The following is a 72,089-nucleotide window of genomic DNA, read 5'->3' as shown; positions in this document are numbered from 1 at the left end:
GATTGCAATGAGCTTATTCTTTGTGTGCATCACATGATATTTTGATATATTTATAGCACTTGTATTATCACAATAAAGTGTCACTGGTTTAGTTTTGTCTTCCTTCATACCTTTGAGTAGTTGTTTGATCCATACAATGTTTGTAAAATTTATAGCAACAACAACATATTTAGCTTCAATAGTAGATTGTGAAGTGTAGTTGTGTTTCTTGATAGTCCATGTAACTAGCCTCTTGCCTAAGAAAAATGCTCCTCCACTGGTGCTCTTTCTATTATCAATGTTTCCATCCCAATCAACATCAATATAGGCTCTTAATTCAAATTTTTCATTTTTCTTATAGTATAGACCATGTTCCTCCATTTCTTTTAGATATCTCATAATTCTCTTTACAACCATCAAATGATTCTCCCTAGGATTAGCAGAGAATCTTGCAACTATCCCTATAGATAATACAATATCAGGTCTGCTATGTACTACATATTGTAATTTTCCAATCATAGACCTATACAATGTTTGATTCACCTTAGCCGAGTCATCATTCTTTGATCATTTATGGCTTGTCACCATAGATATACTTACTAGTTTAGAATCCTCTAGTTGAAAATTCTTTAGTATCTATTTGACATACTTTGACTGAGTGATGTATATACCACATTTCATTTGATGTACTTGCAAGCCCACAAAGAACTTGATCTCTCCAAACAGACATTTAAAATTCTTGCTTCATTTCATTTGCAAAAGCCTTACATAAAGCATCTTGACCTCCAAATATGATATCATCAACAAAAAATTTAGATAACAAAATACCTTTTCCTTTCTCTATCTTCATGTATAGATTTTTTTTATCATTAGTCCTTTCAAATCCAATTCTCACAAAATAATTATGAAGTCTCTCATATCATGCTCTTGGTGCTTTTTTCAAACCATATAGATCTTTGTGTAGTTTACATACCATGTTCTTATTGTTAACATCAACAAATCCTTCTAGTAATATACCATTTAGAAATGTAGATTTAACATCCATTTGATAAATTTTGAAACCTTTATATGTAGACTAAGAAAGAAGAGTTCTTACTCCTTCTAATCTAGCAACAGAAGAAAATATTCTCCATAGTCAATTCCTTCTTCTTGTGTATACCCTTTGCAAACTAATCTTGCCTTGTTCCTTATGACTTCACCATTTTCATCTAGTTTATTTCTAAATACCCACTTGGTGCCAACCACATTTTTGTCTTCTGGTTTAGGAACTAGAGTCCATGTCTTATTTTTCTCAATTTGGTCAATCTCTTCTTCCATGGCTTTACTCTAGTCCACATCTTCTAAGGTATCTTTTTCTAATTTAGGCTCTTTTATGGTCAAAAAGCATGTATCATTTCTCAACTTATTTCATGTCATTGGTCTAGAATCTTTATCTCCAATCAATTATGTAGCAGGATGATGTATCTTGACATATTTGGACAATCTTGGTTCAACTTTAGTTTCTTCATTTGGTCTATCTACTTCAGAGTCACTATGAACACCTCTTTTAGGTATTTCAACACCTCTCTCATGTACACTACTTTTAGAATCATAATGTGCCTCAATTTTATAATGTAAATTGACATCTGAATGTAGCTCAATTCCTAAATGCAACTCAACATTCATATTATGTGACTCGATAGACACTAAAACTTGTTGGTTTGTAGCTTGATTTGTAGCATCTTCTTTAGTAGGTATACCTTCATAAAATTATATGAATGATTTTTATTCTTCTAGTTCTTTTATAGGTTCAACCTCATGAACTTCTATATATTCATCAAAATTTACATTTTCACTTTTCACAACTTTGTTAGTGTTAGTATTTAAACAATTATAAGCTTTACTTCTTGTGGAATAACCTAAGAATATACCTTCTTCACTTTTTGCATCTAGTTTACCATTCTTAGAATCTTTGAGAATAAAGTATTTTCTTCCAAATACCTTAAAATATTTTACAGTAGGTGAGTATCCATACCATAGTTCAAAAGGTGTTGAATGAGTACCTTTCTTGACTTGTACACGGTTCAAGGTATAGATAGTTGTACTTACAACTTCTCTCCACTATTTCAAAGCAACATTTTTCTCCATCATGAGTGTCCTAGCATAGTCCATTATAGACCTATCCCTCCTTTCAGCAATTCTATTTGGTGGAGGGGTTCTAGGAGAAAATGTCTGTCTTTTGATTCCTCTGTCATTACAAAACATCTCAAAAATATTTGATGTAAATTATCCACCTCTGTTAGATCTAAAAAATTTCATACTTTTTCTTATTTCTTTCTCAACTCATGCTAATCACCACTTAAAAATTTGAAAGCATCAAATTTTTTTTTTAGAAACATAATTGTCATCATTCTAGATTAATCATCAACAAGAAACATAATGTACTTATCTCCTTTGTAGCTTTACACTTCAATTGGTCCACACAAGTCAATATGAACAATCTATAGTATTCCTTTAGAGTTATGAGTTTTAATCTTAAAACTTGACTTTTTCATTTTTCCTAATTGACCTTGTTTGCACATTATATTATTAGGCTTCTTCAACTTAGGCAAACCTCTAACTTTTCTCATGTTACTGATACTAACCAAGTTATCAGAATTAACATGACATAACCTTTTATGCCATAGCCACACATCATCAAATTTTACAATTAGACAAGCAACATCCTCTATATAAAGATAGAATAGATTACTCCTAGTTTGATCACCCTTTCCAATCAGTTTTCCATTAGTATCATATATCTTAGTTATCTTATTTTCAAACTCAACCTTACATCTTGAATTATTTAATTGTGACACACTCAATAGATTATAGTTAAGTCCTTCAACATAGTAAGCATTTTCACATAGAATCTTTTTTGTGAGTTTGATAAAACTTTTTCCTTTTATCAAACATGGTGCATCATTACAAAATCTTACACTATTTCCATCATAACAATTCAAGGTAATGAGCTTACTTTTATCTCCAATCATATGATGTGAGCATCCATTGCCAATGATCCATCTATCATTCTTGTTCACACAAGACATAAGTGCAGTTGCCTCATCTTCATTAGATTCATCCTTCATTGAAACATACACCACTTCATCATCATGTTCATTAGATTCATCTCTTGTTTCCTCTTCAATAGTGTAGCAAGACTTCTTACCTTTTTCTTTGTAATCCTTGTTGTCTTATCTCTTCTATTTTTATACTTGTCACCACCTCTGTAGTTCTTCCTCTCTAGACATCTAGCTGCAATATGACAAACTTCATTGCAATTGAAATACATGATAAGTAATTTACCTTTAAACTTGTCTTTGCCGCTATGGAATCTCCTTGACAATATTGCTTCAAGTTGTTCTGTATCATACTCATTTGTGTCACTATCACTGGACATGTACTTTGTCTTTTTCTTCTTCTTCTTCTCATTAGGCTCCTTTAATGATAGCTTCTCTTTGAAAGTAGATTCAATATTTTTTAGGTCTATAATTGTCAAAGTTAGATAGCTAAAAATTAGTGAGTCTACCTACCATAACTTCAAGAGATAGAGTATTCCTTGGTATACATCTTAGTTCTTGTATTGCAAAAACTCTAATGGAATATATAGGTAGTAATGTTCTTAAAATTTTCTTAGTATAGTATCATCATCTATTGTACTAGTAGCTCCTCTTATTGCATTAACAACATCTTTTATCCTTGAGCAATATTGAACAATATTTTAACCTTCTTGCATTCTCATATCATTAAGCCTACCTTTGAGACTTTCAACTTTGGCTCTTAGAACATTAGTGTCTCATCTATAGATGGTGTTTAAGGAATCCCACATTTTTTCTCATTTTAAAGACCTTTGATATCATCAAATTTAGCATAGCTTAGGGTAGAGGCAATCTCCAAGATCAAAATGCTCAATAGTAATGGTAGATTGTGCATGATCTCCAAGTCCTCCAAGATACAACTCCATCAAAATTTTCCATGTTAGAAAGTTACCCTCTTAAGTAGATGGCTTTGATACCAATTATTGGAATTCTTTAGAATAATTGATGGGAGGTGGGGGGGTGTGTGAATCAGTTATCCAAGGTCCAAATGTATAAAGAAAACTATCCATAGCTTAGTGAACCCATTAAACATTTGTCATCATGCATGCATTCATAAGATTATGCATTCACTGAAAACTTGTAGGTTACTGCCAAATCAATTTGTAGAAATGTAAACATGAAACATAATAGATTCAACAACACATTTGACACAATGGTTTATGTGGAAGCACAATTTTGGAAAAAACACTAGTAACATGCTACTCTTTTTCACTCTTCTAAAGTCATTCCCTGTGAAAGGCCAATCTTGTTAAAGGTTATAATACACATTGTTAAATGTGACCTTGTTAAAGGATTTCAATCACCCCATTAGGAGTGAGCCTTGTTAGAGGACTTTAGATCATTCACTCGGAATGTCACCTAGCTAAAAGATTTACAAATTATTGTTAGGTTAACCTTAATCCAAAGGATTTACCCTAGACTGATACAATTATTAGAGTAACAATAAGACTTTGATTTGATAACAACTTACAACTCTATTTATAGATTATATATATATTTTTTAGTCCTTCATTATGCTTAGCTTTCACACATTTCAACTCTGATAGCTTATTCACCCTTCAAGAATTCATACCTTTAAGCTTTCTTTCTTAACATGCCAATATAGACTTTTCACTTAGGTCACTTGATGAAGAAATACCCTTGACTCCTTGTCTTCCTTAGGTTCTTGCACATGACAACCCTTGCTTCTAACTAGCCATCCCTAAAAATAGATAATTAAGATCTTTTGTCATTTATTCTCCATCATCCAATTTAGGGTTAGGATAGATTAGGTTGGATTCAATGAATCTACACCTAATTCCATATCACTTCTAGAAACTTCTCCTTCAATCCTCTTTGAATTTTCCTCAAAATGGTTTATCATGAATTTTGTGCCACCAACTCATCAATCTTATCTTCCACCTAGTTCACATAATCCAGAAAAAAAAAAATGTTAGATTAGATCTATGGAATTCATGGTCTTTCTAATAATGTTGGCACTTAGCATTAACTTGTTTTTGATGCTTAGTACATACTACATTGCTTGGCATCCTCTAAAATATTACTTGTCATGAACAAAATTTTACTAGTGCTCGATATCAACCAAACTTTACTTGACATCCACTAGTTTTCTCAGTATACACTAAAATGTACTTTTTCTTGGCTCCAATTGATTTTTCTACTCAACTTACATTAACTTTTCATGGTACCTACTATCCAATCGGTCAAGCTTGGTAGACAAACTTTTTTTTTTTGTTCTTCAGAAGTTGCTTAGCATAACCAACCTTTGCAACCTTAAGTAGATGATCAATACACTATGATATCACTATCTTAGCTAATTCATGTACTCCTTTGGATATCATAACTCAACCTTTCTTCTAGGTGCTTTTATTGCATCTTTTTGATCAAATCTTCTTCATCAATTAAACAAGTGATAGTACTTAAATCATATAATCAATTAACTTATTGACAAAAGGTAGGTTTGACATCAATGAAAAAATAATGATTGAAACATATTTATCATACTTCTATCAATTTTTTTTCAATAATCTCCCTCTTTCAACTATATATATATATATATATTTTGAAAGAGGGAGATTATTGAAAACAAATTGATATATATGTGTGTGTGTGTGTGTGTGTGTGTGTGTGTTTGTGTGTGTGTGTGTGTGAACATAGATTCATATATATGTAATATGCAATGTATATACACACACACACATATATGCATGTACACATACATTTATATACATGTGTGTGTGTGTGTATGACACACACACACACACACACAGACATATACATGCACATGCACATATCCATATATATATATATATATATATATATATATATATATATATATATATATATATATATATATATATATATATATATATATATATATATATATATAGAGAGAGAGAGAGAGAGAGAGAGAGAGAGAGAGAGAGATGTAATACATGTATATTCACATGTAGCTAAATTTGTATATGTGCACGTATGCGCCTCCGTGCGCACGCACACACACACACACACACACACACACACATGCACATGTATATATACTAGCACTTACAACTTGGGTTGAAATATGAATTCCAAATATATGTTTGTGGGGGCATTTTAAAAATATCTTTTATTTTCATGGATTTTTTATTAGATCATAATTTGAAAGGGAGGTAAGGCTATCGATGATAGTTGTTATTCTTTGAAGTGTGAGTTCTTATGATTTGTGTATTGTTAAGTTCTATTCGATTAATAGTGCTATCAAGTTTAGCAAGTGTCATTGAGCTGTAGCCAAATCATATTTGAGGGGGAGTTATGAAATAGAAAAAATCATCTTAATGAGAAAATATCAATAATATGATTGGAGGCAATTAGCATTTAGAAGACATATATGGTACTTTTTCTAGATAGGTTCCTTATTAATTTGATTATATATACACTTTAATCTTTTTAGTATATCACTACTCTCTTTCCCTTTTTCAAGAGAAGAATAAATTATGAATGGCTGGAAAAATGATATGTATTGAGGAATCTTACTATTATCCATGTTATAGAATTTGAAATTTTCATTTAAAACTGAAAATATTAATTAATTTTTTTCCAAAAGATCAATCTAATAGGTTTAAATTTGATTACTAAATTTATACTAAAATTTTGGCAAAAGATAGAATAATATATCATTTAACAAACTATACATCCTACAACTATTCCAAACAATATTTTCAAATCAATAACAAAGAATGAAAATGTATGACAAATGAAATAGTCCATTCATCTACAATATTTTGACATTTTTGGGAGATAATTTTTTTTTTTTTTTAACACAATGCAACTTAAGATCTTAAAGAAAGAATGGAATGAAGAAAGAGAAAGTGAAGGAAATAACCCCATAGCCAATTGGAAGGGTATGGTGGAAAAGATAAAAGAAACTTACTTGCCAAAGGACTATGAGATTCAGTTGCACAATAAAAAGTAGAATCTCAAGAAAAAGGACCTTGATGTGGCTACCTACATGGAAGAATTTCAAAAGTTAGCTCTAAGGTTGAGGGTTCAAGAAGTAGAGAGCATCAAGGTGGCAAGATATCTTAATGACCTTAAATGGTCTATTCAAGATGAACTAAGTTTGTTCAGTTTGACCACACTACAAAGTTGTTTTCAAATAGCTAGAAAAGTAAAAGAAAAAGTGAAAAGAAAAGGGGACTCTAGTTCCAAGAATAGGGGTAGAGGTAGAGATTCTAGAGGAATATCAAGAGGAGGTTCTAGAGGGAGGACCAATGAGAAAAGAAACTATGGTGATCCCAAATGGAATGAGCAGACTAGTGAAAATAGTCAAAGAGGTGACTCAAATTGAGGAATTGGATCTAACAATGATAGAAGAGGTAGAGATGGCAACATCAACTGTAGAGGCTCACACTTGAGCAATATGAAATGTTACAACTATGGAAAGTTAGGGAATCTTGCCTACAAATGTCCATAGAAAGCATCAACATTGTCTCATGAAGAGAAGAAGATGAACTGCATCCAAGAGGAGAACAATTCAAGAGTAGGTGAAGTGGATCTTGATGTAGAGAAAGGTGAGAACCTCATGTTGAGGAGAGCCCTATTAAAAGAACCTATAAAGGAGGAACCCAAGTAGAGAAAAGCGTTATTTAGAACCACTTAAAAAATATTAGGCAATGTGTGTAAGGTGATTATAGACTCAAGGTCTACTGATAATGCCATGTCAGAGGAAGCAGTACAATAGATTTAATTAGCAAAATTTCCTCTTATGAGTCCTTATAGAGTGACTTGGTTGAATAAAGGGTAGAACATGTTGGTAAATAAATAAGTATGGGTAGAAGTCACTATTGGAAAGTATCAAGATAGGATCTTATGTGACATACTCCCAAAGGATGCTTATCATCTACTGTTGGGAAGACCTTGGTAGTATGATAGAGAGACAATACATCATGGGAAAGAGAATAAATATTGTTTTAAGAAGGATGGAGTCACTTATAGGATACAATCCATAGCAGAAGAAGAAAATATAGAGAATGCTACTACCAAAATACTTTTTATGAGTTGGAAAGAATTCCTAAAATATATGAAAGAAGAAGAAGTTGTGGTTGTTGTCTTGATGAAGCCCAAAGAAGAAGAGGTGAAGAAACCTAGTGTCTTACCAGTGGAGGTACAAGCTATATTAGATCAGTTTAGGGATATTATTAGTAATGGTACACCATCCACACTACCCCCACATAGAATAGTAAGTCATCAAATATACTTTGTGCTAGGAGCTTCATTGCCAAACAAAGCTTCTTATAAGATGACTCTAGAACACAACAAGGAGATTGCTAGGCAGATTCAAGAACTGCTAGATTAGGGATTGATCAAAGAGAGCATCATTCCATGTGTAGTAGAAATTATTCTAGGACCAAAGAAAGGAGGTAAGTGGAGACTCTATACTAATTCTAGAGAAATACATAAGATAACCATAAGATATAGGTTTCCTATTCCTAGAATAGAATATTTGATGGATTGTCTAGGTACTGCACAATAGTTTTCCAAGATTGATTTAAAAAGTGGGTACTACCAAATTATAATAAAGGAAGGTTATGAGTGGAAGACAACCTTCACAACCATAAAGGGTTATATGAATGGTTAGTCATGCCATTTAGTCTTTCAAATGCACGAGGCACATTTATGAGACTAATGAATTAAGTATTGAAATATTGTATAGGAAATTTTGTGGTAGTTTACCTAGATGACATTTTGGTTTACATCAAGATTAATGAAGAGCACCTCAATCATTTGGAAATTATTTTGAGAAGGTTGCAAGAAGAAAAGCTAACCATTAACCTTGAGAAATATGAGTTCATGAAAGAAGAATTAGTCTAGCTTTGATTTGTTGTATCACAGGGCAAGTTGAAGATGGATGAGGACAAGGTCAAAACAATTTTAACTTGGCCTACACAAAAGAAAATTATAGTTGTTAGAAGTTTTCATGGATTGACATAGTTTTATAGGAAGTTCATTAGAAACTTCAGTGAGATATGTGCTCCTATTATGGACACTATTGAAGGAGGAATGAAGACAAAATTTGTATGGAAAAAAAGAGTAGATGAAGGATTTGAAAGACTAAAGAAAGAGGTAGCTACTAAACCAATATTGGTACTACCTAGCTTTGAGAAACTATTTACAGTAGATTTTGATGCAAGCAACATTATTGTTGGAGCAATCTTAAGTCAAGAAGGAAGACCTATTGCATTTTTTAGTGAAAGATTGAATGAAGCCAAATAGAGGTATTCTTCATATGATCTTGAATTTTATGCATTAGTGCAAGAACTCAAAAAATGGAGACATTATTTGTTTCCCAAGGAATTTATGGTCTTCACAAATAATCAAGCCTTAAGCTTTATCGATTCAAAGGAGAAACTAAATTTGAGACACATAAAATGGATGGAATTTTTGTAGTCCTACACTTTCACTACTAAGCACAAGAAGGGTATCAATAAAAAAGTAGCAAATGCTTTAAGAAGAATATTTCTGATAGTGTAGGAAATTGAATTGAAAAGCATTGGAGTAGAGGATTTCAAAGATCTCTATGAAGAAGATGAAGATTTCTTAGAAGCTTACAAGGTATGCTCATCTTTTGAAAATCATTTTCATAGTGAGTTTGCTAATTATACATTGCATAATGGTTTTTTGTTTAAAGACAATCAACTTTTTGTTCCAAAAGGTTCAATGAGAGAGAACCTTATCCAAGAGAAAAAAAAATGGATGTTTGAGTAGACACTTTGGATTAAACAAAACCCTAGAGCTTGCAAGTAGATCTTATTATTGGCCTAGAATGTAGAGAGATATGAGAAAGTATGTTGAACAATGTAACATTTGTTCAAAAGAAAAGGAACCTCATCAAATGTTGGTTTGTATCAATCATTACCCATACCTGATAGACCTTGGGAATGCCATTTAATACCATGTGTAAAACCACTCATGATGCAAGCTACATTACACATTTGGTTTTCAAAGAAGTAGTCAGAATTCATGGATTACCAGCTAGTATAGTGTCTGATAGAGATGTCAAATCCATGGGTCATTTTTTGAAAATATTATGGAGGAGATTAGGAACAAATTTGTCCCACAGCTCTACATACCATCCTTAGACTGATGGTCAAACTGAAGTGATAAACAAACTACTTGGAAATCTTCTCAAATGCTTAACAAAAGAGTATGGACAAACTTGGGATCAAGTTATATCACATGCCAATTTTTCTTACAATGATAGTATCAACAAAACTAATAGTAAGAGTCCATTCTAGATTGTTTATGGAAGACACCCAAGAGGAGTTTGTGAAAATAGAGAAATGAAATAGCATAGATGAATCAGTGAAGTAAATCTTTTTCTTAGTTCACAAAAGAAATAAATGATCAGGTCAAAAAGACCCTGATAAAGGCAAATCAGAAATTGAAAGAAAAAGTGGATGAAGGAAGAAGAGATGTGAAATTTCAAGTTGGAGACTTGGTATTAGTGCACCTGAACAAATCCAAATTATAGAAAGGAATGTCTAGCAAGTTGTAGATAAGAAGAGATGGTACTTGTAGAATTCTAGAGAAGTATGGACATAATGCATATAAATTGGATCTACCTAAGGAATTAGGGTTATCACCAATATTCAATGTGAAAAAACTAATTTCCTATCAAGGACATGAGATTTGAGAGGATACTTAGAAAGTAAAAATGTAGAGAGATATCCAAGAGATAAAAATATCTATGCAACAAAAACTACATGCAATAAAGATACTAGATTCCAAGATGAAGAAAATGACAAGGCATTGAGTATACATGGAGTATAGCATTCAATGGAAGGGATTACTTACTATAGAGGCTACATGGATCAATGAAGAAGAGTTCAAGAAATGAGGCATTAGTCCAGCTTAGTCTCCTTTTTGCAGAGGGGAAGAATGGTGTAGAGCACCCAAGGGTTTTACTCCAAGCACTACTTCATTTGTGTACTTGTGGTCAAGGAATGGATCACATTGAATAAAGACCCATTGAATAAGCACTTCATGAACTTTAGCCTAGTTCATTTGATATTCACAAGTTTAGAGCCAGATAAACAATTAATCTCACTTACGATGCAAAGTTTTGTAATAATCCAACTGAAGGTTTCACATGATCACAATAGTCAGCAAGAAGAAACATGAAAGACATGAAAAGTGGTGAAAGTGAAGAAAAGTAAGCTTAGCACATGATCACAACTTGAAATGAATAATATCTAACAAAGCCAACAAAGTTACAAAGGAAGGAAAGACAATGGATTGCATTGTTGCAACCTCTAGTGGTTAAGGCAACATAATCGTGGTGAAGTAGTGATGAACAACAAAGTAGAACCTTTTCCACCATCACAACAAAGAAATTTTAAGTCTCACTACTAATAGAAAAGTAGTCACTAAAGGCAGAGTAGACTATTTCACATTGTCAGGAATAGAAGATGTTTAGTTAGAAAAGTAGTAGCAAAGGAACAATAAAAGGGAATGAATTGATTTCATAAGGTCACAATTTAAGAAAATCATTTGTTACAAGGTAGCTGGAGTCAAGAGATAGTTAAGGAGAACAACTATGAAGCCTTGCAAGTCTATGTTTGCATGGTCAAAAGGGTAAACAAGAAGTTAAACAAAAACATAGCAAGGTTGCACTCAAAATATTTTCCTAGGGTTGCAAGGTCAAGTGAACCATTGAGAAAAAGAGATGCAAAGCCATGACCAGTGTTCACAACATCATAGCGATGAAGCAGACAATTAGAGAATAAGCCATGAAGGTGTTAAGAAGATAGCCAGATGCAATGTGACAACTTAGAACGTGGTTAGGGAAGAAAGAAGTGCGAAGAGGTGAGAAAGACTTGTTCATAATGTCATAGTTAGAAAAGTCAAACAAGGAAAAAGAATACATGGAGAAAGAAGATGGAAACATCAGCTAGGAAGTTGTTATGAAGCAGAAAGAAGATACAAAGATAGAAAAAGGTGGTTGAATGCCAAATCTTGATGATTTTATGAATAAGTTAGCATAGAGATAAAAGTTGAAGGGTCTCAGATGGCACAGAAGGGAGCAAAAGTTAGAGAGTTGGAGAGTTAGCATTGTAGAAGCTAGCAGAGAGTTATTTTCTAGTACATAGAGTTTTCTTGAATGTAATGTGATTTTCTAAATTGAATAAAGATAGTTCGTGTGTGTTAATTAGTTTCAATCTAAAATTTGTCTTTTCTTGGTAGAGTTTAGTAGAGTAGAATTGTGATGCATAGTAGTATCTTAATAAATAGATCCTTCTTGATCTTTGTGTTTAGTCAAATGGACTTTTGGAGTCAAGATGAGTCCTCTATACATATGTTCTTTTCTTTTTTGTATGTGTGTACAAGGCCTAGGAGAGCAAGGCATGTCTCAGTTAGGAAACTTGCAGGGAGAGAGAAAAAGTGAGAGGAGAGTTCATGATTTATTTTATCAATCATGAGAAGTGGTGGTTTGATAGTCTTTTTGGTGGGTAGAAAGTCTTGAGAAAGGGAAGAGATTAGTTCCTCAAGTATTAGGGTCAAGTAGTAATCCTAGGGGCTCAATAGTGAGTCTAAGGAGTTCTAGAAGAGAGTAGAACTCAGGATAGAAGGCGACCTCACCATCATGGTGTATCCTAATGATATAGTCATTTTTATTAGAACAAAAGAAGAACACCTAGAGCATGTGGAGATAGTGTTAAGGAAGTTGCATGAGGATAAATTGGCAATCAAGTTGAAGAACTATAAATTTATCAAGCAAGAGCTTATATACCTAGGATTTTGATATATGGGCATCTGAGGTATTTTCTATTTACCCCAGTAGTCTAATGTAGGAGCATCCTAGCCATCATGTTATCCCCATGATTCTATTAGAGTTGCAGCAATTGCCGAGTGCCAGTAAATTTTTAGTCATTGTTGAGTTTAGCTTATCCCATGTCATGTTAACACTCAGGTTTATGTGTTATCCCATGTCACCATTGTAGTGTGTGCTAAGTTCCACAGTGTGTGCCAAGCACTTCTTCATGTGACATGTTGTTCTTCATGTGTCGAGTTACCTAGTGTATGCCAAGTGACTCTTCATGTGCTGACTTGTCTTATTTATACTGAGTGTCTGCATTTTGGACATGATTTCTATGTTTTCTGTACAAGATGACTTGCTAGGTTTATTTTTTTCATGACATTTATATTAAGATCTTGTCTTGGGATTTTTCCAAACCATTATTCGATTAGCCTTGCTATTTTATAATGTTCTAGAATCATCTGTAAACCATTTTGGCAAGTATAAATAAAGTATTTAGGCTTAGATTTAGGCAATTTTTAGAGTGTTTAGAGTGCCTAGAGATGTAGAATTTAGAAGTGTGGAGTCTTATCCTAGAGTAGTTTGGAGATAGAGTTTTTATTTGAGTCTAAAGATTTGTTTTTCTTTGAAAGATGTATTCTTCTCTGTAATGGCCATAACCTGAAAGGCCATATAGCTAGACATGTTGGATGTAAACTTTTTGATATGAATATATGAAGATATTGTCTCTCTAGGTCTGAATCTTGTTCCTCTTGTTTATTTTCTACTATGTTTTGTTTTGTTAGTTTCTAGATTACCTCATTCTAGGGTACATCTATATTCACACTGCATTAGGTATCAAAGCTCAGTTGTTCTTGAGTGTGCAAGTAGATCACCAAGGTGTGAGGTAGTTTTTACTAGGACCTTGGTTGGGTGAAAGTTTATTAGAGAAGGGTTTTTGGATTTCAAAAGTCCTAGCTAGTTGGTCATTTGGTGTAGGGTTGTAGATTTGTGGATTTGGCCTACACTTGCAGAGGACTTGTCATTTGTTATTTGTTTGTATTTGCAAAGATGGTTCAAGGAAGGAGAAATGTTAATCTAGAAATATTAGACATGTTGAGAAAACTTGCCACCAGTGTAGAAGCTATTGAGTTAGTGTAAGACCATGAAAGACATCTTGATGATGTTGAGAGAAATGAGTATGATTCTTTTTGGGATGATTTACTTGAAATGATTGATGATCTAGAAGAGTCTAATTTGAGTTGGCATCTGAGGATTAGAAAGAAGGTTTTTTGGCCAATTAAAGAGATTATGAAGAGAATAAGATAGATCATGAACGTGCATGATGATTTTTCTGAAATGGAGGAAGTTTCTTTTGGTTTTCATGAGCAAATGGATAGATCTAACATGGAAATTGTAGAGCATCTTGTTGTGTACAATGAGATTGCTGAAGAGGAGAGTTTCACTTATGTTGGTAGGGAATTGGATGTTATTATACAAAATCATGTTAATGTTGGAATGGATGTGATTTCGGACTTATATGTTGTTTTTTTTGCTGATCTGGAGTTATATGTTCATTCTATTATGAATGATGTTGATCTAGATGTTGCTTGTGGTTAGAAGATGGATTTACTTACTAGTAATATGGTTAAGGGTTTTAGAAGTGTTATTGATGTGGATTTACATGATGTTGTTGTTGCTGATATGGATCTGAACTTATATGTTGTTGCTGAGATACTGAAGGATATAGATGTTGTTACTAATGTGGATTTTCATGATGTTGATGATCTATATGTTGTTTGAAGAATGAATATGTATTGTCATGACTATGGATGACATAGAGTTATTGTTACATGTTCTTGATATGGATTCATTTATTGTTTATTTTATGGAGGACTCCTATATTATGCATCTATATGTTTTTGCTATGATGGATTTGAGTTGTTATATTGCTATTGATGAGGTTTGTGATTTGGATATTTTTGCTAATCTGGTTTCCATGTATGAGGATAATGTTATGGATAATGGTGATGATAAGTTGTAGATGGAGCATTGTGATTTTCAATTAAGTTTGTATGTTGATTGGTTGGATGAGATTCTAATTTTTGAATGGATGAAACATAGATGGTTGATTTTTCAATTTGATCGCTTTTCTCTAATGGAGTGGAAACTTTTTTTGAAGATGACACTGAGTATAGAACTTTCTTTCAGAAGAAAAATGTGGGACAGATTTTTCTATTTACCTGGGGAGTCTGATGTAGGGGCATATGAGGTCTTTTCTATTTATGCCAAAAGTTTGATGCAAGAGCATCTTGGCAATCATGTTATCCCTTTGATTTTGTTAGACATTGTTGACTTGCAACAATTGTTGAGTGTTAGTAAATTTTTAGTCATCGCCGAGTTGAGTTTATCCCACGTCATGTTAACACTTAGGTTCGTGTGTTATCCCATCTTGCCATTGTAGTGTGTGTTGAGTTCCATAGTATGTATTGAGCTCTTCTTCATGTGCAAGTTATTTTTCATGTGTTAAGTTACCTAGTGTATGATGAGTGACTCTTCATGTGCTGAGTTGTCCTATTTATGCTGAGTGTCAGCATTTTGGATGTGATTTCTAAATTTTCTATGTGAGATGAGTTGTGAGATTTATTTCATTCATGACATTTATGTTAAGATCGTGTCTTGGGATTTGTCCAGACCATTATTGGGTTGGCCTTGCTATTTTTTAATGTTCTAGAATGATCTGTAAGCCATTTTGGCAATAATAAATAACGTATTTAGGCTTAGAGTTAGGTAGTTTTTAGAGTTTCTAGAGTAGAACGTGAAATTTTGGAAAGTTTGTGGCATATGTGCCTAGAGATGTTGAATTTGGAAGTGTGGAGTCTTAGCCTAGAATAGTTTGGAGATAGATTTTAAATTTGAGTCCGGAGATTTGTTCTTCTTTGAAAGATGTATTCTTCTTTGTAATGGCTATAACTTGGAAGGTTGTACAACTTGGCATGTTGGATGTAAACTTCTTGATATGAATATATGAAGATATTGTCTCTCTAGATCTGAATCTTGTTCCTCTTGTTCATTTTCCACTATGTGTTGTTTTGTTAGCTTCTGGATTACCTCATTTTGGAGTACGTTCATATTTGCACTGCATTAGATTTCTAGTAACCAAGGGGTCTCTAAATATGGACTAAGACAAGGTTACAACTATCCTAAACTAGCCACTATCTACAACAACAACATAGGTAAGAAGTTTCCATGGGTTAGCTCAATTATAGGAAATTTATTAGGAGTTTTAGTCTTATTTGTGCACCATTACTAGAAACCATGAAGGGTGGAATGAAAACCAATTTTAGGTGGAATCTTGAAGAAGGAAATGCATTTGAAAAGTTAAAAGAACAAGTAGCCACACAACGTATCCTAAAACTGGCTGGTTTTGATAAATTATTTACCCTAGAGTGTGATGCAAGTGGGATGATAGTAGGGGGTGTGTTGAGTCAAGAAGGTAGGCTAGCCACCTTCTTTAGTGAGAAGCTAAATGAAGCTAAGAAAAAGTACTCTTCTTATGACTTGGAGTTGTATGCTTTAGTTTAGTCCCTTAGGAAATGGAGGCATTACCTTCTACCCAAAGTGTTTGTGGTGTTTACTAACAACCAAGCCCTTGGCTACATCAATACCAAAGAAAAGTTAAACAATAGAAATTTAAAGTGGATAGAATATCTTCAAGCATTTACATTCACCATCAAGCATAAGAAAGAGCAGATGAACAAGGTTGCAGATCCACTAAGCATGAGGATGCTAACCATCTAAGAAGTTCAACTCCATAGCATTAGTAAGAGAATTTAAAGAAACTCTACAAGGATGATGAAGAATTTATCAAAGCCTACAAGGTAAGTTTTGAGTTTCAAAATCATTTTCATAGTTCTTTTGATGATTATACATTGTAGAGTGGATTGTTGTTCAAAGGAAACCAGCTATGTGTTCCTAAGGGTTCTATAAGGGAGAACTTTATCCAAGGAAAATACAATGGAAGCCTAAGAAGATATTTTGGAATCAACAAGACCCCAGACCTACTTCAAAGGTTCTACTTTTTGCCAAATTTATCAAGGGACATGATAAGATATGTTGAGTAGTGTGCAATGTACATGAAGGAAAAAGGAGAAGGTAGTAATGCAAGGTTATACCAAACTTTACCAATCCCTAATAGACCATGGGAGTGTGTTATCATGGACTTCATTGTGGGACTACCCAAGAAAAGATAGGGTTGTGATAGTATCTATGTAGTGGTAGAAAAATTTAGCAAGATGAGACACTTCATACCTTGTAAGACTACTCATGATGCTATCCATATAGCAAATATTTTCTTCAAGGAGATTGTGAGGATCCATGGACTACCCCTAAGCATTGTGTCAGATAGGGATGTCAATTTTATGAGTCATTTTTGGAAAACCTTGTGGAGTAGGTTAGGAACTAACCTATATTTTGGATAATCTTACCATGCTCAAAATAATGGTCAAACTGAGGTGGTCAATAGGACATTGCATAACTTATTAATGTGCCTAACTAAGAAATATGGTTAGACATGGCATGTAGTTATTCCTCAAGCAGAATATGCATTTAATGATAGTGTGAACATGATAACAGGTGGAAGCCCATTTGAGATTGTTTATGAGATTCATCCAAGGGGTGTGTATGAACTTAAGGACTTTGGGGTTATGGAATACTAGAGTGGACATGCTGAAGAATTCACTCAAAATATGAAGGAGGTTCAAGAATAGGTTAAGAAGACTATACAAGAAACTACACAAAAGTTGAAGGCCAAAGTGGATGAGAAGAGAATAGATGTTAAATTTGCAATAGGTGACTATGTCATGGTACATATGAACAAGTCTAGATTATAGAGACCACCAAACTAGAGATGAAGAGAGTGGGATCATGGTTAAATATGGAGCCAATACATACAAGTTGGATCTACTAGTGACTTGAGAATCTCACTAGTCTTCAATGTTGTAGACCTAACCAAGTTCAAGGGTCCTCTAAGTGAAGTAGATGAGAACATACAAGAGGTCAGAAAGGATGTAACATCTGATGTTCTCCCTTCCAAGATACAACAAGAAGCAAAGAATGTATTGGATTCAAGAGTAAAAATGACTACTAGGCACGAGACATATAGGGAACACCTCATCAAGTGTAAGAGTAATCCAAAGTTAGAGGCAACATGGGTTGCTGATATAGATTCCAAGAAGATCATATAAATAGCTAATGACATAATGTCTAGAGGAGTGACATGATTTTCTCTTGAGGGAACATGGTGCAGGAGCACCTAGGTAAGGCTAACTAACAACCTAGGGTTCCTAGTTGAGTTTTTTCTTATAGTGGCCATAGCCACACCAATAGTTGAATAAAGAGGGATAGAGAGTCCTATGGTAGGACTTAGCAAATAGGAGGTCTAATTCACTCTTCATTACTACCTAGTCATCCAAATTGGTTAGTGTAGTCAAATTATTATCATTATTGGTAAGAGTGGAAATTATGCATCTAGAGGGATAGATTAGGAAACTAAGGGGTTGAATAATGTTGTCATGTCATAAGTGACATAAAAATAGGCACTTGGTGGAGTTTCATGCGATTTGGACCAAGTTTCGCCTAACTAGGACAAAAATTGTAAAGTTGCTTGACAATTTTGCAAAATTGCAAAAAATTTCATGAAAATTTTTCTTGCAAAAGAGAAACCTCATTTAGATGGTTGTGTAACCACCTCTAAGTGGTTGGATTAGAGGTGATAGAACTATATAAGGCTTTCCCAGACCAATCATAGGGGTTGGAGATATTTTTGGAGGAAAAGTAACTAATGAATGGGAAAGTTTTCTGAGCATTTTGATGTATTTCCTTGTTAATAGTGTCTCGATGGATTGAACTCAAAACTATGACTTGTGAAGAGATAGTCCTTGTAATTAGTAGATTCTATGCGTGTTTAGGTAGTATGTTTGGTTAATTTTCATTTCTTTTGTAAATTCTTTAGTTTTTTGCACTGTCACTGGTCTAAATCAGGCAATCTATGTAAATGGGGTCATAACTCACTATTCCACCCTGGTATCTATACCGGCTCTTGGAATTTATGAGATAAGTCCTTCTACCATATGTGAGGAGAAGGTTGGGCCTTGGAAAGGTGGTTACCTATTTTTGTAGTGATGCCTTATGCAAGCCAATAGGGCATGGCTAGGGAACACAGAGCACTGCAAGAGTCTTTTAGGGGATTGAATGCATTGGATGCTTCTGTATGCACCCTAAAATGGTCGCCTAGACTATGGGCCCCCATTATTCAATTTATCGATTTATCAAATTTCTTGAATCAATGGTGTGTAATATTTTATTAAATCAATTTAAATCAATTTCCTTGATCAAATTCAATTATTCTACTTTTCTAAGGTTGATCATTTTATCCTAAGTCTTATTTAATTAAAAGAAAATCTCCTCTTTTAATTAAATAAAATAAGTCCCCATTTAATTAAATGAAAACCTCCCTTTTAATTAAATAATTCATCCACATTTAATTAATTAAGAGAAAAACCCCTCTTTTAATTTAATTAAATATCTCCTATTTAATTAAAAGAACTTGCTCCATTTTAATTAAATGAAAATCCCACTTAATGAAAAGGGAAATAAAATAAAAATTTTAATTTAATTTTTCTACACTTAAATGCACATATTTCTAAGTGGGACTTATCTTTCCACTTTCTTCTCAACCACTCCTCTTTTCTCATTGGTGGATCCTTATTTCACATGGATAATTATTTTTCCACCCTTGATTAAATCTTTTTCCTCTCAATCTAGATCGTCCAATCTTCTTTATAAAGGAGAGCCCTCTCCTCATTTTGGAGACCCATGATTATGCTATTGTTATGCTGCAAGATTGGAGAGAAAATTTTGAAGAAGGAGTTTTGAATGCTAAAGCTTTTGTGGAGAACTTCTATCTTCTTGTCTCATTCTCTGTCCTGATGTGTTCCCGATTTGACCACACATATAGATTGTTTTGTGATCCCAAATCGACCTCACACTTCAATTTCTTTCTTTGACTACATGTGTTCCACAATCGATCACACATTAGTCAAAGAGGGGCAAATGTATGCACCCTAAAATGGTTGCCTAGACTATGGGTCCTCATTATTCAATTTATCACTTTATCAAATTTTTTGAATCAATGGTGTGTAATATTTTATTAAATCAATTTAAATCAATTTCCTTGATCAAATTCAATTATTCTATTTTTCTAAGGTTGATCATTTTATCCTAAGTCTTATTTAATTAAAAGAAAATCTCCTCTTTTAATTAAATAAAATAAGTCCCCATTTAATTAAAAGAAAACCTCTCTTTTAATTAAATAATTTATCCAAATTTAATTAATTAAGAGAAAAACCCCTCTTTTAATTTAATTAAATATCTCCTATTTAATTAAAAGAATTTTCTCAAAAATGATTTTGGAGTTTTTTTGGTCTGCTAGGGTTTTCTTGCTACATGTGAACTTTCAATTTTTTTTGCGTACGACCCTACGCCTACAATCCCCTTCTGTCGACACTTGTCATACTGCATTTACTGTGGGAGCTTTAGGTTAGGATATAATAGCTCTGGCCAGCAGTGAACCAGTTGTTTCTAGTATTCACGCTGCTGCTTCGGACTGCCATGGTGCTGCCACTGAACAAACGCTCGCGCAAGTTTGTCCTGAAGGTCTTCCACAAGGTAATCCTGATATTGTCCTTCCTTTGCAAGAATTTGATGTTGCATGTGACTGGTTAGAACAACATACCTTGATAGGGTATTTTGTTGGTAGGACTCCCCCTGAAGCTATGCTTAGAGAATGGGTCAACAAAAGCTGGACTCTTCATGGAGTCCACCTTGACGCTATGCAAAGCCTTACCAAAGGTTTTTTTAATTTCACTTTGCTAACTCGTCGCAAGAAGATGCAATTTTTACCAATGGCCCTTGGTCTGTGTGTTCCTCTCTGTTTGTTTTTCAGAAATGGTCCTGAGACTTCTCTGTCTTGGATGATAAAAAGCTTAGGGTTCCTATTTGGGTCAAATTCTCAGGTCTACCCTTGCCCTGCTGGCCTTTTATTGAGTCTATTTCCCAAGCCCTTGGAAAAGTTGTTACCAAGGAGCTAGAGAAATTTTTTAATGCTCACCCTCAGCGACGTGTTTGCATTGAAGTTGATCTTTCTATAGATCTCAAAGATTTTGTGGAAATCCAGATTGGCTCTCAAACCTTCTCATAGAAGGTGCTTTACTTGAACCTAACTAACACCTATTATAGGTGCCAGTCTGCAAAACACAAGATTAGGGATTGCCCTTTGGCTATGCCTAGGGTCAAACCCTAGTCTAAAGCAACGCCTGTCAAATAGGTCGAAGGAAAAAAAGAAGAATGGGTTATTGTTGGGCACAAGCGCAAGCCTGTCTTGAATCCTTTGGGCCCCAAGCCATCCTATGCAGCAGTTATCGTGATTCCTCCTATTTCCACTGAAGTGTCAGCGCCTGCTAGCATGGAGATGCTAGCGGCTTCCATTACACTTGTTCTGGTTTCATAGGTTTCAAACCCTGCTGGTTCGCAGGGGATTAAGGCAGTCGCTAGGGCCTCGTCCTTGGTTGGGACTCATTCTCCTCTTGCAGTCTCTTCCATAGTACCACCAGAAACAAGGCATTCTTGTAGTCCTCCTAGACATGTAGAGATATCAGGGGTAAAATGGCAGGCTGTAAGTTCAGAGGATTTCTCGTCTGACTTCCACCTGGTTTCTACCTTTTTGCAGAATAGTTACTCCTCTCTGGAGGATGAGGATGATATGGAAGAGTTCTCATGAACTTCCTCTCTTGGAATGTTTGAGGTCTTACAGACCTCCACAGAAAGTACTATGTCTGGGATACCCGTCATAGACTTGGTAATTTAGATTTTCTTTGCCTGCAAGAAGTTAAGATTTTTGGTTTCATGCTTTTTGCTGCATGCCATGTCATTTGGCAGGATAGTGTCATGTTTTATTCTTAGCATGAAACTAGCTGAGGTGGTGTAGTTACTCTCCTGTCACCTCACCTTCATTCTGCTATTATCTCACATGGTTCTGACCCCACACATCGTATTATTTGGCTTTTGCTTTCCTTTAACAATCATTCTTTTGGATTCATTAATGTTTATGCCTCCAATGATGCTGTGGAAAGGGTACAAATGTGGGTTTGGCTTCCTGACAGCTTGCCGCCAACTACTTGGGTCCTGTGTAGGAACTTCAATATGGTTGAAATGGCCACTGACAAAGATGGCATTCTTCCTTTCCATTGGAAAGTTGGGGAAAGAGAAGCCCGGTTTTACATGCATCATAAATTGGGCCTTTTTGATCCTAATATTAGCTACCGTCATGATAGTGGGGCTTGGCACACTTGGTCCAATTTTTGAGCCAGTCCTTACTGCATATTGAAACGTCTTGATCATGTTGTGATCTCGGCGTAATCTTTTTTTTCCTTTTCTGAAGATCGTGATCTACCTATCATTCCCCTGACAGATGTGACGTTGTCAGACCACTATCCGATTTTTTTGGCATTTTTTGGAAAACAGTTGTCCCCAAAGTGGCCAAGTCTCAATTCTTCCTCAACACGTCTGTGTTATTGCATGCTTCCACCATCTCCGACATACAACGTGTATGGAATTTGGAACCATGTCCACATTCCCATCGTGGTTGGATTCAATGGTGGAATGATGCCATTACCAGAACGGCTCAATTTTTGCACATCTACGGACGTCAGCTGGCAATTTTTAGAAAACGATCTTATGAAGCCAACACCCTTGCTCTCAAAAAAGCCTCTGAAGCGCTCACCTTCAACCCCTTTGATGTAGATCTTCAAATTTAGCTTGCCAAGCTTCATCATGAAAAGCAAATTGCTGATAACTATGCTGCCTGAGGAGCTCAAATCAAAGCCTATCTCCACTGGTTGGAGGTTGGCGACAAAACCTCTAAGGAGTTCTTCTAGGCTCTCCGAGCCCGTCATACCAATGTTGGGATTAAAAAACTAAAACAAGGAACTGATGTTCTTTCTAGTCTGCCTGACATCCTGCAAGCTTTTGTTCTTCACTATGAGAATGTCTTTGCTTTGCTGGACCATTCGGTTGCTCAGGAGGAGGTTCTCAGAAAGTGTATTACTGTTACTCCAAATTGCCTCGCGGTTGAGCAACGCGTTTTTTATGAGCAACTTCTTTCCCTCCAAGACCTTAAAGAGGCAGTTTACTCCATGGCGGATGAAAAATCCCCTGGGTGTGATGGATTTCCTTGTGAATTTTACAAACATCTTTGGGAGTAAATTGGTCTTGATCTGCACAAAGTCTATCTTGAAGCATACCATTCTAAAAGCTTAGGAGCGATCATAAATAAAGGAAATATTAAATTCATACCTAAAGCTGGTGATCCTGAGGACATTTGCAACTGGAGGCCCATCACCCTCTTGAATGTGTCTTATAAGATCATTGCTAAGGTGCTCTTTCTCAAAATTTTCCATATGCTTCCTCTAATTGTGTGGCCTAAACAAACTGGCTTCATCAAATCCAGGTATATTCTTGACAACATCATTGCTGTCTGGGAAGGTATGGAATGGGCTCATAAGTCCAAGCAGCAGGCTATCTTTTTAAAGATAGATTTTGCTAAAGCCTATGATCGCATTGAATGGCCTTTCATTTTGGCTATGCTTCAAGCTCTAGGTTTTGGTCCCAATTTTCTTCAGTCTATGGAGATGCTCTTTGGTGACGCTAATGCTTGCATCACCATCAATAATTTGCAATCTAAAGCTTTTGGAATTTTTCGTTCCATCAGACAAGGTTTTTCGCTAGCTCCAACACTTTATGTCCTTGCTACTGAAGGTTTTGGTTATTTACTTGCTCACTCTATGTCTTCAGGACTGGTCCATGGCATTTCCTTGCCTGATTCTTCCTCCTAGTTAGTCAATGGTCATTTTGCTGATGATTCTTTTCTTACTCTTCTTGAAGATGAAGAAAATATCAAAAATGCTTTAAATTGTCTAGAAACTTTTTGTCAAGCCTCTGGCTCTGCCATTCAATGGCATAAAATGTTTTGCTACTGACAGTCTTTTTTGCTAGCTCCACCTTGGTTCAGCCAATTCCAATGGAAATGGGTTACTCATGGAGAAATCTTCTGCTTTCTTGGAATTCCCTTTGCTTTCCAGGCTTCCCCTGTGGAACTTTGGAATGTTGTGCTTACAAAGATTAGCAAAAAGCTTGATTATTGGATCACTAAGCCACTTTCTCTTGCTAGTAAATTTCAGATTTGTTCTAAGATTTTGGCTGCCACCCATGTGTATTATTCTTCTTGTTGGGCTCCCTCCAAAGCTTCCTATCTCAAATTAGAATGTTTGCTCAGAGATTTTCTTTGGGCCTTTGGTTCTGACCATCATAGTTTTCACAGAGTTTCTTGGGATTTCTGTTGTCTCCCAACGGAATTTGGGGGTCTCGGCCTGCTTTTCACTCGGAAGCAGGGCCTTGCCCTTTGTGCTAAATAGATTATCAGAACTATTTCTAGAGATGAAGCCTAGAAAATTTTTGTTAGGCATTGCATCTCTTTAGGCTTCCCTACTAATAGATCAGCATGGAAGGGGATTGGTTTTCAGACCCTTCTCACTATGCATGAACCAGTGGTCATACAGGGCTCTTTTGTTATTAAGAGCATCTGGAAAGCCTGGGAAGCTGTTAAACCTTGGCTTTGTTGGGCTAGTGATGAGTTTCGCAATGGGTTGTCCTTAAATCAATAGAACATTTGGTGGTCTCCCCTATTTTCCTTCCAGGGTACTCCTCTTGCCAAGACTCAAGGTGCCAGTGCTCTGTGTTTCTTTAAACGTGGCATCCACACTACCAAGGACATTTTTTCAAGAGTCACCATGAATTTCAAGTAATGGGAGGATATGCAAGTTATATACTGCCTTGTTCGTGCCAATTTCCAAACATATGACTTTCTATTGTTGTCCATCCCTGTGCACTTACTTCATAAAGTGGAGATTCAGTCTATTCGTCCTTGGTGGAATGATTGGAAGTGGTTTCCTGCCACTCCATTTACCAATTATAAGCCCAATATGGGATACAGATGGCTTTTGCCCCACCTTCTGATGGTGGACATGCTTAATCAATGGTGGTATTTGCATTCTTCGCTTTCTCAATGGAGAAAATGATTCGACACCATTTGGAGTGCCATTACAGAACCTAAGATTGCACACTTTGCTTGGTGCCTTGCCTTCCAAGGTCTTCCCCTGGGGCCTTAGCTTAAGCACATTGGGGTTCGTGATCCCAAATGCCCCTTATGTGGCCAACCTGAGTCTTTTTTGCATATTTTTTGGTTTTGTAAGCATGCTAAGAATTATTGGCATTGGATTCATGATTTTTTCAAGCCTTTTAGGCCCGAACCTTTTTCATTGCACATGATCCTGCTGGGTGATTCCCCCAGATCTCTTCGAAAGTTCTCCCAGATTTGGCATACTTTCAGGATGGAATTTTTTTTTTCTCTATGGAAAGATAGGAATGTAGTTTTATTCACTCACAATTTTTTGGATGTTGACATTGCAATGTACACTAAGGCATGCATTGTAACAATGTCATTATGCAAATACAAGTGCAAGATAATAAAGTTTCCAAGGAGGTTGCACACTTACAAGAATTGTTAAATCATTGGGGCAATGCTCCTTGCACCATTGCCAGAGTGCCTCTGAATTCCTTGGTCGATGCCTCCTTGTCTCGCGGTCATCGTTCCTAATGCCAGTCCTCTAGTCACCATTCACACATGCCACGCTCCCAGGGTCCCCACCATCACTCTCCCAGTGGTGGTCATGGCGGTTGGAGGTGCTGCTCCACTTCCCCACCACGTGGTGGTTCTGGTTGGTCCCCAGCTCCCCCCCCCTGGGCGAGCTTTTGGCCAGTCTCTGGCTCCTCCACCTAGACGAGCGTACTCTAGCAAATTTCCTCGACTGACCTTGCCAATTTCTTCTACGCAGCCAGACAAGAAGGATGCAAAGACTACGACTGCCCCAGACCCTGTTGATGTTGCTGACGGCTGGACTGTTCCTAGTCCACCTCACAATCCCACTGATGTGTGGGGATTTCCTGATAAAGATGATCCTCCTCCCTCTGCTGGTACTGCCTTGGCAGCCTGAGGTTGTTAATAGTGTTTTTTTTTTATGAATAGTTTATAGTTTCTAGCTGAGGCCATGTTATTTATCCCGACTTCGGCCATTTGAACTCATTCGCAAGGTGATCCTGTATCCCCTGGCCCCTTTTTTGTGAATTGTAATCTTAGTAAATTTTATTAATTGAAAAGGACTATTCATAAAAAAAAAAAAAAAAGAATTTGCTCCATTTTGATTAAATGAAAATCCCACTTAATGAAAAAGGAAATAAAATAAATTCTTTTATTTAATTTCTCTACACTTAAATGCACATATTTCTAAGTGGGACTTATCTTTCCACTTTCTTCTCAACCACTCTTTTTCTCATTAGTGGATCCTTATTTCATATGGATCATTATTTCTCCACCCTTGATTAAATCTTTTTCCTCTCAATCTAGATCATTCAATCTTCTTTGTAAAGGAGAGCCCTCTCCTCATTTTGGAGACCTATGATTATGCTATTGTTATGTTGCAGGATTGGAGAGAAAATTTTGAAGGAGTTTTGAATGCTAAAGCTTTTGTGGAGAACTTCTATCTTCTTGTCTCATTCTCTCTTGCACCCATGGCTTTCATCATGGGCTTTTATCATTGCATTTGCATATTAGTTTAGAGTCATATTTTCTTTCATAGATTAGATCTTGCTTTGTTTTGCATTGTTATCATTTAGATTAGCTTGCATCTTCATTTTCATAAATATTTGATGATCATGGAGACTAGCACTCTTGCTTTTCCTCTTTAAATCTCTCATTTCATGGTGTACTTGGATGGGCATGAACTAGGTCAAACTAAGGGCCTCAATTGCAAACCCTTGCACTCCATGAATAGAAAGCTATGATTCACCATTTGAGACCTCACTTTTCAGAAATCTTGGATATAATGACCCATAGTAGTGTGCCCACATTCTAGGCATACATTTTTGGCACCCATTGTGGGGCAACCCACCTTTGCTTACTGGTTTTTGTGTAGATTTGTTTGTAGACTCAAAGAAACCCTAGATTTGAAAGGTTTGATCATATCTTTCAAACATCTATGTATTTTGATCTGAAATATTTTTTTTAGGGTGATGATATATTTGAAAATATTTAGCCCAATTTTTAGATTTTTTCAAAATATTTTCAATTTTTTATGATTTTTCTTTGATTTTCATAAAAAATCATTTTTGGAAGTAAATCAACACATTTTTTGGAAAAATTTACAATTTCAAAAATCTCTTTGAATTTTAAATAGAGTTGGTTCTTTGTATTTTGATTTTAGAGGTCATATTAGGGGTCAATAATTTGATTTATAAAAACTGGTCTATTTTGATAAAATGACTTCCTAGGGCACAAATTAAAAGATCTTTTCAAAAATTTTGCATTTTTGGAAAGCCCTCTAATTTTTTATAGGGGTTACTTTTTTGTATTTTGAGTTTTGGATCTGAATTCATATCATGTAGATCCAATCTTTATGACTAGGTCAAAAACTAATTGAAAAAATGAGCATTTAATGAATAGCTTGCATTTCATTTTTACAATGAATCAATGCATGATGTGGGCTTTCATTTGGATTACTTACTGATTATTATCAGTCTTAAAATTTAGATTTTTAGAGCTAACCCTAGTTTTCCATGAGTTGGACATATATTGCATATCTTGTGTTTGCTTGTTTTGTTTGTGGCTTTGTTTGTTGCGAGCAAGCGTTCAAGCGTAAACAAAAGGTACAACAAAAAAAAGATGCGTTGCAAGGATTACTAGGTATTTTATTTGAACTCTAAAATATTTGGATTTGGAACTAAAATGAACATCTCATGTGTTTGGCTTGAGTGTTTTTACATGCTTTCATAGATTCACACTTCAATTGGGGCTTTAAAATTGAATCTAGATTTGCTTTCACACATTTTTGTTTCACATAGTAATTAGGCTCTATGAACACTATTTGAGAGATCTTGAGAGACTAAGCTTCATTTTCTTGCTTTATATGCGAAGCTCCTCTTGACGATAGATCCTCTTTAAGGTAGGGAAGGATATTTGTTATTATCTTACTATTCAGATTGGATTTGTCCTGAACATCCATTAGTCTTCTCTCTTTTGAGATTGGTGGTGTTTTTTGTTGGATTTTTCAAAAATTTGGTGAGGTAATTTCAAATTAGCATGTCAAAAAATCTTGTTTGGTATGTTTGGGTAAGGTGAAGAGGCTAGAGGAGTATGCTCTGTTCCTTTTTGGGCACATCAGAAACTTAGAACCCTTGAATCCAAACCAAGTCCCCATGTGGTACAACTTTGTGAGTCTACCTTGATTAGAGAGGGTTAAACCAGAGTGGACATTCCCTTTATTGGGTCAACAATGTTGATGGTACCTCAAGTAGTAATAGCCATTTTTGACATGGTAGTAGCAACCTCTATATAAATGTCCTTGTGGGAGAAATCCTCATAGGTGTAGTCTTTTGTTGGATTGTTAGATCTCCTCAGTATCTCCGATTGATTAAATTCTCAGAATATGTCAAAACTCGGGTGCGTTGGGATTGGATTTCACCCACTCTAGATTAAAAAAGTTGCAAAGTTGAACATGACTAAGAACCATAGTGATTGAAAAATATTTTGAGAACATACATGGTAGTGATTTTAGGGATTAGATTGATACTACGACACTATTCTTATTCATGTGCAAGGTTTCTTTGTCCCTTGCTCATTGTTTGAAGACATTTTCTTGAAATCCCTGATTGCTATCTTGCATGCTTGGTTCATGATTAAGAATCTATCGATAAATCTAGTTGGACATTTAAAATAAAGAAAATTTGAGTTCTTGAGTTGAGACTTTACGATCAAGTAAATTTGTTATCCCATTATTTCTAGTCTCCCTAGGTTGATCCTACTTGGATTAGGCTACTTATCCCATTGTTAGAAGCCTTTTTGCACCTTAGGTTATTGTGCTTTGATCTCTTGAATTAGTAGTCATTGATTTCACAAGAGACGTTATTTGGAGTTGTTGAGTTAGAAACCATCCTTGTTGAGAAAGATATACACTTGAATCCTTTGATATTACACTTGGAGTCTTAGTAATCTCTTGTCCATTCACTTTCATAAAAAATCAATTTTAATTATTTATAATTTGGGTAGATCATCCTCCTAGTCCATATGTGCTAGGGTTTTCAGCCAAAGTTGTGGGCACCTTTGTGGCAGTGTTGGTTCATGCCTATTGCAATATTTTATCTTATCACATCTCTTTTGTACCAATGTTCCTTAGGGCTATCCTATCAACTAGTACCTTTTCTTTCATGTTTATTACAAGTGCTATTACATGTTGCTCAACATTCAAATGATCTCAAATGGTATCAAATTTCCCAAAATGACTCTTGGTCTTCTTTCTTCTTCATCTTCCATGTCTTTCTAATCTCCCATTTCCATTCTTCCTCTTCTTTATGTCTTGTTGATTCTTTTCCTCCTATTATCATATAGTCTACCTTCTTCTATTCATTCTTTCTCTTCTTTGATGCTTGATTCTTCTTCTTCTACAACCATGGATCTTGGATATCTTTTTAGGGATTCTCATTTGAGCTCAGATGAAATTCACCTCCTTCTTGAATTTGAAAAGTGTTGTCACTCCAATAGATACATGGATGCTAACATTGCAACAAAAATGATTAAAAAAATGGATAAATCAGACACCTTTGCCAGGATCATGTGCAAGATCAAATCACAATATCCTTCTTCCAAATATTCCTTATCTTCCAAGTTTCAATATGATTGTTCTAAATATCATTTAGATTCTTCATCTTCTAAGTCTTATGATGATTCTTCTAAATATCATTCAGATTCTTCATCTTCTAAGTCTTATCATGATTCTTCTAAATATCGATCAAATTCTTCATCTTCTAAGTCTTATCATGATTCTTCTAAATATCATTCACATTCTTCATCTTCTAAGTCTTATCATGATTCTTCTAAATATTGGTCAGATTCTTCATCTTCTAAGTCTTATCATGATTCTTCTAAATATCATTCACATTATTCATCTTCTAAGTCTTATCATGATTCTTCTAAATATTATTCTCATTCTTCATATTCCAAGTCTTATGATGATTCTTCTAAATATCATTCATGTAGGTCTTCACCTACCTATTCTTCACGATATCATTCTTCTTCTACTTCTACCAAGAGTCTTATTCCTCTTATTGAGATACACCATAATGGACAACATGAGAAGTCTTGTGATATGCCTATCTATAATGCCTATAGTGACAATGATTATGATGACGATGACTATTATATTCCTACACATCCTAAAAGTTCTCCTAGTCCTATGCTTGTGCTTAAAGGGGATGAGTCATGAAAATATATTGATGGTAATCCATATGACTCAAATATTGAAAACAACATTGATAAATTTTGTGAACAATACCTAAATGATAAATCTGCATTTTTTGAGGAAGAGAAATCATTTTTTTCAGCTGAAATAAAACATCAATGCCACAAGAGTTTCTCTTCTCAAAAACCTAATGTTGAAAATAAAGATTACACTCTTGAGCAAGATCATGTTAATTTTGAACCTTTGTCTTCTAATGCTCCCCTTCCATCTTTTACTTCCTCGACTATCCATGCATCCCCTAAAGATTGTAAGTCTCTCAAATATTCTACCAATCCTTCATCCAACAAAGATTCTAATGCTTTTCATGCAATTCCCCATAGTTATCCTCAAGGTCTACCTCTTAAAGAAACTCAAGCTAACCTTCACATGGCTGCATATATTTTTGATAATGCTAAATCTAAAGAGCCTAAGCCTTCATGTGCTATAATGCCTACTTTAGCTAGTCCTTCCTCATCTAGTCCAAAGCCTTCCATACAATTCCAACAGGCTTCCTTGTCCTTAGGAGTGGCTTCATGTCAAGAGGACTCTAAAAATGATAAAGAAAAGAATATAAAGAAAGATCAAGATCAAGAACCCTCAATGTCATCCAATTATTTTCACGATGTCTCTGATACATTTCATGGTTCTTTTCATCCCTTATGCCCTTTCTCATTCATTCCACCATGTCTTAAGTCTTCTCCTAAGCAAGACCAAGATACTGCTTGCACCACTAAGCTTATTGACAATAAAAATGACCTTAGTACACTTTCTCCTTCAAAATATGATACTTCCATTAAGGTTATTAAAAATGATGTTGTTACTTCTAATGTTGAGCCTATTCAAAATCAAGAGAACAATTCTATGCTTATGTTATCCAAAGATCTTTGTCAAGATCAAAGTCATCCATCTTCTTGTTCTACCACACCATGTTCCCTTCCACTTTCTACTCTTCCTAAGTCTTCTCAAGCTTCAAGTACTCCTATCAAAGAAGTTGCTCCTATTCAAGATGTTCATGATACTATTGAAAATCCTAATGCTCACTCTAAAGATGTTGATGAACCTATTGATTACCCGTTTGCATCTTCCACATCCATCCTTGGACCTCCCCCACCGGTACTAAATGCTTTATGTCTTCCTTCCATCTTGGGTCCTTATGTCCATTCACTTTCCCCTCCCAACTCTCCTAATTCATCCTCCATCTTGGGTCCTTACGTCCCTCCCTCTCCTATCTTTCCTCAACATGAACGTAGATGCATATCCTTGAATCATTTTCATCCACCCACTCACCTAAACCAGTCATATCATCCTTCTTCTTCCACAAGTCCCAAGTCTTTTTGAAGTAACTTGAATGTTCAATACAAGAAAAATAAGCAATTCATGAATCCATATAAAAATGAAGATCACCATGTCTCCTCTAATCAACATGGGGGCATAAAGTCAAAAGAGATATCTAAGAAAAAAACTATAAGACAAGTATGGGTTCCAGAATCCATCATTGAAGATATTATCTCTAAATCATTAAAAAGAAATGAAAAGAGGCCTACGATTATATGGATTCCAAAGTCTCTCTTGAGAGGGTCTAATGTTGAAAAACAATTGAAATTAACATTCAAGCTTTCGAAGAATTGCACTTTATCTTCTTCCAAAAGCATTCTTCCATTCCATGTGGCTAAACCGCAACCTCTTCTATCCACTCACCATATTCCTTCATGCATTTTTTCTCTATCCTCTTGCCACCCTTCAAGGTGTGTGTTGACATTGATCTTGCCTTCATTTCCATTTTCCAGTCTGCCTCACTTGCATAAAGCCATATCCTCCATTTTTGTCTTCCATCTTCCTTTCCCTATCAACATCTTTGAGCATATCATTTAAACTTCTTTTCATGTCATGGTTTAAAATTTGAAGGAGCATTCCCTAAAAAGCTTGAATTCTTCCAAAAAATTCAAAAATTCAAAAAAAATTGGAAAAAAAAAAGAAAAAAATGAAAAATTTGAAAATGTGCCTTGGTGAAAACCTGGTAATCAGGCAGCTTGGTAGCAAAAGTAAAGAGAAATAAATTGTCCTATGGTGAAAACCACTTCCTTGTGGCACCTTGGATAAGTACCACGATGAAAATTTGGCAATTAGGCATCATGCGTAGTTCCTCTACATCTTCATCCATTCTATCTTCTCTCTTTGATCTTGACAATGTTGACCTATACACAAACATTTGGCTATCTTGTGAGCTATCTTATGATTATCTTGTTTTCATTCCTTTCATGTTTAGACTTCACATCTATTTCCCTCCATTCATTCTAGTCTTTCGCTACCCTTTTCCCATTTACCCCTTTGGTCTTGATCTAATAAAATAGAGTAAAATATGATGCTATGAAGTCTCTTGGCATGTCTACTCCTTTGGATTGCATCTTTCCCACTTTTACATTATGCTTTCTTGAATTATCCTATACGGGCCTTTCATTTCTTGTCAAAATGTGCTTTACATGACAATTTTTCCCTAGATTGGGTACTCTTGAGGAGTCAGTCCTTGAAGATCACTTTCACTTGCTTCATAGACTCCTTCCTTATCCATCATATTTATTAGTTTGTTGCTCCATCATGTCCTCTACCTTGCTAAACATTGGGACTGCACGATGTGATCATGCTTGAGAGTTTGGTCCTTGTTTTTGTTTGGGGCCATTGTATATTATTTTTACATATTTATTGATCCTGAAAAAAATACAAAAAAATGATATATTTCAAAATACAAAAAAATGGTATATTTCAAAAAAATACAAAAAAAATTATATATTCCAAAAAAAATTAAAAAAATAAAAAAATCAAAAGTTCAAAAAATTTAAATTTTTTTTTTAAAAATCCAAGTGGTGAAAACCTTGAAATGGGCGCTACTTGAGGCCTTTGCACCCCTATTTCTTCATGTGTTTCCTTGACACTTAGCCTTTCTCCATCATGCCTTGTCCTTGTTGCCTTGGTTTGGAATTGGTCTTTGTCTAGGGGGCATAACTATGTTAACTTTGGTCTCTTGGATGTGTTAGTCTTTAGGACACCTCGCAAACGGTGTTTTTCAACACCACCCCAATTGTATTTTTCAATACAACCATTGACATCAAGTGTTTTTTGACACTTATTGGTTTGGTCTTACCTAGTTTCATCATGTGATCTTCCCTTCCTGCAAGCATTTGATCCTTATCCTTGGAACTCAGTATCAGTGAACACACTTAAATTTTAAATGCAACACTTAATGCTTGACATATGTCATGATTTTTTCTTTGTGTGCTGAATATTATTGGTTTTTATTAAGTGGCATTGTCTGATAAGTCTCTCCATGATGCATCACTAAAGCACTTGGGGCATGGGACATGTTTTTATTTGTTTTTTTCTTGCAGGTGTGGTCTTGAAACTCTAGAATGTCTCTTGTTCTCCCCTTGAAACACTTAGGAGATTTGAGGCATCATCCTTGATTATTTTTGCACAACCATTCTTTTGGTCATCTTGGCATCTATGCCTTGATACGAGCATGGTTTTGCAACATTAAATTGGGTAAGCTAACATCGAACTCATCTTGACCTTTATGTCTTTGATGCTTATGTTAGAATCTTTCCACAATCCAATTTGATATCAATTACATTCATATCTTCATAGTTGCACTTGTGACTAGTGATGATTGTGTGATTTTTTTATGTCCGTTAATAATGGCCCAATGATGAAAATAAGTTCTTTTACATTCTCTAATGAATGATGAACACAAAAATCCTATGTTACAGTTGCTCTTTTGCAAGTACACCTTTGCATTTTCATGTAGATTGCATTATTAGACTTCATGTTAGTTTGCATTTTTAGGCTGCATTATGAGTTTGAGAGGGTTCTTCCTTCATCTTTATTGTGGACTTTAAATCAACTGTGGTCATGTTTTGATCTTCATTTCCTTATCTTCTTTCATGATCTCAATCGAAATTTTTATCTTAAATAGTTGATTGATTTTGGGGCATTTTCTTTTCTTCTTTCTATTTCTTTCTATATCTTTCAAACTTCTATCTTCCATTTTCTTTTTCCCCACTTCTTTCCTTCTAATTCAACTTTGGGGCATCATATTTCATGCTTTTTGATCTACCTTGGTTCTATGATTCTCATATCTTTCATCTTACATCAATAACTTTATCTTTTGTTAGATTTGATCAAATTTATCAATTTATTCTTTCTCCTCTATCTCATTTCAATTTCAATCACGAGCAGGCAATACCTATCAACTTCAATCCTTGATTCAATTTTATCAATTTTATCTTCGACTTTTATTAAGTCAAAATTTATTTGTATTCTTTGTCCTGCTGTGTTCCCAATTCGACCACACATCTAGGTTGTTTTGTGATCCCAAATCGACCTCACACTTCAATTTCTTTCTTTGACTACATGTGTTCCCAAATTGATCACACATTAGTCAAAGAGGGGCAAACGTATGCACCCTAAAATGGTTGCCTAGACTATGGGCCCCCATTATTCAATTTATCAATTTATCAATTTTTTTGAATCAATGGTGTGTAATATTTTATTAAATCAATTTAAATCAATTTCCTTGATCAAATTCAATTATTCTATTTTTCTAAGGTTGATCATTTTATCCTAATTCTTATTTAATTAAAAGAAAATCTCTTCTTTTAATTAAATAAAATAAGTCCCCATTCAATTAAAAGAAAACCTCTATTTTAATTAAATAATTTATCCACATTTAATTAATTAAGAGAAAAACCCCTCTTTTAATTTAATTAAATATCTCCTATTTAATTAAAAGAATTTGCTCCATTTTAATTAAATGAAAATCCCACTTAATGAAAAAGGAAATAAAATAAATTCTTTTATTTAATTTCTCTACACTTCAATGCACATATTTCTAAGTGGGACTTATTTTTCCACTTTCTTCTCAACCACTCCTCTTTTCTCATTAGTGGATCCTTATTTCACATGGATCATTATTTCTCCACCCTTGATTAAATATTTTTCCTCTCAATCTAGATCATTCAATCTTATTTATAAAGGAGAGCCCTCTCTCATTTTGGAGACCCATGATTATGCTATTGTTATGCTACAGAATTGGAGAGAAAATTTTGAAGAAGGAGTTTTGAACGCTAAAGCTTTTGTGGAGAACTTCTATCTTCTTGTCTCATTCTCTCTTGCACCCATGGCTTTCATCATGGGCTTTTATCATTGCATTTTCATATTAGTTTAGAGTCATATTTGCTTTCATAGATTAGATCTTGCTTTGTTTTGCATTGTTATCATTTAGATTAGCTTGCATCTTCATTTTCATAAATATTTGATGATCATGGAGAATAGCACTCTTGCTTTTCCTCTTTGAATCTCTCATTTCAGGGTGTACTTGCATGGGCATGAACTAGGTCAAACTTAGGGCCTCCATTTCAAACCCTTGCACTCCATGAATAGAGAGCTATGAGTCGCCATTCGAGACCTCACTTTTGAGAAATCTCGGATATAATGACCCATAGTAGTGTCCCCACATTTTAGGCGTACAACTTCAATCTGAGTATTTTGAGAGGAATAAAGAAGTGTGAGGTGGCCTCATTCCTAAGGAGAAGTTTGGGTGATGAGTTTTGGAAGGTGAACGGGTAAACACTTGTGCAGACTGTTCAAAGTCCTTGAAACCCTTATTCTTAAGCCATCATATAGCATTCCATTGTACAGATAGTTTGAGGAGCGAAGACTAGTAAAATCTTGAAGGGCTCCATAAAGGGTATTAGGAAGTGAAACTTATTTGACACTTTTTTGATAAAATTTGAAATTATTGGTCAAATAGTAAGAAAAGAGGCCCTTGTAGGCCAACTTAGGACAATTTGGTGTTAGATCTTGAAATCAACAGGGATTTTAATGCAAGTAGGGTTGTTTGGTATTGTAATGGACCGACAACCTTAGAAATAAGCCTTCCCTTCCATAATTGATTGTTTTTGACAAAATTTTGGTTATTTAGTATAGGGGATGCAAGAAGACATCCATGAGAAAGTTTATGGTTGAGTTGGTTGTAATTATGATGTTAAAAAATTTAAGAGGAGGTTCAAGTTAGGAACCCCTTGAGTTAGGGTAGTCAAAAACACTAATAGGCTAGAGTAGTGGCCTAGAGAAGACCCTAAGGAAAATAAGGTTGGTGAGCAAGGTTTTTCATACATCACATAGAATCTCTCTGCATTAAATATCCTTGGATATTTAATAATGAATAATAATAAGGGAAGGTTTTTGAGATCCCCATTTCACCATAGATGTATCAAAATTGCATTGAAGTTATGACACATATTTCTTTAGTATAAGCTCTGGTGACTTCAATCAATCTACATCTTCTAACATTATAAGAAAATACATTTATTAGGTTACAAAGAAGTAAAAAATTAATTAATTTTCTGAGTGTCATTAGAGAATCTCACAAGGGTATTATTATCTACCATTCTTATTGTTTGATTTTGTACTAGTTCAAGTTCAGTTGAAAAATGAGGAAATCAAAATCATCTAATGGAGTGGATTGGATGGTTTTATGACCAACACTATTACAATTTTTCTAGGTATTTGCACCTAAGCTACATTCGCTCAAAGTAGAATTGAACATCTACACAAGTATTTAATAGTATGGTCTTGATTAATTGTCAACAACCTAAACACCCATGTGTCTCCTATACTAGATAGATGATTAACAATCTAAGCTCTGTGCTTTCACTTTAATATAAATCAATGAATAATTTACTTACTCAAGTACAAAGGTCAAAATCATTTCTCTTGAAACTCTGCATTATTTTTCTTGAAATGAATCTTGTCGCTTTACTCATTATAATATATTTAATTTGAATTAGATTCATTTCAAAAATATTTTTCTTCACTTTGAGGTTGTTTATTTTATAACCTTAATACCATTTTAGCCAGCATTAGTTCAATGATGTTGTATCAAATACTTGTACGATAAACTATAAGATGGATTTAAGGCTTAGAATATAGATTAAATCAAATATAATTAGCTCTACAAACTTTTTATGTAAGTAGATCAAAAAAAATCATTCTTATTTTTTCCAATTCTATTACAGTAATTTAGAATAAAGGTAAATTTGTTGTTCTTTTAAAATAATTTGTTAAATTAGACTATTTTCTTTCTATTGCAAGCTAATTTAAATCTTGTAACATTCCAAGATTTTGATGGACCTTGGGAAACTTTAAATGATTAGGTTGAGAATTAACTTACATAGATTATTGGAAGATGCTTTTTGTCATTAGAAACTTTCACTACGTCTTTTTTTCTTTTCTGTGATTTAAAGAATATTTGGTTATTGCTTTGGCAAGGTATCTTGGTAGAGTGTATTTGGATTTTTTATGCACATGAAGGTAGATAAGTGATCATTGTTAAAAAACTTTCTAAATATGTGACCTGAATAACTATTGGCTATTATTTTCGTTCATTTGATTGATCCACCAAAATATAATGAGAAAATCATTTGCAATGCCTATTTTTTTTAAACAATATTTTAGAGAGATTTTTGTATATGCCAGTTGTATTTGATATAGTTCAAGAAAATTAGGGTAATTTATCTTGCATTATTAGTCCTTCATTATATTATGTTTCTATTTGATAGAAGCAACTTAATTCCTCTCATATAAATAAGTTAAATTCTAAAGTTTATAATTATTTTATTTTTTTGTTTTTATTTTAAAAATAGATATGTAATCATTATTTCTATTTTTTCAATTGAATATTCTCAAAGTAACTTTGTATTCATATGCTTGAATTGATTATACTTTTAGTTACTTGAAGGAAAGAGATTTAGTTCTTACTTTTATAAAGTCTAATTTTACTAAATTTAAAACTACATCAAACCTAATTTCCCTTTTACAAAAAACATCGAGTCTAATGTTGAGAATTGTGTCTCAATAATTTGGAGGATATTTTCACCAAAATTTTAAGTATCTTGAAAACTCCAAAAATCAACACCATGTTAAATTTCTCAAAATTTTGAATCCAACGCAACTAGAATGGATGAAAATGAAGTCCTTATGCTTGAGTTATGGCCAGTCAAAGGTTGGTCAAACCTTGATTTAGAGGCTATCAAAAAGGAAAAATTGTGAACTCTCCAAAATTGGTTGAAGTTGTCACCAAGTTGAAGGTCTCGTCAAGAGCTTTCTGATGACATTCACAATCAAAGCCAATTGACTGATGACATCATCAAGAGTCCATGTGGCAGTGAAAGAAAAAATATCGTTTTAAAAATTGGCAGGATAATATTTTGCAGAAAATCTTGGTGGTTGGTGGGGGTTGAATCCCTAACCACCGGCCCCTAAAACCTAGCTAATGCAAACCATTACCTAAGACATTTTATTTAAAAGCTTAAAACACCACCAACTTGCTCAAAGTGGGCCACTAATAGGGTTGGAACCCCCACCTGATAGCTTACTAAAACTATACCGGTCATTGTGCTATTTTAGTGCTTAGAAATATTTGTGTGTGATGTTATTTTTAAATTTTAACTAATCCTGATAACCTTATTTATTTTAAGGTTGTTTTTAAAACCAAACCCAAAATGCCAAATCTCCTAAATGGGTAAATGGATTAATTCGAGAGGGGAATCAATTGGAGAGGCTATTTTTGTAGATTTTTTTATAGCCTTATTTTGGCTAGTTTTGTGTATAAAAATGGGGGTTAGGAGGTTCTTATTCAGGCATTCTGAAATGGAGAGAACAACCAAGTGCTGAGAAGGAGAGAGAAATTATGAAGGTGTGATCAATCCTATACTTTGGAATAGTGTGATGTTGTTGTACTTGAAGGGAGTGATTTTGTAAAAAATTGTACCTAATTTTGGATTTAATGGGATTAGTCCCCTTAGTGGAGCAAGACCTAGAGACATAGTCCATATAGACAAACTCTGAGATCAAATTGTTTTTTGTCTTCCATCTCTCAATTTTCCTTCTGTTGGTTTAATTTGTGTTGTTCCTTTATTTCAATTATGATAATTGTTTTAATTAAAACTTTAAAATTTACTTTATGTAATTAGTTAGCATTCCTCTGTAATAGTTCTAGATCCTAATCAGATCAAATTTGGTATCAGAACTATTGTATGACTAGAATTACATATTTGAATGCTAACAAGATCTAGGATCGAGAAAGGAAAAGGAAATCTCAAGGAATACAATCCTGAGATTGAAAAACAAAGGACTAAACCATCATCACAAATGGTAGACAAAGTTGGAAGACAATTTTTTCAAGATAAGAGTATCTAGAAGACTCTTTAGAATTTGCAAACAATTGTAGAAGTTTTGGTACAGGAAAGAGAAGAAAAGATGCGAAGACATGCAGCTCAGAAGGGCAAAGGGAAAAAGAAAGGAGATGATTGTGATCCTCCAAACACACCTCCCTTTTCTACTTCTTCTCCCTCCTCTTCTTCTTCCCCCTCTTCTCCTTCTTCTACCCATTCATAGTCTTCTAACATTTTTAAGGGTGGACATAATCCTCAAATCAAGTTGGATGTAAAGTTTAACTTGCCAAAGTATTGTGAGGAGTTAAATGGCAAGAAATTAGATGACTAGATTCAGCAAGTAGAAGTCTACTGTAGAGTTCAAAACCTTGTAGATGATGTTGATGGAATTTAGTTAGCCACTCTTCGATTAGGTGGTGCAGCTCTAACCTAGTAGGAGAGTAGGACTTGGGATGAAACTTCACAGCATGGTAAGTTCAAATTGTCTTGGTCAAAATTTGTTAGTGCTTTAAAGAAGCAATTCTACCCCCTAGGCCATATTCATTAGTTAATGATGAACTGAAAAAATTTAGGCAAGGAAAAGATCAGTCTATCTAGGAGTACACCCATGAATTTTGAAAAATGGCTATCACATTAAATGCTCCATTGTATACCTAGGATACTTTACTCAAGTACATAGGTGGTCTTCATTCTTACCCTAGACATTCTATTTTGGTTTTTAATACATGTAATTTAAATGAAGTAAGTGTATAGGTGACACACTTAGAGTTAAGGGGTAAGGGCACTTTAGTTGATAGGGTTGAAAAGAAGCCATCTAAGTTTGAAGGTAAATCCAAAGACAAAGGGAAGGGGAAAAAGATAGCTATAGTAAAGAAAGAGGGTGAAAAATCTACATGCTCACATTGTGAGAAAGAACAACATGATGATTCTAAGTGTTGGAAGTTGCACAAAGAATAAAGGCCAAAGATATATGGTGGAAATAAAGATAAATAAAAGACTACTGCTATAATTCAATAAGATCTTGAATATGATTTTGAAGATGAAACAAGGATCGTTGTCACCAAGAAAGGTAAGGGAAAAGGTATATCTCTCCCATTAGCTAAAATTTCTTCTAGCATAAGTGCAAGTACAATTAAAGAATCTACTCCTAAGAATGATAAGCAAAGGAATGAATTATTTCACATCCGAGTTGTTATCAAGCATACTAAGGTTGATACACTATTTGATATGGGTTCTCAAGTTAATTTGATATCTGAGGAAGTTGTTAAAAAGATTAATTTGACTGCAACACCTCATCCAAAACCATATCCTCTTGGATGGGTTTGCGATGATGAACAATTAAAGGTAACTAAGCAATGTAAGTTAAGATTTTCTATCACTACAAACTTTGTAGATGAGGTAGAAGCTAATGTAGTCCCTTTAGATATTTGTGGTCTTGTACTTGGAAGTCCCTATTTGTATGACTAACAAGCTATCTTCTATAGGGGGGGAAATAAGTATCATCTTTTCAAAGATAAGATTGAATACATTGTACGGGTACATAAGATTTAGACTAATCTAGCATTAGTCAATTTTGGTCAAATGAAAAGGTTAGTCAACTCTAGTAAGAATTTTGTGTTGATGATTGTAAAAGCCAAAGAAGATGAAACATCTGAGGCATTTAAAGGATGTGATCCAAAACATAAAGCTTAATTGGTCAAAGTAGTTTCTACTTATGATGACTTGTTTTAGGAACCGAAAGGATTGCCTCCTAAGAGAGAGAAAGATACAACATGAGATTCAATTGTAGTAAGATGTGCCACTTCCTAATATCGACATATACTACTTATAAGTCTTGTAGAATGAAGAAATCAAGAAGCAAGTTCAGGAGTTGGTCGAGAAAGGAGTTATCCATCCTAGTACTTCTCCTTGTGGTTCTCCTACTGTGTTGGTTCCAAAGAAAGATGGGACTTGGAGAATGTGCATTGACTATAGAGCTTTGAACAAGATAATGGTAAAAGATAGGTGCCCTCTTCCTAGAATTAACAATTTACTTGATCAGTTGAAAAATAAAATTTATTTCACTAAGCTAGACTTTCATAGCGGATATTGTTAGATAAGAATTGCAGAAAGTGATATTTGGAAAACTACTTTTAAGACAAAACAAGGACTTTATGAGTGTTTGGTTATGCCATTTGAGCTTTGTAATGCACCAGCTACATTCATGAGAGTCATGAATGATGTCTTTCATCCTTTTATTGATGATTTTTTAATAGTCTATCTAGATAATATTCTTGTATTCAGTAAGTCTTGGGATGATTATATAATTCATGTAAAGAAAGTATTTGATATACTAAGAAAAGAAAAACTTTTGGTAAAGATGTCAAAATGTGAATTTGGTAAGATATCCTTAGTGTACTTAGGCTATGTCATAGGAGATGGTCAATTGAAAGTAGACCCTGTGAAGGTCAAATGTATTGCAAAATGGCCTAAGCCATGTACAATTACAAAAGTCAGGAGTTTTTTAAGTGCAATTTAGTACTAGAGGAAGTTCATTACTAACACCTCTTATATTGCACTGTCGTTGCATGCATTAACCAGTATTAAGAAAAAAAATTAGTGGGGAGGTCCACAGTAGAAGGCTTTCAACACTATGAAGGAAAAGTTGAGCACTGAACTAGTTCTGACTTTACCAGATTTGCATCAACCATTTGAGATTGAGACAAATGCAAGTGAGTTTTCCATGGGAGCTGTACTCATGCAAGGAGGTAAACTAGTCTACTACCACTCTAAAATTTTTTGAGGAACAACAAGTAAATATCCCACCTATGATAAAGTACTTTATGCTTTAGTTCAGAGTGTTAAAAAATGGAAACACTACTTAATGGGAAAAGAAACTGTAATATACACTGATCACCAACCACTTCAGTATTTTCACTCATAATCTAAGTTGCAACAAAGTAGGCACTTTAGGTGGATGGGTTTTCTACAATAGTTTCATTTGGTAATTAAGTACAAGAAAGGTGTCCATAACAAAGTAGTAGATATGCTCTCTAGACCTCTTGTTATGAATGCTTTGATAATCCTTTACAATAGTTCTATGGTTCATGAAAGTTTTTAGGAACAATATACTAATGTCAAGAACTTTAAGGATATCTATGCAGCTTTAATCTAGGGTAAACATGTAGAAGAGAAAAATTACTATGTGCAAGATAATTTGTTGTATCACTTGGAAAAACTATGCATTCCTAAAGATGAATAGACACATGTAATTTGGGAAGCACATACCTCTTTGATTGTAGGATATTTTGGGGTAAGTAAAACATTGGCTCAATTATAGAAGTATTGTTACTAGGATCGTATGCAAGGAATTGTCACTAAGTATAATAAAGAATGTGTAATGTGTGCAACTAGAAAACCAAGTAATAGGAAATTGGGTTTGTACACACTATTACCTAAACCATCCCATCCATGGGAAAGTGTATCTATAGACTTTGTGGGAGGTTTACCTATGTCTAGGAAGGGTCATGATTATTTGAATGTAGTAGTTGATTGGTTCAGTAAAATAGTTCAATAAAATGTTTTTTTTAATGCCTTGTAAAAAGCAAGTTACTGCTAAATTGACATCTCATTTGTACTTTCAATTTGTATAGGTTCATTTGGGGTTACCCACTTCTATTGTATAAAATCAAGATTCTTGATTCTTAGGAGAATTTTGGTCAGCATTGTGGGGCCTCATGGATACCAAATTAAAGAAAAGTACAACCTTCCATTAACAGACCAACAGACAGATAGAGGTAGTGAATAGGACAATTGCATATCTACTTAGATGTTACTAAAAAATGCATCCTAAGTTATGGGATGAAAGTCTTCATTATGTGCAACATGCCTACAACCATGTGGCATACTCTTCTACAAAAATATCTCCTTTTGAGACTTGTTTCGGTTATTTGCCTAAGACACCAATTGATTTTTCTTTTGGAAAGAACAATATTATGAATGGATGCCATGATGTAGAAAGGGATTTAAAGTTCATCCAGAAGGTCCAAGCAATTCATCAGGCAATAGAAGCATAGTTGGACTAGAGCCAAGCATAATACAAGGCTCTCCATGATAAGTGTCATATTGATCACCATTTCCAAGTTGGTGATAGAGTTTGGTTACATATCATCAAGGAAAGAATGCAAGGTGAAGGAAGGAAGCTCATGCCTATTAGGTATGGTCCTTTTAAGATCTTGGAAAAGATTGGTACCAATGCCTTCCACCTTAATCTTCCTCCACACATGCAAATTTACTCAATTGCTCATGTGGAGAATCTGAAATTGTATGAGCCTCCAATGATCTTGGATGAAGACATGGACATTCAAATTTCATCTATTGATGATTTTTTACCAGATTATATCTCAGAATTGCTAGAAGATGTTAGCCTAGATAGGAATGTTAGAACTTTATGAAGAGGACCAGTTGAATACCTCCAAGTGGGATTGAAGGGGATGCATCCAAGCAAGGCAAGATGGATGGAGATTGAAAAAGTGAGGGAACTATATCCTTAACTACTTTCCAAGTAACTTTCAAAGGTCTGAAAGCTCTTCAGTGGGGAAGATTGATCTAGAGGATATTTTCACCAAAATTTGAAGTATCTCAAAAACTCCAAAAATTAGCACCATGTTAAAGTTCCCAAAATTTTGAATCCAATGCAACTTGAATGGACAAAAATAGAGTCTATATGATCGAGTTATGGCTAGTCAAAGGTTGGTCAAAACTTGGTTCAGAGGCCATCATAAAGACAAAATTTTGAACTCTCCAAAATTGGTTGAAGTTGGCACCAAATTGAAGGTCTTATTGAGACCTTTCTGACAATGTTCATTTTGTTAAAATCAGAGCCCAGACACACAAGTTATGCACAATCAAAGCCAATTGATTGATGACATCATTAGGAGTCCACATTATGGTGGAAGAAATTTTTTTTAAAAAAAAATTGGCATGATAATATTTGGTGGCAAAGCTTGGTGGTTGGTGGGGGTCGAACCCCTTACCATTGGCCAAACCATTGCCTAAAACATTTTATTTAAAAGCTTAAAACATTGCCAAGTCCACTCAAAATGGGCCACTAGAAGGATTGGAACCCCCGTCTAGCAGCTTACCAAAATGTACCGGCCATTGCACTATTTTAGTGCTTAGAAATATTTGTGCATGATGTTATTTTTAAATTTTAACTAATCCCAATAACTTTATTTATTTTAAGGTTATTTCTTAAAATAACCCCAAAAATAACCTAATGCCAAATCTCCTAAATGGGTAAAGGGGTTAATTTGAGAGGGGAATTAATTGGAGAGGTTATTTTTGTAGATTTTATTATAGCCTTATTTTGGCTAATTTTTTGTATAAAAAGGGGGTTAGGAGGCTCTTATTCAGGCATTCTAAAATGGAGAAACCAACCAAGTGCTGAGAAGGAGAGAGAAATTATGAAGGTGTGATCAGTCCTCTACTTTGGAACAGTGTGATGTTGTTGTACTTGAAGGAGTGATTTTGTAAACACTTGTACTTAATTTTGGAGTTAATCAGATCAGTCCCTCTATTGGAGTAGGACCTAGAGACATAGTCCATATGGATGAACTCTGAGATCAAATTATTTTTTGTCTTTTATCTCTCAAATTTCCTTCTATTTGTTTAATTTGTGTTGTTCCCTTATTTCAATTACGTTAATTTTAAATTTACTTTATGTAATTAGTTAGCATTCCTCTATAATAGTCCTAGATCCTAATTAGATCACTGAACCTTGCAAGCTTTTTTTGAAAAATTCTAGAATTTATTTGTGGTAGTTTTCCACATGTTTATGAGTTGGAAAAAGATGTATGAGTTGTTAAAAATGTGTCTTGTCCCTAGTACAATATAGGAGGGCTATTTTTAGAGTATAAACAACTCATTATATGACCTTTATGGAGGTCTAAACTAGAAGAAAAAATTATGAATGATTATACTATTCTTGGAGTTACAAATGACAAGTGGGTAACATGTGGCATGGTTTTTTTGCCCATAGATTTTTCCCATGGTTTTGTAAGACCATAAATGGATTCCAAGTTGTAAATCACTATAAAAGGAGGTCTTGGGGAGGTTTTTGTATCATCGAGTTTTGTTTGCAAGACTGGGTGCTAGAAGGAGTCTCTCTTTGTCTAAGTCTAATTTCAAGTTGTAGTGATGCACTCTTGTAAGAACTTGCATTGCAAGTGTATTTTAATCTTCTTGATTTGAGAGTACATTGGGTAGGTTTTGAAGGGTGGAGTTTTCCTCCCAGAAGGGTTTCCCCATGGTAATCATTGTGCTATGCATTCATTGTTATTTTGATTATATTATGTTAGTTTGAGGTGACTAATTAAGGAAGTATTGTACATACTTCATAAATTCTTTGGGGTTTGGGACATTGCTCCAAAAAAAAATTTGGGCTACTATTTGCCAATGGTCGGCTACTATTTGCTAGTAGCTAATATTTACCAATTTATGGTTGACATGTAATTATTAATTATAACCCTAAAGTAGTAAAAATACTTGCATAAAAGGGCTTTAGGTTAGGGATTGTTTCATTATGGGTCATGCAAAAATTGGTTCTTGCGGCAGTATTGAGTTGTAAGGATTACATATTGTAATAAGGTTGTAATCACTAGATCGTAATAATATTTTTGTTTGGTGGACATAGCCCAAGGATTGGGTGAACCATGTTAAATCTTGGTGCCTTGTATTCTTTTCTATGTGATCTATTATTTTTTTATTAGTTATATTTACATGTAATTGTTATTTTTATCTAAGGTTTAATCCTAACAAATGGTATTAGAGCAAGGTTGTTGTTTTAGTTATCCTTTGCAAGAAAGTCTCACAGTTTAGTGGGAATATCATGGTTGAGTGGGAGTGATGGTAAACAAGGGTAAGTTGAGGGTGAACAAGTTTAATGGGAAAAAATTTTAGTTATTGAAGATGCTAATGGAAGAATATCTTATTAAAAGGATTTATGGAAGTCATTGTAAGGAAAAACCAAGAATTAGGGATCTATGACAAATGATGATTGGGATCTTTTAGAAAGAAATGCACTTGGAAGTATTCGATTATGCTTGGCACCATCAATGACATTGAATATTACAAAAGTGAAGATGATGGAAGAGTTGATGGAACCCCTAAAGAAATTGTATGAAAAGCTCTCCACTTCAAACAAGGTATTTCTCATGAAGCATTTATTTAATATGAAAATGATAGAAGGTGGATCTATTGTAGATCATTTAAATGATTTTAGTATATTACTAGTCAGTTATCTTCTATGAGTATTAATTTTGATGAATAATTTAGGGCTTTATTGATTTTGTGTTCTTTTCCTGAGAGCTAGAATGACTTGGTAATGGTTGTGAGTAATTATGTTTCTAGATCTAATACCCTAAAATATGATGATGTGATTGGTGTTATTTTGAGTTAGAAAAATTGTAGAAAAACCTCAGGTGGATCTACATTAGAAAGTGCTTTGAATGCACAAAGCAGAGCTAGAACAATTCAAAGAGGAAATAATTCTAGAAATTGTGTGAAATCAAGAGGAAAGTCAAAGGGGAAGAGGTCTCAATCCAGATGACCAATAGATTGTTGGTACTATGGTAAAGCAGGTTATAAGAAGAAAGATTGCTGGACTTGAAAGAACAATGAAGGAGATAATCTAGAACGGAACAAAGAGGCAAATGTGGCAAGTAACAAATCTGAAGAGGATGCTTTGCTTCTGTCTATAGAAAGTGTTCATGATTCATGTGTTTTAGATTCTGGTGCTTCATTTCATGCTAGACCTCATAGAAGTTATTTCATTGATTATGTCTAAGGGGATTTTGGGTTTTTTTATTTGGGGGATAATGAACCCTATTAGATTGTTGGAAAGGGAAAAGTTAAGATTAAGTTGTAGAATGAGAATCATTGGCTACTAATGAGGTAAGACATGTTCTAAGGCTGAGTAGGAACTTAATTTCAGTAGAGTAACTCGGTGATGAGGGTTGTGTAGTTACATTTAATGATAAAAATTAGAAGGTTTCAAAAGGTTCCCTTGCAGTAGCAAAAAAGTGTGAATGTAGGCACCTTATATCTTTGTACAAGTCATATTGTTCCTTCTACTTTGATTGTTTTAGAAAAAAAAAATATTCAGGAACAATTGTTGTAGTTGAGTAGGGAAAACAAATAGCTACTATAGATTCAAATAAAATGTTGTGGCACAACAGGCTTGGGAATATGAGTAAGAAAGGTATGAAATTACTTCATTCAAAGAAATATTTACCAGGTCTAAAATGTGTTAATATGGATTTTTGTGAAAGATGTGTATGAAAAACAAAAGAGAGTGAGTTTTGTGAAGACTGGAAAGGAAAATAAGAAGGAGAAATTAGAACTTGTGCATATAGATGTATCAAGACCCACTTAGGTATCTTCCTTTGGTGGCTCTCATTATTATGTTACATTGATTGGTGATGCAACTAGAAAAGTATGGGTTTATTTCTTTAGACAAAAAATTGATGTATTTCAAACTTTTAGGAAATGAAAATGTTTGGTTGAAAATGTGATTGGCAAGAAATTAAAATATCTAAGATCTGATACTGGTGGTGAGTATTACAATCATGAATTTGGAGATTATTGATATTCATAGACAAAAAACTATTCCAAGGACACTACAGGAAAATGGAGTGGTTGAATGCATGAATAAGATTATAATGGAGTGTGCAAGTCACATGAGGTTTCATGTTGGGTTGCCCTTAAACATGTGGGCAGAGGTTATCAAAACTCCTATATATTAGACTAATAGAGGTCCCTCTACTCCTTTGAGTTGCGGTATTCTAGAGGAAGCATGGACTAGTAAGAAGGCGAGTTATTCTTTTCTCAAAACCTTTAGTTGTGAGGAATTTACTCATATAGATTTTGAAAATACAACAAAGTTGGAAGCTAAGGAAAAGAAATGTGTATTTGTTGGATATGTCATTAATGAATTTTTTTATAGGCTTTGGGATTTTGAAAATCATAAAATTGTAAGAAGTAGGGATGTCATATTCAATGAGAAAGTGTTGTACAAAGATCTATTGTAGCAACATGAGAAGAAAGAGGATGATTATGTAGTGATGGATGATACTGTAAAAGATGATGTTCCAGCCATTCCTCATGATGTGCAATAACCACAACAAAAAATACCACATACACTAGTGAATGTTAGATGGTCAACAAGGCTAATTAGACCTCCAAAATGATTTTATCCCTCTTTGTATTCTATTTTACTAACCATTGCTGGTGAACCTGAATTTATGATGAAGCTATGCAGGTGGATACTAAGATTCAATGGGAGTCTACAATGCAAGACAAAATAGACTCTTTGCTGAAAAATAAGACATGAGATTTATGGAAGTTGCCTACATGTAAAAGGGATTTATAGAATAAATGGGTTTATAGGTTGAAAGAAGAGGATGTAGGTAAGAACACTAGATTTAAAGTTAGGTTAGTTGTAAAAGGATTTGCATAGACTAAAGGCATTGATTTTGATGAGATATTCTCTGTTGTTATTAAAATGACTTCTATTCACACTGTTTTAAGTATTGTGGCTACTAGAGATTTAGATTTGGAGCAGCTTGATGTTAAAACAACCTTCATGGTGATTTAGATGAAGAGATATATATGGCTTAGACACAAGGATTTGAGGTCAAAGGTTAGGAAAACTTAGTGTGCAAATTGAAGAACAATTTATATGGCTTGAAGCAAGCACCTCAGCAATGATATCTAAAATTTGATAGTTTTATGCTCATGCATGGATATAGTAGGTGCCATTCAAATCATTGTGTTTATTTTAAGAGGTTGGATGATGACAACTACATTATTTTATGTTTATATGTTTATTTTATGCTTGCAGTTGGGTCTAACATGGATCACATGAAGGGGCTAAAATGAAAATTAACACATGCATTTTCTATGAAGGATTTGGGGGCAGAAAAACAAATCCTTGGTATGAGGATTTACAGAGATAGGAAGAAGAAGACACTATCTTAGGTTGATTATGTTAAGAAGGTGTTGCAATATTTCTCTATGGAGAATGCTAAAGCTGTTAGCACACCTTTACCTGGCCATTTAAAGTTAACTAAGAAGATGTGTCTCAAGACACATTAAGAGGAGGATAAGATGCATAAGGTACCCTATGTTTTAGCTATAGGAAGCTTGATGTGTGCTATGGTATGTACAAGGCCAGATATTTCACATGTAGTGGGAGCCATTAGTAGGTATATGAATCATCTAGGAATTGAGCATTGGAATGCAATCAAATAGATTCTCAGATATTTGAGAGGAACATCTAGTAAGTTTTTACACTTTGGGGGCTCTACTACTAATTTACAGGGATATGTTGACTTAGATTTGGTAGGGGATATTGATACTAGAGGGAGTACTACAAGTTATATATTTACTTTTGGTGGGTCATCCGTGAGCTGGGTTTATAAGTTACAGATAGTTAATGCTTTATCCACTATAGAGATAGTATGTTGCTACTACAAAGGTAGCCAAGGAGATGATATGGCTTCAATTATCCTTGGAATGATTGGGACACCCTTGGAGGGATAATTATTTTTTTATAGATAGTTAGAGTGCCATTCATCTTGCAAAGAACTTAGCTCTACATTCAAAGACAAAACACATTTAGTTGCAGTACCATTTCATTTGATCGATTTTGGATGATGGATAGTTAAAGTTGGATAAGATACATACAAATGACAACCTATAGATATGTTTACAAAGGTAGTGAAAAGGGAGAAGCTAAATTCCTCTTCAACTTTGGTTGGTCTTCGAGACTGAACAGGAGTAAAAGAGCAACAAAGTCTAGGGTGGTTTGATCTAGTGGGAGCCCCATATGGTTGTGGTATTACTATAGGATCAGTCTCCAAGTGGGAGAGTATTGTTTAGTGTGGAGTTTGATCAGTCCCCAAGTGGGAGATTGTTAGTTTGTGGTGACTAATCAGGGAAGTACTATACATACTTCATAATTTATTTTGGGGAAATTTTTTTGGGCTACTATTTGCTAATGGTTGGCTACTATTTTCCAATGGCTAATATTCACCAATTCACCATTGTTTATATCCACCAATTTATGGCCAACATGTAATTATTAATTATAACCCTAAAATAGTAAAAATACTTGTATAAAAGGGCTTAGGGGTAGGGATTGTTTCATTGTGGGTAATGCAAAAATTAGTCCTTGCAGTGGTATTGAGTTGTAAGGGATTATAGATTGTAATTAAGTTGTAATCATTGGATCGTAATAATATTGGACTTATTTTTTGGTGGACATTGCCTAGGGATTAGGTGAACCACGTTAAATCTTGGTGCCTTGTATTATTTTCTATGTGGTCTATTATTTCTTGATATTGGTTATATTTGCATGTAATTGTTATTTCTATTTAAAGTTTAATCCTAACATATTATTATGCATTTCTTGAGATCTCTGCAATAGTTAGTTGAATTTGCATAATCATCCTCTCAAGATTGGTGTAGGAAGCGATTCCACACACCTTTGCTTCCTTACAAGTGGTATCATAGCCTAGCCAGTTTTTGTTCTATTTGTCGAGTACAGGGTTTTTTGAGCTAATCAAGGTTTGAGTGGGAGCTTGTGTAGAGGTTTTAATTTTTGTGTTGTAAAATTGCAAAGATGGCAAGAATATTAGGGAGGATTGATGTAGAGAATTTTTTTGGCACAAACTTTGAGATTTGGTTAGGATCTATGGGATGCAATTGATAAGAATAACCCAAGGCCCACAAATCTAACTTTAGCTACACAATATGATGTGACAGAAAAAAATAAAAATAAAGGCCTCATTAAATATTGCCTTGCAAACTTGATTTTGATTAATGTCCATGAAGAATCTACCGCAAAGAAGCTTCAGAAGAAGCTAAGTGAGATCTATCAAAAGAAATCACTTGTGAACAAGATTTTCTTGAGGAAGAAGTTGTATTCTTTGAGAATGGAGGAAGGTGGATGGATTTCTAAGTATCTTGAAAGTTTTAATATGTTGGTGACTTAGTTGACCTAATTGGGGTGTCAATGGATGAAGAATAAAGGTGTCAAATCTTGCTATGTTCATTTCCAGATTCATGGGACAACCTTGTCATGGCCATAGGGAGCACCTTAGTTGTCTTGAAGATGGAGGACATTGTTGGTTCTCTACTTTCTGAGGAGATGAGAAGGAAGGTCTCTTTGAATACCAAAGAGGCTTTGAGTGTTGGAGGAAGACTAAAAGAAACAGGCAATAATAAAAAGAAATATGGCCATTCTAAGTCTAAGAATAAGGGGAGATCAAAATCTCCTAGTAATTCCAAGGTGATCTATTGGAATTGTGGCAAACCTAGACATTTCCAAAAGGACTGCAAAGAAGAGAAAAAGAAAAAGAAGAAGAAGCAAGTTGCATGCAGGTGGCAATTCATGGTTGATAGACTTAGGTGTATCTTTTCACATGACTCTTAATAGAAACTAGTTTAGTAAGTATGAAAAGTTTGATGCTAGTAAGGCATATTTGGGTGATAACTTAGTACTTGATATTATTAGTTGTGGAAGTATTCATGTGAAATTTTTTGATGATAGAATTAGAATATTTGATGGTGTCTTACATATCTCAGGACTAGCAAGGAATTAGTTATCTATTAGAAAACTAATAGATGTGAGTGTGCATCTACACTTTTATGAAGCAGGTGTAAAAATGGTGGGAGGTGCTATGGTAATAGTAAGATGAAGTAGATTGGGTACATTGTACCCAATTGATGCATGAATGGTTGAGTGCAATAGTAATTTTAATAAGATTGTGAAGAGGACTACTTTGTTGGAGAAGGAGAGGTTTTCTCTTTCAATAGATGGTCATGGTTTTTGGGTACCCAAGGGTGCTCTATCTACTGAATTAAAGTCACCTATAGAGAAGACTATGTTATGGCACTAGAAACTTAGGCACATAGGTGAGAAGGATCTATGAACCTTAAAAAGTAAAAACCTTGTTGATGGGTTGAATGACTACAATATTGAGTTTGATTTTTGTGAGCATTGTACCTATGGTAAAAAAAACCGTGTTCAGTTTTACTCAAGTTCTCATAAGTCCTCATGTATTTTGGATCTAATCCATTTAGATGTAGTTGATCCAGTTGATGTTCCTTCTATTAGTAGATTAGTTTTTTATGTTTCTTTCATTGATGATTTCAATAGAAGAGCATAGCTTTATTTCCTTAGGAGTAAAGCTGAAGTTTTCAATCATTTCAAAGAATTTAAAGCAATGGCTAAGTTCTAGACTGGAAAGAAGATAAAGTATTTGAGAACTGATAGCAATGGCTAAGTTCTAGACTGGAAAGAAGATAAAGTATTTGAGAAATGATAATGGTAGTGAATTTTGCTCCAATGATTTTGACACATTTTGTAAAGGTTATGGTGTTAAGAGATAGAAGACAACCCTATATTCTCCACAATAGAATGGAGTTGTAGAAAGAATGAATAGGGTCTTGATGGAAAAGCCTAGGAGTATGCTGAGTGGAGCTAGACTAGAACAAAAGTTTTAGGTTGAAGCTATAGCCACTACTTGCAACTTGATAAATAGGTTTCCTATATCAGCTCTTGTTAATAAGACACCAATGAAAGCATGGTCGAGCCACAAGTCTTCACTTAAAAATTTGAGAGTTTTTGGTTGTGAGGTATATTCTCATGTGCCAAAGGAGAAGCAAACAAAATTGGACAAAAAAGATGTCAAATGTATCTTCATCATATATAGTTATGGTGTGAAAGGATACAAGCTTTGGGATCCTTGTGCACAAAAGGTATTTTATTCCAGAAGTGTTATTTTAGAGAAACTAAGCCTTCTTCTATTATAGTACAACCAAATAGATGAAAAAAAAAAAATATGTGATTCAACTTCCTACTACACCCGAGAAAGTTACATTGAGGCTCTTAAATAGACAAGATGTTGAAGAGAACTTTATGAGTTCTGAATTTTTAGAGGAAGAGGGAGAACCTGATCATGAACTTGAACATGAACTTGAACATGAACATGAACCAGATCTTGTTTGAAGGTCTAGTAGATAGAGGAAAGCACCAAAAATGGATATTCTCCTAATGATTGGAGGTGTATATTTTCTTTGAATGCTAATATTGATGAATCTAAATTAATAGAAGAGGCTCTTGGTATGAATGATTCAAATTCTTGAAAAATAGCCATGGAAGAAGAGATGAAAACTCTTAAGAGGAATGACACATGGCACCTTGTACCATTGCCTGAAGGATGGAAACTTGTTGGTTGTAAATGGGTGTTCAAAAGGAAGATGGGTTCAAATGAAAGCTTTTAGAAATATAAAACATGATTAGTTGCAAAAGGTTACTCCCAGGTTGCAGGAATTGATTATGGTGAAATTTTTTCTATATAGAAAAAATGACATCCATTCGATTTTTACTTTCTATTGCAGCATCTTTTGATCTAGAAGTTGAGAAAATGGATGTGAAGACAACTTTCCTTCATGATGATTTGGAGGAAGAAATTTATATGACATAGCCAAAGCACTTTGTGGTGAAAGTAAAATTCATTTGGTCTATAAATTGAAGAAATCCTTGTATGGTTTAAAACAAAGTCCTAAGATGTGATATTAGAATTTTGATACATATGTATTGAGTTTTGAATTTGTGTGATCCAAATCCAATCATTGTATGTACTACGAGTCAGATGGTGATTATTTCCTAGTTATTGCCTTATATGTTGATGATATGTTGTTTATTGGCAAAGGAAAATGTTTGATTGTAGAATTAAAATTTTAGCTCTTGGCAAAGTTTGAAATGAAATATCTTCATGCAACAAGGTATATTCTAGGAATAGAGATTATAAGAGATAGACAAAATAGAAAGCTTTGGCTAGGCTAGAGTAAGTATGTTGGTAATATTATGAGAAGATTCACTATGCAGGATTCCAAACCATTGAGTGTTCCTATTACTATGGGAACAAAGCTTTCTAGCTCATAGTGTCCTACATCCCCATTGGATATGGAAGAGATGAGTTGAGTACTATATCAGAGTGTTGTTGGAATTTTGATGTATTTTATGGTGTGTACAAGCTTAGACATTTCCCAAGTAGTGGGAGTACTTTCCCATTACATTTCTAATCTAGGAAGAGAACATTGGGATGCAGTAGAAAGAGTTTTTAGATATTTGTGGGGTACCTCAGAGTACTCTATATGTTTCCATGGAATAAGAAATGAGCATTCTTTGGATATTCACCGCTATGTGGATTCAAACTGGGATGTTGATGTTAATAGGAGAATATCCACCAGTGCATATGTGTTTATATTATTTGATGGTGCAATCAGTTGGATGAGTAAGCAATAATTTGTGGTTGCTTCGTCCACTATAGAGGTAGAGTATATGACAACTACTGATACTTGTAAGGAAGCCATATGGATAAAGAGATTATGTTCAGATATAGAGTTCAAACATGGTGCAGTGATAATTCATAGTGATAGTTAGAGTGCAATTTGCCTAGCAAAGAACCCAACATTTCATGCCAAGACCAAGCACATTGATGTACAATATCTTTTGGTGAGTGATATGGTTAATGATGGCAAGGTGAAGCTGGAAAAGGTGGAGACTTTGGTGAATGTTGCTGATGCATTAACTAAGCTTCTAAGCATAGAAAAATTCAAATAGTGTTCAGAGTTTGTGGACCTCTAGGCCCCTAGCAATTAAGTCCATGACACTTTGGATACCTTGACTCTTGCAAGGTGTTTGACAAGTGGGAGAATGTTGAAAATTGTGTCTCAACCTTGCAATCTTTTTCTGAAAAATTGTAGAATTTGTTTGTGGTAGTTTTCCACATGTTTATAAGTTGGAAAAAGGTGTATGAGTTGTTAAAAATGTGTCTTGTCCCTAGTACAATATAGGAGGGCTATTTTTAGAATATAAACAACTCATTATATGACTTTTATGGGGGTCTAAACTAGAAGATAAAATTGTGGACAAAAATGTTATTCTTGGAGTTACAAATGACAAGTGGGTAACATGTGGCATGGTTGTTTTGCCCATGGTTTTGCCCCATGTTTTTGTAAGACCACAAATGGTATCCAAGTTGTAAATCACTATAAAAGGAGGGCTTGGAGAGGTGTTTGAATCATCAAGTTTTGTTTCCAAGACCAGGTGCTAGAAGGAGTCTATTTGAATCTGAGTCCAAGTTTGAGTTGTAGTGATGCACTCCTATAAGAACTTGCATTGCAAGTGTCTTGTAATCTTCTTGAATTGAGAAGACACTATGTGGGTTTTGGAGGGTGGATTTTTTCTCCCGAAAGGGTTTCCCCATGGTGATCATTGTGTTATGCGTTCATTATTATTTTGATTATATTATTATGCATTTCTTGAGATCTCTACAATAGATAGTTGAATTTGCATAATCATCCTCTCAAGATTAGTGTAAGAAGCAATTCTGCACACCTTTGCTTCCGTACGTTTATCAAGTCTAATTTTACTACTAAATTTAAAACTACATCAAATCTAATTTCCCTTTTACAACAAACATCCTTGATACCTATTACAACATAATTTCCCTTTTACAACAAGCATCTTTAATACCCAGTACAATAATCTAATAGTCTTTAATATACATTTATGCGTTCATTGTTATATTATTATGCATTTCTTGAGATCTTTGCAATAGTTAGTTAAATTTGTATAATTGTCCTTTCAAGATTAGTGTAAGAAACGATTCTACACACCTTTCCTTCTTTACATTTATCAAGTCTAATTTTACTACTTAACTTAAAACTATATCAAATCTAATTTCCCTTCTACAACAAACATCCTTGATACCTATTATAATATAATTTCCCTTTTAAACAAGCATCTTTAGTCTTTAATACCCATTACAATAATCTAATTGCTGTTCTTAAACCAATTCTACATATCATTGAATCCTCATCCCGAACAATGTAGGCTAAATGAAATATATGCTATACGGGACGGAGTGCATGAATTCCAAAATCCGACAATCTACACCATCATAGATATGCCTAAAAAGTAGAGTCTCTTGACAGCAAGTAACATCGCGTATATATAAGCTTAACAAAATCTTAATGGTATTATGTTTTCACAATTTACAAATTTTTAAAATTTAGGTCTAATTCAATTTGCTGGAGGTTTATTATATGACATTGGCAGAAAAGCCATGATCGAGTATTCAAATGATAGAAATCTTAAAATTATTTAAAACTGTTATTTGAAACCTCATAACGCGTCGTATCTCGAATTAGAAACATCGTTATAATAATAATTAGTTATCAGAGAGGAAAACAACTTGAATTACATCTTTCACTAATCAGTTAAATCACGTCAGTCTAACACACTGAAGGTCTCCGGTTCAAGTCCGGGCGGTGCCATGCATAAAATTTGTTGTAATAGAACTTTAGTTGCTTAATATTCTAGCAACAGCTATGTTGCACAATTCATTCCTACTAAAGAAGAATGTTCGCTGATCTCATTGAAGAGCTGCATATTTCTTTCCTCTAGCTTCATATTTCTTTCCCAATCAAACACGGTTCAATTTTAAATGAAAAAAATTGGAGCAGTGCTGAATACACATTTTGATATTGGAGATCATTTTAATATGTTATGATTATTTAAAAAATATATAAAAAGATTTGAATACGTAATTTTGAAGAATACAATATAAATTTAGTGATCATCAACCTTCATAACCTAATATAGGGGATTCAGAGATGACAGATAACCATTCAAATATTATTGCTCATTTTAAGATTGTTACCATTTTCTATCATTTTCAACAAATATTATAGCTCACTATCTTTTTAATATCTAAATGTGGAGATTCAGTACAAAATGGGGAGCTCAGCAAAAAAGAAAATTCAAGGATGAAAACATCTTTATTATTTTTAAAGTGTTAATATCTCTTTGACAAATTATTTGTTACTCTTAATTTTCCTAAACTTTTTCTATGTTCTTTATTATGAACTCATGTTGCCTTAATCTTCTAGCCATATTTAAATTGGTTCTACTTCTCAATTTCATCTTTACATAATATGCTCCCAACAATGTATCCAAATTTATTGGTTGTATGGCCTCAAACTAGATACTCAGGATTTTTGTAAGCCTATCATTAATATTGAGGCCTTAAAGGTCATTGCCTTCTCACAATATAAACAAAACTTTGGCTTCATAAAAAATCTATACTAGAACCAACATTTGCATGAAGAGATTTCAATAGTGACCAAAATACAATAGAAAGGCGATGTGCTTAGCAAGGTGGCTTGACTTGGAAGCATGTAGGTCACATATGTAAAGTGTAAATGTCAACAATAATTAAGAGAGAATGAGTCTTCCAGGGATTTGTTGAACATTTTCCATTACCAATATTGTGCTTTTATCAATTAGATATGTAATACTTGTTTCAGCCCATTGAGAATTTGAAGATCTAAAAAATAAACATCATGCCTTTCAATTAAACCAAGAGGGGTTGATTTATTTTTGGTGCTTCAGAGATTCTAAAAGCACCAAAACATATTAACCTATTCATTTGCCAACTTCTTGCCAATGACTAGCTCCATTAAGGTGTCAATGTCTTAGCTAATAACAAGTACACATATTGATCTACCTATATCAAGAAGTGACTTTCTATAAATGGAAAAACATGTCTAATAGATAGACATGTCTTTGGATGCTCTCTAATTTTCAATTTTGGAATTCTTGTTTTGTGGCACTAAGCATGATCATTAAATTAACGTCTATAATAAGGTGTCTTGTGCTAGCCTAAGAAGCCACTTGCAAGCCTAAAAGAAAAGTCTAATCCTTCATATCAATTGCTATTTCTTGGTGGTAACTTCATTGTAGCATTTATGACAATCTAGCCCAAATATTTGAAAGGAAGTAAAGGTGCAAAATATGTTTCCTACACTAATCTATACTCTTAGAGGAGGCATGCACAAAAATTATTCAATCATATAGTTACAACTAAGTTAATAGAAAATATTATACCATGAGATATAAATTTACATTCTAAAACCTCTTTTGAGTCAAAATTTTGTTGATAAAAAAATAGAACTACTCTAAGAATAACTTCTACAAGTAAATATAAATTTAATAGCTATTTCTTAAAAAAGAATTATCAAAAGAATAAATTATGTGATTACATAAAACAAAATTAAGAAATACATCAATAGGCACCATCAATATAGAGTTTTCAATGAGACATCCCCCTAAGAACAAATTCCACATAATTTTTTTTGTGTTAATATTCAGAAAGGAGATACATCCAAACACTAACACTACCTTCACTATAATAATAGTGGCAACACATGTGTTCCTATGAATAATCTCATATAAAATCACCATCTTGAACTCTTACCATAGATACATGGCAAGCTGACAAAATCATAAATAGTTTACCTGAATAATGGATACCAAAACTACCGTATCCACACCCACCTTAGAACACAACATTTAAGAATATAACAAATGGATCAATGACTTCATACATGGATATGATATAGACATAATCAATTGGCCCCCAAAATAGAAAATGTAAAGTAAATCTAACAAAATCATCTTAGGTGCCACAACCCTTAATGACTCAAATCCATTCTCCAAACTAGAGTAACATAATAGTTAGTTTCTATAGTATCAAAGAATCATAATAATGAACTAGTAACATGTTCAATAAAAATATTATTTGGATAATAATCAAACTCATTATATTAATCATCAACTCTTAAAAAATGACAACATATGCAAATTATTTATATCCTTCAGATATTAGCTCAATTCATTTATGTTATGCCAAATAGTGAAATACTATTAATCACAAAAACTTATAAGAGAATTATATCTCATCAAATTTAACATATCATATCAAATTATTGAACACACTTAAATCATTTGTTTAAAACATCAATATTTTATCTATTTGAATACAAAAAATTACATATTATATACTTTATACACTTTTATTCACACAATGTTCATCATCCTCTTAAACAAATCCTATTGAATGTTACATAGTTTTTTTTCATATTTAAAAAATGCACAAAGAACAATAAAAGGGAGGGTTTTTGATAAACAACCAAATAAAAAGAATCAATCTTAACACTAAAATATATCGAAACAAATTAGCAAGTAAAATCTATTCAAAAGTTCTAACATGTCTTTAAAATGAAACAACAAATAAAATTGTCCAAAATCTTATTGAAAGAGTTCTTTAAAACAAAGAAAAGACCAATTACAACCTAATTTTTTTAAAAAAAACTTTGCAACTATCTAGCACATATTACATTTCTTTTATATGAAGGAAATGGAGCTTGATCTTGTCTTAACAAAGTTTTGTTATTAGCTCGGTCCCTCATTGATCCCATTGCATGAAAAGAAACACAATTTGAAACAATATTTAACTAGCGTAAAATTTTAATATTTTTTCTTCTTGATAAATTAGCTGATTAACTGATAGATTGGATGATTAACTAATATAAACATAAATAGTACTACTCAAAGGATCTACCGCCACATTATTATGAAGATCATAACCTAAAATTGTAGCTCTTTAGCTCAAACTTGGATAAAAATAAAAGGGAAATAATTAACAATAGTCTTTCATATTTTTAACTTAGAAACAATCTCCAAAAATATATTTATAATTTTAATGATGCTGACAAGAAAAAATATTTAAATGGTTGAACCATCATTCAATTCAAACTATCCATTCAACATATCCCAACAAATACTTTAGAATTTAAATGTTAATCTCAACTTTATGGTTCCATAATTCAAAACTCAACTTCCTTCAAAACTCCAATTTTATTTCTTATTCAATCATATATCTTAGCATATTTCATCACACATACATCACCTTTGAATATAATTTAAATCACCACTCCTCTACATAGGTCTACCATAAGATATAGCTAAGTGAAGCACACAATTACCTAATCAATTTTCTGTTCTTATTTCATGAACCCTTATTTCATTTTTTGTAAGGAGTTTCTTAACAATTGATATGAGTTGACTACATGTAAAGATGAGAATGACTTTGATCCCACAAAAATTTCGTAAAATATGTAGGTAGAACTCTTCCTTAGCAATAAGGAAAACAAGAGCTCTAGAGAGCTTTAGTTCTGCCTTATGCAAGAAAGGATAGAATGCAAGGATTTTAAGCTGAAACATGTTTTAAATTTGATAACAAAACATATATTTAAATTGGACAATGGAATGGGATTCTAGCTCGAAATAGTCAATTTTTTGTTAGGCTCAAACAATGTTGTTGATTTAGAGCATGGTCAACAATATTTATATTACATGATTTAGCTGACTCAATATAAGCCTTGGTGTATATATTGTCCTTTAAAGCCAATGCATTTTGGTGTTTACCTTTGACCCATACATCAAGAATTTCCTCCACTTAGAGAGCACTTAGACTTGGTAATGTTATTGAGCAGCATGGTATTTTACTAAAGACCAAATGTCATTAATCTAAAGTAACCTATTAATTTCCTTGGTACATGTACATTGATCGAAAATAGAAGCCACATCTATTGGAGGCAAGTTACCAAATATAAATGATACACAATAAACCCTGACATAATACAACCTTTAAAAAAAAAAATTTAATGCATATGTAGAACAATGTTTGTCACAATAGACCTAAAAAGGGGTGTAATAATTGTACATGTCAAGACACCCAATACAAGTGCAAAATACACTAGCCCAAATTTGACACTGAAGGGTGAGTATTATGCCTACATATATTATATTCATAATATTTTTAAAATTAAATTAACATTTCTACAATTTAAATTTATCTAAAAAAATCATTATTTATTTAAAAAAGTAATATTTTAAAATTTTAAAATAAATATATATTTTAAAATTAATCAAAAGTGCTCGTTGACAAAAAGGTAGCACTAATCAAATTATGGAGAAATTCAGCAACAGAGGCAGAGACTGCTGAAAATTCATCTTTTAATTGAGATTGAAGAAAATTCAGCTTTTAATTGGTTGTTTGCTCTAGAGAAATTATGACATAATTAAGAATAGAGCTGTGCTACTGTCAATTATAGAATGCAAAGCAAAAAATGGAAGGCAAAGCTAATTTTACAGAGTATGCAAAAGTTACGAATAAAAATATACAACAAATCAAACACGCAAGGCATTTCAAAAAATCGGTGCTTGTGGTGATCAATTCAAAACAAACTCCACGGGCATTTAAAATACATGTAGTGCTTCAACAAAGAACATCACAATAAAGATCTGGTAGAATAGTAGATAATATTAGAATTCCTAGTACCGACACCCAACATGTCAATGTTTCTCCTAGTGTAGATCTTCAATTTTTGGTTAAAACATTGAATCCATTTGAAGCCTTAACTAGTTATGATGATTTCAAACAAATTATTTCTTTGCAAGAAAAATGCAATAAGTAGATTGGTAATAAAAAACAAGCATATCCACTCAAATGCTAATAGAAAAATCCATGAAAAGAATAGGGTTGTAGTGACTAGGCCAATCCATCCCAACTATCATCAGATCAATATAAGGCAAGTCAGACTCTGGTACCTCCACAAAACATTATTGGAGATGATCTCTTCAAAGTAGGCACTACATCGACTAGGTATGGGTTTTGTTGGACTTAGATTGGTTTTGACAATTGAGTGTCAACACACTTAAGAAAATTCTAAGGTTGATGCCAAGTATAATATAGATGTCAAGCTACAGTATGTGCCGAGCCAAAAATTCAATAGGTGTCAAGTTATTCAAGTGTCGAGCAAGTTTCAAGTGCTGAGTGACAATTAATGCCGAACAAAGAAAAGGTACCGAGCAAGATAGAGTTACTATAGGAGTTGAGCAAGATAGACTTACTATAGGAGCCAAGCAAGAAAAAATTCCTATATATGCTGAGCATCAACAATCAGTAAGTGCCGAGAAATACAGAATCAACATAAGAGTTTGTGCCTTCACAAACTCAAATGTAAACCATTTTTTGAACTGACTCAAGATGAATCTCGAAGGATCTAAAAGATAAGATCGAATATATTAGATTCCCTATGTAATCAACATGCAACCAATCAGAAAAATGGAGAGTGCATGCAACCAATCAAGAAAATTGGAAAGAATTGAGTGGGAAAAGATGGATGAATCTCGATCGTGGGCTCATACCTAACCATAAGTCTTGAAAACTTTATAAGGAGGTCAAAACCCCATAATTTAGTGTTGAATGGAAGAGTAAGAGGTCGTGTGGGAATGCATGAGTGAATGCTAGCAAAGTTTTGGAAAGGGTGAGAAGACTTAGAGGAAAAACAACATTGCAAAATCAAGTTGTTTAGAACAGAGTATCAACACTTCGAAGAGAGATATATCAAATCAAGAAGGATCATTACATAGAACAAGGATCTAGAATAAGCAATTGAATATTGTAAGTCATCAAGTCAACACATTCTACTATAATTTCTAACCATTATATTAGGAGAATGAAAATCCTATGAAGATAGGTTGGCTTAACAACTATTTTGTAGAACCTTTAACAAGGTGTTATATCCTTTAACAAGGTATCATTCCAAGTGAGTGCTTGTAGATCCTTTTGATAGGTCACTTTTAATAGGGCAGACCATTGATGTTGGTCAAACTTTGTAACCTTAACCAGTTAAATATTGCTATAGTGATAATTTGTGGGTGTCATCCCCACCCCAATTTTACCTTCTCATTTTTGGAGGGTTTCTGGGTGATCAAAATCTTGTGTTATCTATTTTCATGCATGTCTTTACTTTCATGTTAATTAAATATATTAGATGCATGTGATTGATCTCAGTTAAAAGTTCTAGAGGTTAAAGTTTGTTACTTCTAATTCAACCTCCCCCCCGCCCCCCCCAAGAAGTAAATCTTCCCACCTGTAAATTCCAACAATTGGTATTAGAAATGGAATTCTACAAACTTGGGAAGATTATAGAGAACCAAGAAATTGAGATACATCTCATTCTACATTCTTTGGAAGAAGCCAAGGAAGAACTGAGCAAATCCTTAAAGAGAAGAAGAGAGATTGTCATTGTTGAGAATGGTACATAGTACAACGAGATTGACACCTCAAATGTGTTTGCAAATGGAGATTCCAAGGAGTTTGATGTAGCAATAGTAGACCTGATGGAGAAGAATAGAGCCCAAGTAGAAGAGATCAGAACTCTCAAGCTTGAACAAGAATCACAAGCCATGATGCTTTGTGAAGTGACTGAACAAAAGGAAGAACCATTAAAGAGTACTTGATGGCTTCATTCGGTTTGTTGAAGCTCTCTGCAATCTCCTTCTCTCTTCTCAATTCATTTTGTAGTTGTTCATTTTGCATCTTCAGTGTGGAGATCTCAATGTCCTTAACATTCATCTCATAATGTGCATTCATCATCTAGCTTAGGTTGTCTAGCTACATGGTGGAAATTCTTGCAAGTTCAATTGACTTTTCTTACAACCTATTGAAGGGTATATAATCACATTTTGGATCATTTTTCACCATCGTGAACAAAAGAGCAAAGAAAAGAAGAGTGTAGAATGATTTCCAAGTAGTGTTCCAAGCATTTGAGCATATTTCAACAAAGATTCAGCACAACTTGTCAATAGGTTGGAATAAAAGTCAATTGAACTTGCAAGAATTTCCAACATGTAGCTAGACACCCTAAGCTAGATGATGAATGCACATCATGAGTTGAATGTCAAGGACATTGAGATCTCCACACTAAAGATGCAAAATGAACAACTAAAAAATGACTTGAGAAGAGAGAAGGAGATTGCAAAGAGCTTCAAAAAAACCCAATGAAGCCATCAAGTACTTTGAACAACTACTAAAATCACCTAGAGCCAACAATGAGACTTCAGGACTAGGATACACTAGCACTAAAAAAGGATATTCATCCAAGACTGTAGAAGAAAGAAGTGACAAAGGTAAGAATACTAAACCTACTTATCATTTTTGTGGTAAAAGGGACATACCTCTAATGTATGCAGGAGCAAGAACACCCATTAGCATGACAAACCTAAGAACATGAGTCACTGTCACAAGTACAACAAGTAAGGACATCAAGCACATGACTACAAGACTAGAACTATTAGGACACCAAGATTTGAAGGTCACTGGTACAATTGCAAGAAGTATGGACATAGAGCTTTTGAATATAGATGAAAGTCTATGTGGACACCTAATCAACCAGCAAGGGAAAATATTTATGGACATCACTACAATTGGGACTACAACACTAGGCAGAGCTGTCACTACTATCAAGAATATGGACACATCCTTGAAAATTGTATAAGAACACATTTCAATGGAAACTACAGTAGATGGTTGAGTCAAACTACATGCTTCAATTGTTTGAAGATTGGACACATTAGCAGAAATTACCCAACAAGGTCAAAGGCACCCAACTCCGAGTTCAAAAAAGGAAAAGGGAAGGTAGATGTTGAATACATCAAAGGAGAAATGAATAAAACATGGAAGAAGAAAGATGGAAGTAGCACATCCAATGAAGGGATCACTTCACCTAAAAGGTCAAGTGGTCACATTGCATCTAACTAAGCAAAAGAAGGTATGTGGAACTAATATACAAAGCTTTATCATACATTGGTTCCAAGACAAGTAAGTATTGAAATGGATAAATAAAGTTGAATTGAGAAGCAAAGTTAAAACTTCAAATTTTCTCAAGTGTTGCCAAGTGAGAAAAGTTGCTACCAAATGTTGAGTGAAGACCTAGTACATGCCAAGTTATCTGCTAGAGTTAGTAGAAGCCAAGTGATTAATTGTAGCCAAGTTAGTAGAGGATGCCAAGCAAAGGAAAATTCTAAGTGAATCCAAGTAAGGGAAACTCCAGTATATGCTGAGTGGTGGAAAGACAATGGAAGCCGAGTTAAGTAGAATTGCTTAAGGAGCAGAGTGGATAATTGTAAATGCACCAAGCATTAAATGCTATGAAATAAGGGTATATGACCACATTTTGAATCATTTTTCACTATCGCAAAGAAAAGAGAAAAGAAAAGAAGAGTGTAGAATGATTTCCAAGCAATGTTCCAAGCATTTGAGCAGATTTCAACAAAGATTTAGCACAACTTCATCAATTTTAAGTTATTTATACTAGTGCTAAGCTACACAATTTCAAAGTTTCTTCGTGTTTAAACCCTAGATTACACAAATGGCCTCTACTTTTAGATAACCCTATGTAAAAGAGCCATTTCAAGTTTAGTTAGAGTCAAATGAAGTTAAGCAACCTAATTTTTAACCTATCCTTGAAGTTGCCTACAAGAATGACCTAACTAGAGCCCTACCCATGATTCCTCCTAAGGTAGTAATGGTGCAACATGTTAGGAGATGCTATAACTACAAAATAGGCGATATTGGAGACATGGAAATTAGGGAAGCATATGATAGATTGTGTGAAAATGGAGTCTTGAAGGAAGAATTCCAAATTGTTGAGAAGAAGGGCTTAACTTGTGCCCTAGAGTTCCCTACTATTTTAAAGATCGAATGGATTATAATTGCACTCATTAGGATACATGATGGAAATTTGTGGTTAGAAGATGGGCCATTCAATATATCAAAAAGGATTGTTCATAGGGTAATAGGGTATCCAACCCTAGGTTGGCCTAAGACCCTAAGAAGTGACTCTAAGGAAGCTATTGAGAAGAATACTAGAACCAAGTGGAACAAGAGAGCCATGACCATAGATACCATTAAGGATCCTCTTGTTGATTTGTCTGTTAGAGTCATATCCCACAAGTTTTATCAATCAAGAAGACTCAAAAGTGTACCATGTATTGTAGTAGATGTTGGCTATAAACTTGTTAAAAAGGATCATACTTGTGATCTAGCAAAATTGCAGCTACAACAAATCAATGAAAATCTTAAAGTTATAACAAGAACAAAGGGAGCTCAATGCAAATTCAGAGAAATTTTGATATGCATGTTTTTCTATGTACAGAATGAATTTCCTTCTTTTGGAAAGGTTAGCTAGAAAACAAATAGGTCCATAGTAGCCCAAGTGAATGAATACATTGAACAAATGGGGGCAAATTTTGAGACACTCATGATTAGCTATTTTGAAGATTTCAAAAATTCAATGAAATAGAGACTTGTGATTCCAGTCTCACTTGTGGAGAAGCACACAAATGACATTTGTTTTCTTGTTGACATTGATTACACCTAAATTCAAGAAGCCATACCAAGGGTAAGATGGCTTAGACCACTTGGGTATGAGATAAATATTGATGAAGCATCTAACAAAATAACACCATTGTTAGTAGAGGAAGTAGATAAGAGTGCCCCACATTTTGGCACATATGATGTGGTGAGATTCAATGTAGATATGGAGTTAAAGACTACTTCTATATTGAAGAAAAAGGATAAATTAGTAAAGAAGCTCAAGGCCAAATTCGGAGAAGGCACAACAGAGGCAGAGGAAAAGGAAGAAGAAGAAGATGAAGAGGAACAGGAGCAAGAACCACTAGCACTAACCCAAGGCATGGGTGAAGATGTTGAAGAAGAAGAAGGTGCCAAGCAAGAAGAGGAAGCACCTAAGGTAGAGCCCAAAAAGAGAAAAGCACAAAAATAGCCCGCAACACAACCTAAAGAGAAGAAGAAAACAACCAAGCCTAGCCTAGCAAAACCTACCACAAGGGCGAATACAAGAGCTACAAAAAAGGTAGACAAGTAATAGAAAAAGAAGAAAACCATACAGCAGGGATGGCCAATAGAGAAAAATAAGAGAAAATATGTGGCACCTCTATAATCAAATGAGGAGAGGACTAAATTAGAGGACACTAGTTAGTTCAGAGTGGTAAGTCACACCACAAAATCAGATTTAAGAAATATTTATGACAATATAAGAGACAATGCAAACTTGTCAGGACTTAAAGGCATTAATTTTAATAAGCTAACAAGAGAAGAGAAAAACATAGTGGAAGAGTCAATTTACACTATGATGGCCAAGTTCAAGAATACTCCACTTGAACTGGATAATACTATACCTAAGGAGCTATATACAATTGTAGAAAATAAATGGCATTATTTCCTAAACATGGAAAAGGAAATAAGAGAGTCAACATTGGCTTGTGTGATGTCTGACCTCACAAAAGGTCAAATAAGTAAGGCAAGTAAGAAACATGGGAGAAAATTTGCACCCAAATACAAAGCGTTTAGCATATTGCAAAATAAAATAGAATATGTTGTGAAGAAGTCCACTCTCATGTGGAAAGTGATTTATGGCCTTCAAACAGTTAAGGAAGGACAAGAAGATCCCTTTGAGGGAAGGAACAATGATGAGGAAGAAGATGAAAATGAAAAGGAGGAAGAATGAGAGAAGGAAAAGGAAGAAATTACAGTGGAGAAGGAAACACAAAAGGGTGATATGGCAACAACTGAGGAGTAGCAATAGGAACAGAGTGTGCAAGACACGTAGATGCCACCACCTAGTCCTCCACATGTAGCATCCGCACCTACAGAGACAATAATTGTGAAGGATGTTCCTACCATCTCTAGTCAGAACATTAACCCATTGACTATAGAGGATCTTAAAAAGATCCTTCACCAGAATACTTTGCAAGCATAATTGCATACCAATCTAGTCTTGGTGAGTGTGGAGGAACTACAAAAGACAGTAGCTAAGATAACCAAGGAGAAGGTGAATCCATAAGAACCACCTTGAAAAACTCCAACAACCATAAGAGCAACCAACACAAGATGCATTTTCTAAGGTTGACACTAAGTCACAGCAACTTCAATTGCTGAGGATCAAGAAAAGGAGAAAACAAGACAAAAGGATACCCCTGTTCCTACAACACAAAGTGAAGGGGCACCTCCTTAGATCACTATAATTGATCAAGTTAGAATTGAAGAAGACAAGGAGGTGAGCCCTAAGGAGAAGGAACAAGAGGCAATCCAAACGTTGGTCAATTTTCCTACTACAGGGACTCCTACTAGAACAACATAGCAACCAAGCACTAATGTAGTACCACTACAAATATCAGCACCAAGCTTGGGTTGTACCAAGGTAGCAAGGGTAGTTCACTATGGAGACCTTGCACTTGATGAGGAGATAGTTGTGCCAAGCTATGACTATAAAACAATTAACATAGAGCAGATGAATGAAGTGCAAGAGGCACTGGAGAAGAAGAAGAAGCAAGAGATACTTAGGAATGATTATAGGCAAAGGTAAGAACTGATAGAAATTAAGGACATCTTTCTAGATGCTTTTAGCTTGCAAGTACCTGATGAGACAAAGCCCATCATGGAGCAATTATCCAACATAGTGGACTAGGTGCAAAATGAAGACCTAGACACCAATGTTAAATTGCTTGAATAGTTTGAGAAGAAATTCTAGATGAAGGTAAATGAGAAAATATCTGGTGAAATAACACTTTCTCAAGTAAAACTTGCAAAGAAGATAGAGAAGGTGAAAGCAATACTTGAGAATATATTCTCATTTTACTCCAAATTGTGTGATTCCTCATACTTCACACAAGAGACTAGCCAAAGGATATTGAGCTTGGAGAGGAACCTCAAAGTATCTAGGATGTAGCTACCAAAGGATCTAGCTCAAAGTGAGAAGCATTTTGCTACAATGCTTAAAACACAAAAGGAATTAGCTATACTCACAACAAATGAGGCAAACACCAAGGCCTAGTTGATACTGATACAATTTGCAATAACCCCTCACATGGAAGCTTTGCATAAAGAAATGGCCTATGCAGAGAATGTCTTGAAGAAAGATCCCAATCGTTCTACATTGGAAGGCCTGGTACACCTTGCAGTAGAAATAGCCATCCAACTTAAAGCACTAGAAATTACATTAAGCAATTGGGATGTTGCTCTAAAGATCATTATGGAGGTGAATAAATCCTTTTTGGCTAAGTATTCAATTCATTCATAGAACCCTTTGACATAAGTGTCAAAAAGGGGGACATTTAATAAATTAGGGGAGATAATAATAATAAATGAGACCTAAAGGGGGAGATACCCAAAGGGGGAGATAATAACCCAAAGGGGAGTACCCAAAGGGGGAGATAATAAAATTTTGAGTTTTGAGGAGATAATAAAATTTTGAGTTTTGAGGAGAAATAAGGAGATAAAGCCAAAAGGATACAAAAACTACAAGGGAAGATGTGTGAAAGGGGGAGCAGAAATAGAGTAGATAGAAACAGAGTAGACAAGGGTAGTAATGATGAGGCGAAGATAAAGAGTATTAGAATAATCAGCATGAGACAAATCCAACATAAAGAATTTTGGATATAGAAATGACACATCAGCTTAGGGGGAGTTACAAGTTTTTGAGGTATATAGTTTTCTACAAAATTTTGAAAAAGTTTTTGAAGTTTTGTACATATGCCAAACAAGATGTATATTGTACTAATAGCGATTAGATTCATAATTCTTAGTTAAGTGTTTTTGACACTCATGTCAAAGGGGGAGATTTTTGGTCTTAGATTGGTTTTGATAATTGAGTGTCAACACACTTAGGAAAATTCTAAGGTTGATGCTGAGTATAATATAGATGTCGAGCTACAGTATGCGTTGAGCCAAAAATTTAATAGGTGCCAAGTTATTCAAGTGTCGAGCAAGTTTCAAGTACCAAGTGACAATTGATGCTGAGCAAAGAATAGGTGCCGAGAAAGATAGAGTTACTATAGGAGGTAAGAAAGATAGAGTTACTATAGGAGATGAGCAAGATAAAATTCCTATATGTGTCGAGCATCAACAATTAGTAAGTGACGAGTAACATAGAATCAACATAAGAGTTTGTGCCTTCACAAACTCAGATGTAAACCATTTTTTGAACCGACTCAAGATGAATCTTGAAGGATCTAAAATATAAGATTGAATCTATTACATTCCCTATGTAATCAACATGCAACTAGTCAGAAAAATGGAGAATGCATGCAACCAATTAGGAAAATTGGAAAGAATTGAGCAGGAAAAGATGGATGAATCTCGATCATGGATTCATACCTAACCATAAGTCTTGAAACCTTTATAAGGAGGTCAAAAGCCCATAAATTAGTGTTGAATGGAAGAGTAAGAGGTTTTATGGGAATGCATGAGTGAATGCTAGCGAAGTTTTGGAAAGGGTGAGAAAACTTAGAGGAAAAACAGCATTGCAAAATCAAGTTGTTCAGAACAGAGTATCAACACTTCGAATAGAGATATATACCAGATTAGGAAGGATAAGATCAAATTGCATAGAACAGGGATCTGGAATCAGCAATTGAAGATTGTAAGTCATTAGGCCAACACATTCTACTATACTTTCTAACCATTGTATTAGGAGAATGAAAATCCTATGTAGATAGGTTGGCTTAACAACTATTTTGTAGAACCTTTAACAAGGTGTTAAATCCTTTAATAGGGTAAAATTCCAAGTGAGTGTTTGTAAATCCTCTTGAAAGGTCACTTTTAATAGGGTGCAAAGCCTTTAACAGGGCAAGCCTTTCACATGGTAGACCATTGATGTTGGTCAAACTTTGTAACTTTAACTAGTTACATATTACTATAGTGATAAGTTGTGGGTGTCATCCCCACCCCAGTTTTACCTTCTCATTTTTGGAAGGTTTTTGGGTGATCAAAATCTTGTGTTATCAATTTTCATGCATATCTTTACTTTCATGTTAATTAGATATGTTAGATGCATGTGATTGATCTTAGTTAAAAATTTTAGAGGTTAAAGTTTGTTACTTCTCATTCACCCCCACTCTCAGAAGTAAATCTTCCCACTTTTAAATTTAAATAGGCTTTTCCCTAATATCATTTTCTCCACTACAAGCTTAGACAAACAAATTTCCTTCTTTAATCATACCAAATATGGAGCACAAAATAGTTTATCTCTCTATTCCTTGCAACAAGGATTTCTTGTTGAACCTAATGCTGGGACCCATGAAACCAATCTGAGAATGACAAGAAACACTAAACCCCAACCACATATTAAATGTGCATAAATCCCTCTACATAATAGGAATGGGCCTTCCATTTACCCATGCCATTCCCCCATTCAAACCCTTATGATGCCATAAATCACTAATGATAAATCTGAAGAACATATTCTGATTATATGCAATCAAGTCAGTGAAGAGCGATGGCAAGAATGTCATAAGGTTGGTGTATTTACATTTTGGAATGGGCCAAGACAAGAAATGACCAATCTCATTGGCTGGATAAAGGAGTTCTATGAAAATTAGGTAAGTATATCTCACCATTCTGAATAATTGATCCAAGTTTTTAACTTTGACAGTATCGATAATATTAGTAACTTACACAAAGAGGAGTTAATACAACGAGTACTTAAAATAGGTGGAGATAATTACACATTTGAAGATTTGAAAAGAGACATGCTAATCATTGATGATGAAGATAAGAGAAATAGAGTCTTACAAACAACCAAAACTAGAACAATAATAGATCAAGGAGAGGGTATGGAGTTAGGAAAAACATGGTGTAGTCTAGCCTTAGCA

Source organism: Cupressus sempervirens, chromosome 6 (assembly GCF_028749045.1).
Source record: "Cupressus sempervirens isolate cs-2001-9-10 chromosome 6, ASM2874904v1, whole genome shotgun sequence".
NCBI lineage: Eukaryota > Viridiplantae > Streptophyta > Pinopsida > Cupressales > Cupressaceae > Cupressus > Cupressus sempervirens.
Note: the sequence above shows the minus strand (reverse complement) of the source record.